Source organism: Patella vulgata, chromosome 3 (assembly GCF_932274485.2).
Source record: "Patella vulgata chromosome 3, xgPatVulg1.2, whole genome shotgun sequence".
NCBI lineage: Eukaryota > Metazoa > Mollusca > Gastropoda > Patellidae > Patella > Patella vulgata.
In genome coordinates, this window is record NC_065881.2 from 69,148,863 (window position 1) to 69,220,951 (window position 72,089).

The 72,089-nt window shown below is 37.2% G+C and overlaps 4 protein-coding genes across 8 annotated transcripts; 3 read left to right on the forward strand and 1 right to left on the reverse strand.

Annotated features, from left to right (window-relative positions):
- The first annotated feature begins 2,009 nt into the window (after window positions 1-2,009).
- LOC126816380 (acid sphingomyelinase-like phosphodiesterase 3b) lies at window positions 2,010-8,407 on the forward strand. Its single transcript, XM_050542839.2, has 6 exons — window positions 2,010-2,109; window positions 3,182-3,374; window positions 4,496-4,740; window positions 5,719-5,882; window positions 7,367-7,550; window positions 7,772-8,407. The coding sequence occupies exons 1-6, from the start codon at window positions 2,046-2,048 to the stop codon at window positions 8,296-8,298; spliced, it is 1,377 nt and encodes a 458-aa protein (XP_050398796.1). The 5' UTR covers window positions 2,010-2,045; the 3' UTR covers window positions 8,299-8,407.
- Window positions 8,408-9,890: 1,483 nt separating this feature from the next.
- On the reverse strand, window positions 9,891-22,179 carry LOC126816381 (acid sphingomyelinase-like phosphodiesterase 3b). Of its 5 annotated transcripts, none has more exons than XM_050542841.2 (7): window positions 21,919-22,179; window positions 16,265-16,389; window positions 15,805-15,997; window positions 14,468-14,712; window positions 13,447-13,610; window positions 12,358-12,541; window positions 9,891-11,825 (listed from the first exon to the last, which is right to left on the reverse strand). In XM_050542841.2, the coding sequence occupies exons 2-7, from the start codon at window positions 16,326-16,328 to the stop codon at window positions 11,311-11,313; spliced, it is 1,365 nt and encodes a 454-aa protein (XP_050398798.1). In that variant the 5' UTR covers window positions 16,329-16,389; window positions 21,919-22,179; the 3' UTR covers window positions 9,891-11,310. The 5 variants fall into 5 exon arrangements, with proteins under 5 accessions (XP_050398798.1, XP_050398797.1, XP_050398799.1 ...); XM_050542840.2 differs by having other exon boundaries at window positions 16,265-16,392; window positions 21,919-22,178; XM_050542842.2 differs by lacking the exon at window positions 21,919-22,179 and adding an exon at window positions 21,395-21,616 and having other exon boundaries at window positions 16,265-16,392.
- A 2,546-nt stretch (window positions 22,180-24,725) lies between these two features.
- On the forward strand, window positions 24,726-26,466 carry LOC126815133 (acid sphingomyelinase-like phosphodiesterase 3b; the record flags this gene model as incomplete). Its single annotated transcript, XM_050540672.1, has 3 exons — window positions 24,726-24,820; window positions 25,362-25,570; window positions 26,294-26,466. Coding segments are annotated over 3 exons (477 nt in total), but the record flags the coding sequence as incomplete, so codon positions are not given.
- Window positions 26,467-40,652: 14,186 nt separating this feature from the next.
- LOC126815132 (IgGFc-binding protein-like) lies at window positions 40,653-52,765 on the forward strand. The gene is made up of 3 exons (XM_050540671.2): window positions 40,653-40,950; window positions 41,134-41,196; window positions 52,760-52,765. The coding sequence occupies exons 1-3, from the start codon at window positions 40,729-40,731 to the stop codon at window positions 52,763-52,765; spliced, it is 291 nt and encodes a 96-aa protein (XP_050396628.1). The 5' UTR covers window positions 40,653-40,728.
- The last annotated feature ends 19,324 nt before the right edge of the window (window positions 52,766-72,089 follow it).

Sequence of the window (72,089 nt, forward strand, 5' to 3'; positions counted from 1 at the left end):
AAAGACACGGTGATAATATATGGACCAGCTCACCAATTATTCCTGCGCTCATTATTCCTACGAAACATGGGCGAAGGCTATTTTTAGTCTTCCTATAACTTTCCCCTTTCCCCTCTTTTGCATATCGATCCTTGTTGTGTTTTGGTGTAGAATCGAAGAAACGGTTTTGAATAGGTTTTTGTGAATATTCGTGATTTTGAGGGAGTGGGGGGATACGAGAGTTAAGAGGTTGGTTAGGTTGAAATCTGGTGCTGTAAATTGCATGTTTACTGGTCTCTACTTCGAACCCCATACGAACTTTTGGGCAAGAGGTTGTCACATGTTGCTCCATCTGTGGTAGAAAGCGTTCTACCCTACGAAATACGAAAATTTGGGAAAAATAGAGCCGGACTAAGAAACGTGAATTAACATTAAAGTAGCTAAGTCTTTAACTCAGTATGATGCACGATCTTCGACATTACAAACACAGCTTATTGGTCAGTTTAAATCAACATTGATGTTGCTATCTTACCGTGAAAAGATTGGCTTCTGGTATCCAATATTTAAGACACAGCGAAAATTTTAAACTTGGCACACGAGTGCCATTTGTAATGAAGTGACTGGGTGAATGAGGTTAAACATAACCCACAAGGAAAGACTACTGGAGTAGATTTTAATAACCATACGCCAAAGACTGCCATTTAATTTGCACCCTTCTCGTATTTCGCCGAACATTACTGATTAGAAATTACAGCAAAAACATCGTCGCGTATTTTCTGCTGATGTACAATGATTTTACGTCAATATCCAGGCAGTTGCTTGAATGTGGTAATCTTGCATTTAAGCCAACCAGAGTTATTTGCCCTATTATGAACACAGTATTGGCTTTCTTTTCTCATTGCATTTGTACAATAATATGTAAAATTTCTTGCGACAAACCATTGATGATTAGGTTCAAAATATCGTTTACCTTCATTTTGCTGTAAAAAAATAAACTGGGGTTTAACATCCTATTTTTCTGCATCAATCAGGTTTATGACGACGAACATTCGCCGTGCAGTATGCTATGCGGTAACTTTTATCCTAATCTTTTTTGGTTCCTAACGCCAGGGGTTCTTTAGTGTGCGCATCAGTGGTTACTATGGATCTAGGATTTTGGTCTTTCCGAACGACAAGAAATCGTCTTGGCCAACTCCGGGATAGAACAAGCGAAATATTGATTATTCTCTCGTTTCTTAAAGATACATTATGGGAGATAAGATAAAGAGATGGCAGTTCTCGCTATAATAGTTAACTACTAGACAGTGTAAAGGTAATTTGCTGAAAATTTCAGTCAAATTGATCCACTATGAGCCGAGAAAGAAGCCGGTGAAATTTTTGCATAGTCTCGGTTATCATTACTAAAATCATTAATATAAACAGCATAGTCTCGATTATCCACTTTTTTCTGATTTAATTATCTTTGGCCGTTAGCGGCATATAGGAATCTAATCCAGCCTACATCGAAGGCTAGCCTTGACATCGAGAGTTTATTATGGTCTGGATAAGTTAATTAATGTCTAATTGATAATTTAGATAACATTTCAGGCCTAAAGAAGGAAACCGGAGGACCCGGAGAAACCCCACGAGGTTGGACAGGCGACCCTACTCCTTGTCACGTACAACCGGGGATTCGAAACCAGCCAGTTGACTCAATGACAGGCTTTATGATAAAGCGCGCACGTGCTAACCATTCAGCCATCCAACCCCCCTAGTCTATATAGATTCAGTAAGTAAATATGGATAAGTCCTCTGAATAGACGATAGTAGGGTTACAATTTACCCAGTGGCTGTACAGTGCAAAGGAGCTATATAATATACTCCATATATATTCAGTAATTTTAATCAAAGTAAATATTTATAAATCTTCTGAATAGATTATAGTAGGGTCAACTGGCATTGTAAATATATAATTTATTCGTGTTGTAAACATCAGTGAGAAACACGTGAACTAGGTGAAATATAATATATTAATTTACGGCAGTATTCGAGTAGATACTGTGTACCTGGCAAGTTGGTAGAACAAGATGAGGTTCTTCTATCTCATACTCGTATTATACACCGGTCCTGTCAAATCTCTTCAAGATATTGGTACGTTTAAATTCATTTATATACTGGAAACTCTCTTTAAGTTATTGGTGCGTTTAAATACATTTGTATATTGTAAAAACTCTTCAAGATAGTGGTGCGTTTAAATACATTAATATATTGTATACAATCTGTCTATTAACCGGAACTACGTTTCTACAATCATTCTCTTGTCGTGTTAAAACTCCGGTCAAAGGCAGTGATTGCTTTCCTTGGAACTTTTGTAAATGTGTTCAAATGCTAAATGATTTTTAAACAGTATTGATAGGCTATTAACCGAGTGTTACTCCTGGATCTGCATTTGGATAAATCCTATCTTTCTTCGCCAAATCATGTAGCTATAGGTGTTCATAACGGATCTCCCTTATTTTGTGGTATGCGAAATATGTACATATACTTATTTCGCACGAACTAGGACATCACAGTTTGCAAAATTGCATTACTCTAACGAGGACCAATGTTATAAAACTTGGGGTGCATGCTGAGGGGAGGGGGTGACGGTGGTGGTGTCACATTTCCTGCTGAAAGATTTGGCCGTGTAATATTTATGATATTTCATAAAAAAAAACTTACAATGGTTAAATGTTGCAACATCAATCTAACAAATAATCCGTATGCGTAGATGGTGATTAAGTCTTTGTGGCTAACTTAATTAATGTAGGTTGTCGTGCTCGTGACCAATATCAGTTTTAAATATATTTGATGTTTTGTTTAACAGAATCATATAATTATATAAATGAAATAGTAGATAAATATGTTGTATTTTCTTTGACATGGTAGGGCTGATTCATAATATTCCGTAACGGTATAAGCTATTTGAACCATACTACTAAAAGTGTGCATTCTGTATGTTAAAAAAAACTATTGCCCAGTAGCATGTAGGCAATATAAATTACCCTGTAAAGCCATCTGTCGCCTCACTCTAAATTGTTGGATTAACCATAAATCTTATATAACTTTCTCCATATGTAAACTACTGTCAACATTGCATGAGTCAGATGTCTTTATATTGTAATTTATTGCTTTTAATTTTATTTTTTTAAAACTTTACGTAAGTTTTGTGTCATATTTACAGGTTGGTTTTGGCATGCGTCAGATTTTCATTACGACTTTTCGTATTGGTCAGACCAGTTATCGTGTAATGATGAAGTGACGTCACCTGGTATCTATGGAGATTATTGGTGTGATTCACCATGGTTACTGATAAAAGATAGTATTGAGTCGATGAAAGAGATCAGAGCTGACGTGGACTTCCTTCTGTGGACAGGGTAAAACTATGATCACATTAATCAAAGATTCACTGGCCAACTTCAGTTATTTTGCCATCTTGGTTTATTTTCAATGCGAAAATGCGAACCCATAGTAAAAAAAATAAAGGCCTCCACTCGATCCAGGCCAGAAACAAATCCAGTAAGGTACCCCCCCCCCCTCAACAATCAAAAAAGGCGATGCCGTGCTGTAACTATTCAAATAGAGGCCCGGAGTTGGATACCGATATGTTTCCTCGGATTTTCTACCGTGGTTTCTCCTTGTCATTGCGGTAGATCTGTCCTAGGTGCAATGTACATGATGGCGTGCGCGCGTAAAAGAACCCATGGCATATGGAATAAGACGAAGAAAATACCGTGAAATAGAACATCGGATGTACACGTTAAACCCCAGTTTATATGCGGGAATGTTGGTTGCTGATCATATGTGCTAGTCGATGAAAGCCTATAAAAACCGCAGTAAATATTGCGCATGAATAAAATGATTGATTAGATATTCCCAATACAGTAAACGGTAGGGGTATTCGGAACTAAAACGCAATGAAGACAATGCAAATGAAATGAAATGAAATGAAATGAGGTTTAACGTCCTACTGTTCTGGAAGACAATGCAACTTGGGCCCTTGTCTACAGAAGTTGTTAACGATATGCTCGCGTCTCCTTTAAGACAATCTTTCATTTACATTCATAATTTTACCGTACTGTCTAGTACAGCGGTTCCCAACGTTTTGTGTACCATCCCCTACCTCAACATCGCAAATTAATTTGATATGAAAACAAATTGAGTTTTATAAAAGTAGATTATAAAATTAAATTTATCAAATAAGATATTGATTCCTTCCAAATGAAATAAAACTATTAAAATAAAATAATAAAACATCAGAAAATAACAATTTTATAAAGTGATTAGTTTTAAAGTATGTAGGATTGGAGACCGGCGTTTCCGACAGTCATTTGTACAAAAAGTTGCTTTGGCGTAAAAGAAATAATCGAACACGTAAATTACTTCATATTGACATCATTTTCAAATTGCACACCCCCCTCCTTTGTGGGGCGTGCACTTCACGTTGGAAATCTAGTATAATCAAAGAGGTACATTTTTTATTTTGTTTCTTATTTAGTGACAATGTAGCTCATATATCTGATGACTATCTCAGTGTTGATATCAGTATGGGAATACTTCAAAATATTACCGATGAACTGCAGAGGAATTTCCCGGATGTACCCACATATGCTACACTGGGAAACCATGATTATTTCCCCAATAACCAGTTCCCTGCTGAAAATAGTGAGATTTATGACCGAGTAGCGGACATGTGGACAGACTGGATAAGTGATGCAACCGAAATTGCAAGATTCAGAAACGGTAAATATAACCGAATTAGCTTTATAACATGCTTGATATTTTGCATAGTCTGTTCTGTATATGCTCGTGGGTCTATATATGGATATAAATTTAATTTTTATACCAGTTTAATAACTTTGAATTAACTAAATAACAATAAAAACACCAAAATATAAAAAATTGTCTCATGCTAGTTTTTCGTAATCTGTGCCGTTGTGTCATTAAAAATATACGTTACTACATTCTGGACATCACTGCATTGGCATCATTTAACTGTAACCAGTGATTGGCGTCGTGTACGAGGCAATCTGATTAAAGTAGAGATCTATATTTCGTTTCGTTTTTTTATACTTTCGATGGCCTACACCACATGAAGATCTGACCGGTTGTTCTGAAAGGTCGTGTCAGAGGTCGTACGAGCGGCGTTTGACTCTGTGACGTCAGCCATTGATTAATCAATCAATCAGCGTTGACGTTTCTAGTGGTTTCCTACAGTTCCATGCATCGCAGGCCAATAACTGGCCGTAACAGACAGTTTCATTGTCTAATCCCTCACTTAAACGAGAACGCCGGTTATATAACAACTCTTCCAGATCCTAGTGTAGTAAAGACAAGTGAAACTAAATTTTAAACTATAAAAAACGAAACGAAATAGGATCTGTGTTTTAATCAGATTGTGTACGAGGGAGATTTTGCTTACTATATAAACAACAGATTTAAAATACTACTTTATTTGAAAAGTAAGCATAGATGATAAATATTGTTGTACTTCTATATTATCAGGTGCTTCGCCAAAGCTGGAAACATCAATTGGTTAGAGCACGGTTTAGTAGAAATTAGAATATAGTTTATTGGAAAATCAACTTTTGTATTCTTGATACATAGTTCGTGTCGAGTGGACGTTAGCCACCCCCCCCCCCCCATCTCTCTCTTGATTTTTTATTTAATATGCCAGTAAAATGAAAAATGAATTACATAGAACTATTTTGTTTCACACAGGTTCGTACTATTCCGTAAAGTCAAAACATGGTCTTCGAATTCTGGGCTTAAACACTAATATATATTATACATCGGACAAAGTGACCGCTAATATGAGCGATCCGGCTGGACAATTTGAATGGCTAGACCAACAACTTACTGCGGCTAAGACTAACAACGAAAAGGTATTTAGAGAGCTTTCCTAACGTATAATCGTGAAATAAAATCACACGTATGGCAATCCCTGTGTGATAGACAAAGGGTAATAAACCTGTGCGTTTCTTTAAAACAGATTGATGTCTTTAAGATAATCGAATCCCCGGTTGTACGTGGCAAGGAGTAGGGTCGCCTGTCCAACCTCGTGGGTTTCCCCCCACTGCTAAAGACCCCTACGCGCAAGCGAATTATGTAATTAAAATTAAACCATATGTTAGTCCCGAAATGACCTAGTTTGTGTCGAGTGGACGTTAAACCCCATTTCTCTCTCTCTCTCTCTTTAAGATAAACGGGTATTCCTCATCGCTAAGTTAGTATAATTAGACATTAAATCATTTTAGTATTCTGAAAGCGTATTTAAGTTGAAACATTGTTTAGATACCTCAACTATTAGTCACACATATAGTTTAGGGTCTGTTTCCTTCATGCCTTCAAATTATAGCTGTTTACGGAAATGAAATACAATGGGGTTTAACGTCTTAGTTTTCTGCACCATCAGGGATAATGAAGAGAGACATGTGGCATGCAGCGTGCTTTCAGGACAGTACGTCCCGAATAGTAGCGTTTCTTCCTACTTGTCTTCCAATTCCAACTGCCAAGGGTTCTTTTACGTGCCTGCCATTGCGTACACGCTTTTCCTTGTCAGGGCAAACCAGGCTTAAAAATCCCGAGCAACATTCTCGGACAACACCAGGATCGAACATCGGGTTAGTGAGCCAACTTAATACTCACTGGACCGCTGAGGCCCACGTTTAAATCTACTACGCGTATAAGTAAGGTGGTGTGTTAAGGGCCGGGGGTAACGGAAACTGCACGCAGCGATCCATCTACGTCATACGTCATTATGATCACTGCCCTATTTAGCCGCCATTTAAAACGCTCACGTGATCATTTTGGGGCGGGACTTATTGACTGGACTACAGCTTTGTGTACACAACAGAGTAGAAATAAACCGATCAAGCACGTGTTTCATGTCTTTAGCAAAATGTCAACTTCTGCCAATCAGGTAAAAGCGATATATAATATGTGCTAGTGGGTAATATTGCAATACATTCTTTGCCATTGTAAACTGTCTTTAGAGTTCCAATCTGTTTATCTTTCCAAACAAGGTTAGATACTCCTAAATTTGTCTTCGTAAACAAAACAGCCTCTGTGAATAAACATATTTAATTTCATTCAATATGACAATAGAAGAGAAATAAATACTTCTAAAAAATACTAAATGCATACTCAGTGTTTTCGACTAAAATCGTCAATGTAGGAATTAAAATGTCGGTTAATTAGCTTGGGCCTGTTTTCAGGCGGAGCTAGCAGTAGAGAGGCAGCCTAAGTTTGGGATGGGGTTACAGTTGATGTTTTTTAATACCTTACCTTAAAAAAAAACAACATTACAAGGAGTTAGGTGGGGGTTTTATATGAAAAATTATGATATTCTAAATATTTTATTTTGAAGGTTTTGATAACTGCTCATATACCGCCAGGTATTCATACACCAAATACTATTCTATGGTTTTATCCACATTTTAATGATAAATTTATAGAAATAATCAACAAACATGTTGACAATGACGTCATCACAGCAATGTATTATGGACACGATCATTCAGATGGTTTTAAGATATTCTACAAGAAAGACGGTATGTTGTATATTTTTTAAACAATAATCCTTGTCTTCAATGGAGATATGTTATCCAGACATTAACATAGATCACCAGGCACATATAAACACTGACTATATTTATATTCTTTAAAAACAGAGCTTTAGATAGGCACCAGTTTAATGTTTGCTTCCTGCTCGTAAAAATGTATTTAGAGACAGGCGGTATTTTTAATTATACACCGATGTCTTTACTTTCAGGAACCGCAGCTTTTCCTATATTTGTAGTACCGTCTGTTACACCGTGGCGCTTTAAGGCTGGAACAGAAACTGGCTCACCTCATAATCCAGGCGTTCGTCTGATCAGCTATGATAGAGCAACTGGACAACCTATCAACATTCTAATGTATTACATAAATTTACCTGATAGTAATGCTAATAACAGAACAGACTGGAAGTTAGAGTATAACTTCACGCAAGCGTATGGGGTCGATGACGTCACAGCACCATCTCTACATAAATTAAGACTACGAATGGAAGAGGATAAATCGTTAATTGATCTGTATTATAAGTTTAAAGATGTCTCCGTGTCCAATCCCGCATCTTGTAATGATGATTGTAAAACTTCAATTATTTGTGGTTTTTGGAATCATAAGCTAGATGATATAAACACGTGCACTGAAAAGGGAAAGACCACAGATAATCCCGCAGATAATGCTGTTCCGCTACAAGCTAATTTGGCAACAGCTGTTTGTTTGATTTTATTTGTACAACATTTACTACTTTAAATATAATCCTTGGGTTGCATTTAGCAATTGAGCACATTAAAAAACACAACCCAATTTATATGGAAAACAATCACTGGTTTATACACATATAGCACGACGTTTCGACAACTATTCTCTCTTATCGTCATCAATTGTACTTGAAAACGATAAGAGAATAGTTGTCGAAACGTCGTGCTATATGTGTATAAACTAGTGATTATTTTCCATATAAATTGGGTTGTGTTTTCTACTACTTTAAAGTTGTGGTACTTGCATATCATAAGAAATGGATTTTTAGTGATCAACCAATAAATAAGGCTTGTTCCGAAGTAGTGTGTGTTGTTGTTGTTTACAATTTTAACGTCCAATACATTGGTAATAACACTGTGCCAGACTGGTGTTTCATATACCATAGGTAGGATGGTTATATACTTGTCTTAAATAGAGATTGCCTTGTTTACATTTTCACAAAGTATTTTGCATAAATTAATAAGAACCTTAGTAAGAGTCCAGTAAATGGTTGTATGGGTTAGGTTTTCAATATGTTAAAAAGAGAAAACTGTTTATATTATGAAATACCCGTGTTTATGGTTACTCGGTATGAATTCAAATCGTCGACTCTATACTTGGTCTTGGCGTGATTTTCATTAGACGAATCCCAACACTGAAATTTCGGTATTATTTTCAAGAACCTTAATCTAGAAATGCAAAGAAATTGATAATACTAATCCTACGACAATAAAATTAATATTAAATATATTTTTAGAAATAAAAAGATTTTCCGGGGGGCCGATTCTATGTTTTTGTGTCCAAGTAACCTAAACACATGTATTTTTTTTTCATGGCCTAAGATAACGGCTAGCAGTTCTTTTATATACACATTTGCATGGGTACCTAAACATCGACACTATTACTTAAGAAGTGATAATAAAAGGAGCCCAGAAACCATCACCATGTCGCCACAAGAAAATTTATTTGAACAGCTCTGCATAATGACCATCATCTACCAATAGATCGGAATCCATTGGTTACTATTGAAGTCGTTAATTTCTAGATATGCCCTTTCCTTGCCACTTAGGGACAGATCATCTATATGTAAATAAATCTGTATATGCACAAGTCAAACAACATATGTACTAAATTTGATTGAGATAATTTTGGTCTACATTTACTCCTCTTAGGTGCCCCGCCTCACCTCTATGGGGCTGATCAACTACAATGGAACAAATACGCTTACCCATCAGCAAAGAAACTGACGAGACTGTCTAAATTGTCCCTTTAAATTTTCTCTCCCACCTTTGGGTTCAGTGCAAGCGACCATTTGAATCTAAATTAGCACAACAAATCGGGTTGAAGTCCATTGAGGGATTTTGGGAAAACAGTCAAAAAAGTTTTAAAATAAGCCAAAATTTATCCCATTAAGGTACCCCGCCCCAGCTTTGTGAACAAATACGAATAACACACAACAATTAGTTTAGGAGAAGAAGTTGAAAACGTGTGAACATATCCTTATTTGCCCTTTTAGTGAGCCTCATGGTCTTGCGTTATGGACGCCAATTATAGAGGAGAAATAATTCCATACTTTAGAATAATTAATGGTTGACAAGAACAGGTAATAAATGAGAGCCTGTGTTTGGTTTTTATTTTTTACTTTTTTTATCATTTATTTCTTAAAAATAAAGCATCAAGGCATATGTTGTGATTACAATATATGGAAGCATGGCCCCTCTCAATCCTCCGCCGGTAAAGTCAATTCTTTGAGGCATCGTGTTTTTAATAATATTCATAAATGTATGGAGTCATAAAACTGCTTCAGAATTTCCAGATATACCGTTTATTAAGGGATGGTATATCGATGATTCATGAACATATCTCGTAAACTATTCTCGTTTTGTTTAAAAACCTTCGACAAGAAGTATGTAGATATTGTTATATTGCGTGACAATTTGGTATATCTAACCATAAAATGTTAGTACATGTACAAATCTATATTATACCTTAGATTCAAACTATATAATACTTATCTTTTCAATACAAATATACATAAAACAATCGTCATTAATAATATTATGATGGAAATAGTCACAATGAAATCATTACCATCCAGTAATTAAAGAATTGAAATGTTAATATCGGTCTATTGGTACAGATTAACGTACATTTATTACAAAAGCTAACTGTCCTGCTTTGCTTGCATTTTACATTCACGAATATCCGGCCTTAGTTCCTACTTAAAATGTGCACTCTGTGCTGGCATTACCTACCCCCTTAAGGATATTTAAGCTTTGAAGCACAAGACAGCCCCCCCCCACCCCACCACGACCCCCTATAATTTAAGAATCGAAATTTGATGACAAATGCTTTTCTCCGGAATTTACAAGATTCAACTAGTGGTGTTTTCACATTCTCAAATTTCTCCACTGATTTAAGATGTACGATTCGTAGAAAATCTAAGATGTCCATTTTCTGTTTGGATACAATTTAAAATTTTCGCATCAATAATAATGAATAATGAAAAAATGAGATAATGAGAAGCATAATAAACATATATGGATAAAAAAAATGTCAAAAGCGATAAAAACAATAGTAGGCAAAAATGCGAATTTCTAAACACGCAAACAATGTTTAGAAATAAGAGATTAAACATAGATCCATTTTATACGCACTGCTAACGTTTCATTAATGTCCCGACGTGCCATTTGCATTTTCGCTAATATATAAAATTTCTTATACGAGTTAATACACGCTAAATACGTACTCAGATTGATTATTTAACATTTAATTAAGAAAACACAATCAAAATAGATTTCTCTGGCTTCTTGTTATGCTTGAGCAGCATAAATCGGTGAAATTTCAATTCCACATATCTTTGTAAATGGTGAACGAAATTGAGCCATTTTCGAACTTATATTCATATTAGAGATTCACCTTTCATAATAATGTAGTTTGCAATTGATTCCTATTACTTAGAAAGGCGCATCAGGACTTTTAAGCATTAAAATACACGTAAAGCCATGTTTTGAAAGTAGCAGACTATATCATATGCAACAAATACGTTAAACACATGCATGCGGTTACGATTACTGATGCAGGTTTGAGAACCGTGTTTGCACTTCTGGTGTATGAATCCTTGCAAGAATTGAATTCATCCTTCTTGTTTTGGGAAAAGCCACAAAGAATGGAATTTCTACAATTATCATTACAGGTTGGTGGATTGGTAACAGAAACATCTTTATATTTATAGTACATATCTACCAATGATCTGTCTTTTACCATTCGCTCCGTTAATTTATGTAAAGAGGGCGCTGTGACGTCATCAATACCATACGCATCAGTAAAGTTATACTCTAACTTCCAGTCTGTTTTGTTGTTGGCATTGCTCTCAGGTAAATTGATGTAATAAGTTAATATGTTGATGGGTTGTCCAGTTGTTCTATCATAGCTAATAAGACGAATTCCAGGGTTATGGGGTGAACCAGTGGCTGCAGGTATTTTATATCGCCATGGAGTTACTGAAGGTCCATTAAATACAGGAAATGCTGGGGTACCTGTAAAGAGATTTATTGTCGAAATATTATAGGAGTTGGTAACATTGGCTGGTGTCGAGTACGAACATTATGTTTATAGGGTGAGACTGACCATTAAATCTGTCCCTTTAAGCACACTAAATTTAACAAAAGTCATTTTAATATGATTTTAATTCGAAGTGTCTCAAAAACTAGCACATACACACCCATCTTCATAATCGATCTGGAGATATGAATACGAAGAAATCCGAGATTTTGGAATTTGATTATGCCTATAAATTTATTTTTTGAGTGAAATAAAGATTTGAACAAAAACTGGCGTGTATCTTTAAAGTAGATTTTGATATTGCGTTTTCTTTGCTCGCGGTGGCAGTTAATGTGATGGGCGGCCAATGGTTGTTCTAGACTGCGATGTACTGTTTGTATATCGAGTGGGTTCAAACAAAAGCTTGGGTTAGGGTTAGGGTATGCCAACTGAACACCATTAATTAGATAGTTAATGACATTTTAGGTATAACTATTTCAATAAAAAGATATAATACATTAGGCTTACCATCTGATTTATAAAATATTTTAAATCCATCAGCGTGGTTGTGGCCATAATAGGCGACTTTAATAGTGTCATCATTAACATGAGTTTTGATGATACTGAGGAATCTGTCGTTAAAATTAGGATAAAACCACAACACATTGCTTGGTGTGTGAATACCTGGTGGTATATGTGCTGTTATTATAACCTGTAAAATAAAATGCAATTGCGTCTGATTTAAAAGATTATATTCAAGAATTGATGTTCCTATAAAATAAGGCGTCTTCAGTATAAGTGATTTGTATTGCTAATATCTCCAGCTTTTCCAACCCAGCGGTTCGTAGGACAAATTACCCCGGAATAAATCAGAACCATAAGGTCGCTGATGTGACTCAGCTTTCACAAAAGGGACATACAGTGCTGATGCAGGTAATGGGCCACCATTAATGTAATTCTCTCCATTTATAGGGTTTCTACTACTTTAGACCAATAGTCCTACTCCCCAGTTTGTTGACACTTTCGTATAGAATCAAAAATGGAAGTTTCAATTTTGTGCCAATTATTGACGCATATTCATGATGTTGAATAAGAAGGATACAGGTGCAATGGTGCGCCGATTATATGCTTTTAGACAAGACGTTGCCACATATCGCTTTATCGGCAGTAAAAAGCGTCCAGCCTAAAGAAAGTTGTACCCCGTCAGAGAGACGTTCACAAATATTAACGTCAAAAGAAGGGAATCTATATACACGGAAAGGGTAATACAATAACATATATACCACTGTCTTATGGTTCAAGGGGGGTGGGTCGCCGAATGGGTTAGCGTATGTGCGTTATATTATAAGGTCTGGCATTGGATCAAGTGGTGTGGTTTCGATTCGCCGCTTTTACGTGACAAGGAGTAGGGTCGTGAGTCCAACCTCGTCCCCCAGTTTCCTCCCACTGCTAAAGATCCCTACGAGCAAGCGAATTATTGAACTATAGTGGTGTTAGTCCCGAAAAAACCTAGTTTGTGTCGAGCGAGTGGACGTTACCCACCCCCCTCTCTCTCTCTTTTTTTTTTTCTCTCTCTCTCCCCCTCTCTCTCTCTCTCAGATATATAAAATAAAGTACCTTTTCGTTGTTGGTCTTAGCCGCAGTAAGTTGTTGGTCCAACCATGCAAACTGATCAGCCGGATCGGTCAAGTCAGTGGTCACTTTGTTCGATGTATAGTAAAGGTTGGTATTGAGCCCCAAAATCCTCAGACCATATTTATTTTTAACAGAATAAAAACCGCCTAAAAAGAAATGACGGCTTATATTTAATACAAACTCCAGATTAAAATACTTATGGAATTTGAAAGTCTCCTACGTAATTTTATATAATCTGAATATAATGTCACATGTATCAGTTTCACGTCATCAGTAGCCGAACAGCCGAACAATAAAGGGAATTTTATTTCAATAATCTGCTTGCGCGTTGGGGTCTTTAGCAGTGGGAGGAAACCGGAGGATACGGTGAAAAGCCACGAGTTTGGGCAGGGGACTCTACTCCTTGTCACGTACAAAAGGGAGAATGGAATCCACGCCAGTTCATTTAATGGCAGACCTTATGATACAACGCACACGCTCTAATCATTCGCCCCCTCCCAGGAACAGCAAGACGTCTAACCCAATTACATTTCATTACAGTTCTATATTTCAATTGATTACTGACTTATCTTCCTTTCACTACGTCGTAAGACTAATTATTTTGTCATTTAATCATTTCTTTGGAACCGATAATTCTGTGTTTCATATATTTTACCTAGATTATTTTTGTCTTTCTAAATAATAAAATAACATAATTTAGTATCATCGAGCTTAAAGGGGTGGAGGTGGTGAAATTGTGGTTCAGTGAAGAGGTCCAGTGATTGTTTAGTCCGCAAGACACCAGCCCACTCGTGTACTCGTTGGTGGGCACGTAAAAGACCCCCTGTAAATTAAAATTGGATAAAGAGTTCAAGTGTCGTATTGTCATCTTCATTATAGCTTAGTTCGTCCAGACACTAGGACGTTAAACACCATTTCATTCATTCATTCCTAAAGGGGCAGTCTGATCCAACATCTATAAAAAATATATAAGACTAGTTAGTATAGTAGTACGTCGAGTTACCTTTTTTAAACTGCTCCACCTGTTGTGTGTCGTTTATCCAGTCTTTCCACATATCTCCAATGCGTTGATAAATATCGCTTGTATTAGGAGAAAATTGGTCGCTTGGGTAATAATCATGGTTTCCTAACGTCGCATACGTTGGTATGTTGGGAAAATTTATTTTCAGTTCATTTGTAATATTTCTAAAGGTTTCCATGTTTTGGTCAATGGATAAATGTTCGTCGTGTATATGGCCAATGTTGTCCCTGAAATAAATTGTTATAGGAAAAATCAGATGAAAAGGTGTACAAAAATGTATGAATATTATTGTTATTAGACTTTTCGTCTCATTTTGGTACATATAATCATTAAAATAATATTTTAAAAGAAAAGATTTACTTTACCAAAATGTGATAAATGTCGGTTAACTTGTTATGAATATAGCACTAGATGCTTCCTTAAAGTTTCCTGTCGAAATAGTGCAGGACTGATTTTATTGCATATCAGTAAAACTAAAATGTAATGGTAGTAGGTACGTTTATTTAGTATGTTTTTAAATAAAATCGCAGTTTCTGTCAAAGTAACCTCTGTATAGATATACGCCAAAATGACGATAGAGACCGTAAGACCGTGTATTTCTCGAAAAAGAATCCCATGGCCGGGGGAGATTCCCCACCCCTTCAAAAAGATACATTGTCTCAGAAACCTGGCAAACGCACAATCCCCACCCGCCCCCCACCTGCAAGAATTCCTGGATCCGCCCCTGAGATACTTTGTTTTGTTTTTTCCACAGAATATTTTGACTACTCTGCATTATGGGTCATGTGTTTCTAATGCTTTTTGTCAATACCATGAAGTGTACTCTATTACTCTAATAAGGGTAATCGTATACTGCCTCGCGTGCGACTACGATAAACTAATTAACTACCAGTAGGACTATCATAAGAAGGGTAATGTAAATATGTTAGTGCAAAATAGGCATTAAAGAGTTTGGACAATTAAAGGATCTATTATTAAAATGGACGATAATGTAATTTTTATTGGAGTTTTTAATGAGCTTTGTTGATTGAAATATGAGATCAGTCCTAATTGATTGGTAGTCGCTCGCGACTGGTTAGTTCAGTCCACATCGAGAGTATGATTTGACAGTTCACGCCCTGACGGCGTAGAAGACGTCGCCGACTGATTTTGAAATTGTTCAATGAATCGTGAATGTTCGATACCGCCAGCAGTCCATATTTTCACAGTAGGATAACAACATCATCATCAATATTGACTGAAATGGACCAATGTGCTTGTAATGTAAAAAGACAGTGGATAATACAGAGTTAGAGTTCTACGCCCTTTAAAAATGTTACCCAGTCCATATAAGGAAGTCGACGTCCGCTCTGATCTCTTTCATCGACTTAATACTATCTTTTATCAGTAACCATGGTGAATCACACCAATAATCTCCATAGATACCAGGTGACGTCACTTCATTATTACACGATAACTGCTCTGTCCAATATGAAAAGTCGTAATGGAAATCAGTCACGTGCCATATCCATCCTAAAAAAAAAATGATATGTTTGAAATTATAGGACATAACTTTATAATTCGGAAAAATGCATCCAAAAGAATAGCAGCCATTAGTCTGTAGAACCGATGAACTAAACATAACTTGTTTATAGTCCACAGATGATACGCGTTACCAGATTCTGGACCTTACTTACGTGTTTTTATCATTTTGAACAACACAACTTCCCATTCCAAGCTATCAAAATCATTAACATTTTTATAAAAGTTAACATATAAAAAGCTGCATCTAATTCTTACCGATATCTTGTAAAGAATTTACTGGAATGGTTGTCATACACAACAAAACAACCATAAACTTCATCCTGTTTTGGTGAACGTAAAACTTCCAACTGAATCTAAAAATCAATTGCTGGTAAAAACGCCTACTGAAATAGAAATATTGTTAAATATACGATAGTTATCAAGGTTGCTTGTTTGATGGAGGATCACCGGTGGTTCAGTACGTTAGACGTTGACTCGATAACCTAGTGTTCACTTAGAAAGTACATTGGGATTTTCTGGCATGGTTCTACCTTGTCCGTGGTGCAGAACAGAGGGCCCTGACAAGCGAAAAGGTATAGTCGTTTGGACAATATGGAAAACCAAGGTCCCGTGTACACATTGGTGTTAACGTAAAAGATCCCTTGGCAGTTGCAATTCGATACAAGAATATGCCCATCTTCATTATCCCAGTTGGTGCAGAACAGTAGGACGTTATACTCTTTTTCATTTTATTTTTCGGTCGATAATTTACATTAAACCGCTTTTTTCCATCGGATATGAATATTTTCAAATCAGTGCATGACATATACGCCTACAAAATAAATGACTGTACAGGTTATCAATAAATAAGATAAACCCACTTCCGTGTACAACATCCTGACTTATTTCTATACAAACTGTTTCAAAGCGGTAATTCAGAAGCCTTATTATAATACCGTACAAGATGGCAGGCCTTTAAGGCCATACCCGGTATAGTTCTACGTGTGGCGTCACATCATTTGACGTCGATAACACGTAGGTTGTTTATACTGGACGTAGTAATGCAAACTGGTCCGGATAGAATTGGCACAATTTACACTTCTTTGTACCACAGTGCCGGAGTGGTGGGCCAAAGGCCCACCTGTCAGGTCATTGACCAACGCCCACACAAGTAAGCGCCGAAGGCGCGCGAGCGTCCATGGGGGGTTTGGGGGTTGGGGGGTTGGGGGGTTGGGGGCGGGTTCTCCCCCCATGAAAATTTTGAAAATTGGCAACGGCAAACCCATTTTCCAAGCATTTCAGACCAAAGCAGAAGAAGGCAAATTTTTGGTTTCCTGATACAATTAGATAACAGAATGACCTAAGAGCACTATCATTAGATGAATTTGAGAATTCTCTTCAGTGTCAAAAACAAAAACCTTTTATTCTCCGCGATGAAAATAAAGCAAATTATAATATAAAAGGTCTACCATGACACTATTTTGCCTGGTCTCCAGGCAGAAATCGAAAGTGAAACTGAAAGTAAAATCCAAACCCGGAAGTGATTAATTTTTCGCAAAAAACTCAAAACTGGAAAGTTTTTGGCGATTATTTCGGCGATAATGACTTATGAAGAACTAAGTAGAGTTTAAAAGATGAATTACACGGTTCTCGGTATAATGAGGGCAAACTCATAAAGTTCTTTCATTGTAGTACATTTCTTTTTTTGTTGTTGTTTGTCAGTCATTTTTTTCCTATCTTATCTTTCTCCTGTCCTTTCCTTCCTTCTTTCTTTTCTTTCCTCCCCCTCTCCTTTTTTCTCTTTTCTTTTTTTCTTTTTTCTTTATAGGCTTAGGCCCACTTTTTTAATGAGCTTAGGCCCACCCGTCACGGACAGATGGACAGGTGGGCCCAGTCCGGCACTGACCAGTTTATGTAAACAGGAAATATCCATATATACTTCAATAACCTTTTCTTTATCTCAACAATTTACAAAATTATTTAAAGGATTTGAATTACAAAAGAAATTAATATTAAGGGCTAATTAACTCGCCCCGATGTTATCCCTCCCAGAGTTGTTGGCGGTCAAGCGAAGATTTATTGCTGATCATTTTGATTATTATGCTTTACCGCAGTTGAATCATTTGTCTTCCTGGCCTTTTTAACGACCTATTTAGGCATACTCGGGAGCGTGTCCATGTGTGTGGCACGAGGAGAGTAGGGAGTGGAAGGAAGGTGGGGGGGGGGGTTTCCAGAAGGACTGGCACAACTCATATTCTTAAAGGACTACTATAATGTGCCGTCACTAAACAAGACCCCGTTGTAAATGCATATCAGATGATGCAGCACATTAATACGTAGAGAAATACCATGTGATTGACTAAAAATACTTGAATCTCTTGTAAGCTACGATAAGTCCGATTAGTTTAAAAATTGTTCAATTTCGTTCCATATTTATACAAAGACGTGATGAATTGAATATTCCGCAACATTCAGCACCCTACAGAAATAGGCGAACTCATTTGATGGATATGTTTTTATTCGCTTTAAATCCAAGGCGGGAGTTTATCTCCCTTTGATAGTACATTTTAACATGGATTAAACCTTGAAAACTTCGATAATAATACTTAATATCACTCCCCCCTAGGCTATATTTGAACGGCTATTTATTTTAAGAATCTAGATTAATACACGATAATTTATATCCTTATTGTCGACTGATATGTCATAGCTGTTATGTTAAATACGATATAAATAACAAATGAAGTTTCATTTTCCTGTTAGATAAAATTTCCTTGATATTGTACTAGAGTTTTCTTTATTTACATGTTTTCAAGTGTATGTGCTATACACCACCGGTTTTTAAATTTACAGTGCAGTACTGCCCGGGGGTTGGGTGGTTGAATGGTTAAGGCGTGCGCGTTTGATCATAAGGTCTGTCAATGAGTCAAGTGACATGGTTTCGATCCCGTCTGTACATGACAAGGAGTGGGGTCGCCTGTCCAACCCCGTGACTTTTCTCTGGGTCCCCGGGTTTCCTCCCACTTCTAAAGACCCCTATGCGCTAGCGAAGTATTGAAATAAAATTGAACCATAAGTTAATCCCCAAATGATCTGTTTTGTATCGAGTTGACGTTACCCTCCCCCCTCCCAACTCTCTCAGTACTGCCCCATTGAAATGGAATAAATTGGTTCATTGCCTTACTATTTTGCACCAACCGGGGACGTTAAAGTGCTGCCATCCGAAAGTCTAGACGCTTTAGCTTGCCAGCTCCTAGTCTCGCACTACTGACACAGAAAATCAGCCAGGATTCTCCTGAGGAACTTTGTGGATCATTACCGGTATAGAACCCAAGAACCATGACAAGATACTACCAAGTCAAGATAAAATTAAAATCAATATATACCTTGCTATTTCTTATTTACACACCGGAAACTACAATATCCTGTTACAATAAACTATAACTATAATAAAAGTCTACACACATCTCATATTTAACTTACAGTTGATAACGTTATCTATGGTGTCACAATATCACGGATTTCTATGCTAACATGACTATACAATTACTGTAGTATGCTGTAGTCTTTCTTAATAAATGTCTATATAATAGCGTTACGGTGAACATGTTTAGGCCTACGCTTTTCAATGATATACATGTAATCTAACAAGTCTTGTAAATGAATTAGCCATGTAAACTTACCATAATGTAAGAACCCCGCTTCCCGACCATACCGAAAACTCGGAAATCTCGGAAAACTCGGAAATTTCGGATTTCTTTTCCGAGTTTTAACAGTTCCGAGATTTAGGTTTTGACTCACGCAACCAAACATACGCCCACAGCAGCTAGGTCATCCGGGCAGTCAACAAGTGTTGTCGCATATTTTTTCTTTTGTCAGTAATGAGAACATTTACAACACATGAAAATCTGATTACAGTAATAACAGATGAAGTAATCAGAAAATATTAGAATTTGTTTCGATTGCTTGTCACATGACTCCAACCCCGTGGGTTTTCTCCCGGTCTTCCGGTTTCCTCCCACTGCTAAAGACCTCTACGCGCAAGCGAATTATTGAAATAAAATTAAACCATATGTTAGTAGCCAAATGACCTAGTTTGTGTCGAGTGGACGTTAAACCCCATTCCTCCCCCCCCCTCTCTCTCTCTTGTCTCATGACCATAAACAATTTATATGAAAGATACATTATGAGAGATTAGATAAAGAGCTGGCAGTTCGCACTATAATAGTTAAAAACTAGATAATATATAGGGAATTTGCTGAAAATTTCAGTCAAATTGATCCACTCTGAACCGAGAATTTAGCGATTGAATTTAAGGCCTAGCCTCGATCATCATTACTAAAGTCGGTACGATAAAAAACATAATCTCGATTATCCATTTTTTGATTTAATCATCAATGAGCGTTGAGTAGTATTCTAATCCAGTAAACATCGTAGACTAGCAATGACATCGAGAAGTTATTTATATCTAATTAATAATTTAGATAACATTTCAGGCCTAAAGAAAGACTTGAAATAGGCAGATCTAGCTCTTGCATAATGTATGTTTAACTTTAGCCCTTATCGTCAATACGATATTTCAAAGAGATCAAGGGCATTAACTCTTGCAGTAACTGTGTATAAAGTCAGTCGGATATTAATTTCAGCCTCTGGAGCGTCCACAAGATTTTCAAAAGTGTTCCAGGGCCAGAACTCTCTTAGTAATTATCGGAAATCGTTGACAATCAATAGGATTCTTCGTCTCATCACCTTAAACACTGTGTATAAATTCAAAGTCAATCGGATATTAACTTTAGCCACTAGAGCCTCCACAAGATTTTTCAAAGTAATCAAGAGCCATAACTAGGACAATAATTATCGGAAATTGATGCAAATCAACAGGATTCTTTGTCTCATGATCTTAAACACTGTATATAAATTTAAAGTCAATCGGATATTAACTTTAGCCTCTAGAGCGTTCACAGGCAATTGTGGACGCCGGACGGACGAAAAAAGATTCCGAGTTTTTGCTACGCCCCCACCCTTCCCCATAGATTTTCCCTGTAACAAGTGACATTAATATTCCCAAAGGAGGGATTGTTTCGTGACCTACCCATCGTACATATTTATTTCAAGAGTTCGGTTGTCACTTACCAGCCGAAACCACATACCTTATACGCTAAATTGCACGCGTTAAACCAATTCAAATAATTGAATAGATGTCCACATATGTACACTTGTGAAACACCAATGTTTAGTTTGCATGTATTCTATTGCATATTATGCAGTTATAGGGATATGCAAGCACGTACGATATTAAACAATTAAACATTAAACGTATAGCGAAGTGTCAAAATGTAGGACAGAAACAACTGAAACACGGTGGTTATTGTCAATAATATTTACAAAGATGACAGAGAAATTTACCTGTTTAGCGGTGCTGATTTTGTTTCTAACTACCGTAGACTGTGATAAGAGTTATACAGGGAAGACCGCGTATTTTACTGATTAAATTTTCATAGTGTTAGGCTTATAGCGTACAACTAATACTTTGGTTTTCGATAACGTTTTCCGAATAGAGAGATACATTTAATAAAAGGTATAAACAAACATAAATTACATATCCACATTAATACACAGCCATCAAGAAGAATGCGTAGAATTAATTATTTGCGGGGTTGAAGTGCTTCGAGTTAAGCTTTGCCTACCGAAAGACGATGCTGCTGATTGGTTAGTTTGTCATAGGAATATCTTACCCTATCCCACTCCTCCACATCGCTTGAAATGGACTGCCCATTAGTATTAATGAAACGTTTGAAAGATTTTGGCCAACTTTAGACTCAAAATTAAAAAATGTGACCGAGTCTTGGGACAATTTCTACTGTTACTTGATAATGAAAGGGTTTAAGTTAATCTGATCCGCAAAGATTAGTTGATATAAATATACTCACCCGTCTAACGAGTTTAAATAATATGAATTGTTGCTGTTGTCGTCGTTGTTATTGTCGTAGTTGTAGTTGTTAAAGCAGTTGGTTCACAGCCCAGTGTGGAGAACATAAATTATCTGCGTTTGATCAGAATGTAAAGAAACCCCAACTTTTTAGCAAATAATTTCCTGATCACATGCCGTATACTGCTCAATGAATGCAATAGCGTAGCGTGACCCCGCTGAATTCATTCATTCATTTCCTATCGCTTCGTCACACAAGATTGGCTAGGGTATTAAAAACAGTCATTTCCTTTTTGCTTAGCTTTCCGCTTGACTTCACTTTTACTTGACGTTTCACACACAGACAGTCTTTGTCCCATTGGATGTAAATATAAATACAAAACTATGAAACACCGGACCCTGTATGTATACCTCTATAGCATCACCACAACGAAACTTCACTATATAAGTTATGGTATAAATACTAAGTTTAGTTTAGTTAATAATCCCAACATGGTTAGCGCAGCATAAAGGCTAGTCTATACTTTCCCCATCAGCGTCGGCGGAAGCAATTCTTGATTGGAGGAGAAGGGTGGGGGGACTACCATTCTAGGACCGTTGGAGAGAGTCCAGGGGCCGCCTAACCCGCGGAAGTTCCTAGTGACCTAGATCACCAGAGACGCTTTCTTGCTAATGAAATTACTCAGCAATGAAGTGAAATTTTATTTCTTTTCTAAATATCTTACCATGCAAACACAGTCGATGGTGGTTTCCTGCGATGCTGAACTTGACAAATATATGCATAATAATACCAAGGTTGTGGACACTCTAGAGGTCACATTTGTGATGACAATGTATGTTTTAAAACGAAAGATCCCGACATTTGATTGTCAAAACCGGAAAATATATCACCGTTACATAATAATTACGGCAGAGTTAAAATTTCGTGAAATCTGACAGAAACTGTCCGACAACATGGTTGCTACCCTTATAAGCATGTAATACCTAGGTTGTGTGCCACCCGGAGGTTCAAAGGGATTATGACCCCTGATTGTACGAAATAACACGATTTAAGCTTGTGGATCCTCTAGAGGTCCCTTTTTTTTAGCTTATTTTCAAAACTGTCAAAAATATCACCGTTACATCATAATTATTGTTGAGTCCGAATTTCGTGAAAATCGAACCGAAACTTTCAGTCAAATGGCCACTCTCCTTTACGCAAATATTATAAAAGCATGTAATGCCAAATGTTGTCGACCATCTAGAGGTCAGAATTTTTATCCGATTTAGAAGAACTTAAAACGCGTATCACTAGCTCTTGGATGAGTTCAATTTTGGTGTGCATTCGTCCCTTGCTTTTTCCGCAAAATGCGAAATATGAATGAAGTTTGTGGACCTTCCTGGGGCTACAATCTTTGTCCGATTCATGGGATGGGACATAAACTATGTGTTAAGGATCAAAAGTTCTTGGATCAGTTCGACTTTGGTACGCAGCAAACCTCAGATTCTTGAGCTATAGTCCCTGCTTTTTACGCAAAATGTGAAATACAAATGTACGTATAAATTTTTAGGCCCACCTGACAGGCTACCATTATTGTCCCATTCTGATGAAACTTAGATATGTTATGGATCAAAAGATCTTGAATGAGAGGATGAGTCCTATTGATTTTACCTCTTCCCCATACATTTCTTGAAAAATATGGGCGTATTTTGCATGACAACCACTTGTTTTAACTGGTCATAACTGATAGCAGTGAATTATTTGATAAATAAGGGACACAGAGAAAAACTCTATCCCGTCATTTTTGTTTAATTACCTAATCTGTAATAGATACAACGGAAGTTTAACTAATCGAGACACTCGTTACTGGGAGTCTCCTTAGCCCAGGGATCAGTATAGAGCATAAAAGGGTTTTCTTCTGAAAGTCTACTGTGTAGAAGTCTCACTTCTATGTTAAAATCAGACCTCGTTGTATCTAACGGCATAATTACTTGGGTGCAATAACCCGGAAAAAAGAGTACTTGCGGCCAAAGTAAAAGCGGGAGGGGGAGGCTATTCCACCGAGCTTGCCCATTCCTAAATATGCCTAAAGAAATCTGAGTCATTCGGAAATCAAATGCCAGATGCTTGTCTAGTGTAGGTTAGAAACAGATCAGTTTGGTTAATGGCACAATCGTGTCTTCTGATATACTTAGCGACCATTCCTCTAAAATCATTACAAAGGTATTGCTTCTGGGTACCAGTTGGATAAAGTAATGCCTAATCTGAAGTAAAAGCGGGCGGGCGGAAGAGGGGGGGTGCTACTCCGCCGGGCCTGCCTAAACAAATCCGAGTCAATCGGAAATCAGATGCCTGATGCTTGTCTAGCGTAGGTTAGAGACAGATAAGTTTAGTTAATGGCGCAATCGTGTCTTCTGATATTCTTAGCGACCATTCCTAAAATCATTACAAAGGCATTGCTTCTGGGTACAAGTTGGATAAGTAATGCCTAATTTGAACCAAACAAGGGATTTAGAGAGGCCCTCGTTCCTTTCATTTATCGAGATTCTATATAGCTCTGATAAACATCGTATAGCATTGCCTAAACCTAAAATGGCAAAGATTGGTTGCTATTCCACGAAATGGTTAAATAGTAATTAAGCTTTGACAAATTTGTAATTACAATTATCTCTTTCAAATTATGACTGATTTGAACATTTCAGCCAACATTTGATTTTCTTTTTATTTTAGGATGGTTTTGGCATGTTACTGATTTTCATTACGATTTCTCTTATTTGTCAGAAAAGTTGACATGTACTCACGACGTGACATCACCCGGTATCTATGGAAACTACTGGTGTGATTCACCATGGTTACTGATTAATGATAGTATCGATGCTATGAAGAATGTTAAGCCAGATCCAGACTTTATTCTTTGGACAGGGTTAGTCATTTGTACTCCTATGACACCCCACAGTATCACATACCAGGAAATGGCGTGACTTAAATGCCCATAGGAACGCACAGGCATCACTATTAGAATGGCGAAGTTGCTGGTCTCATTCAGCAAGCATAGCTGTCTGTTTTTGCAAACAATAAAAGGTCATCGGTTTGCAATATCCGATATTGCTTCCGATACTGAAACACCAAGTGAACGTGATATCAATCCAGGCCAAGACCATATCTGTGTGTTTTTTAAATTAGAGAGCAATACTTTTGTAACAGAAATAAAAATAAAATATGTGATCAAAGAACTAAGATATTAGAAACAAAAGTCGCAATTAAAGAATAAAATGTATTCTTTATATAAAAAAGGCATATTGTTTCAAAATGTCTTCAAATTGATAAATCCTAAATATTTATAGCCATCGTGAGGCCAGCTAAATTTCCATTACTCTCTATTGACAATATCTTTATCCACGAACATCAATTCTGAAATTGCATTTCAGGGATAACGTTGGACACATTACGAAAACCCGTCTAAGCACTGATTTGAATTTAGCAACAATTCAGAACATAACGTCTAAACTCCAGGAATCCTTTCCTGGTACAGTTACTTACGCAACTCTTGGTAACAACGACTACTATCCCAAAGATCAATTTCCAACAACAACCAATAAACTTTATGTAGGGGTTTCTATCATGTGGAGTGACTGGTTAAAAGAGACAGACCAAATCCAATCAATGAAGAGAGGTAACACTAAAATACATTTAATAAAATGGAACTAACTTTATTTCTCTTTGTGACTTAGTAGAAGTAAATTAAAGTGCATTAGAAAAAATGTCTAATTTGTTATTTGATTTTAAAACAGGAACATTGTGATTAGTTTGGCTGTATGCACATAAGGTCTCAATGCTATTGCATTCTTGGAACATAGGCATACATACATGACATAATACGAGATACAGAGCACAGGGTATATAAGGATAATAGCACTGCCAATATGGACCACTAATTAACATGCAATTATACAGCTAGGTACTACTATAACATAAATCCATATGAGCATTGCCTTAACTTACTTTCTTTATTATATTTTTTTAGCGTTTTCCAAAATTCTATCCGGATTATCGCCCTTATTATTGACATTTTCACCCGTGATGGCATCAGGCAGACTGTCTATTATCCACCCAGAGGACGACCACCGCCAAGGCCGGTTATTTTACTTCTTTCTTGTAAATTATTTCTTGTAACGCTTACGACTGCCATGACCTGTGGGTCCATTCATTTGACTTGGTAGTTGTTGTTTATTTTTTGCAATGTCTGTGTAGGTTGTCTTGTCCGCAGATTTGTCTCGCGCGTAGTGCGGTCCCTCCTGCACTTACTAATACACAGGGAACTACCCGTATTGTCGTTTTGATTGCACACTGAGCATTGTTTTGTGTTTACCTGAATCCTCTTTCTTTAATATTGAAGTTGGCTATTATTCCCTGAAGACAAAGCATGGTTTACGAATTTTTGGTCTCAACACTAACCATTTTTATTCTGCAAACAAAATGACGGCTAATCTAACCGATCCTGCTGGACAACTCACCTGGCTTGATCAACAACTAACCGCTGCAAAATCAAACAATGAAAAGGTAAGTTGATCCTTTTTATAGTGATTGTTTGTGAAATCGAGAATTTAAATCTATTATAGAATTATTGGAATAATTCGACTCTTCGTCCGTTTATTCGTTAGTAATTCATTGTATGACCGGGGAAGATAAGAGATGAATTATTGGGAACTGACCAACCGTTGCAGATAGTACCCTAGAGCTCTTTAACGTATTAGCCATATCCTTTATTAAGATTTATGTCCATCTACATTAACATCTAGTGTTTAAAGTCAATGTGCAGATCTTGTGAATTGTTTGATAAACAAACTTAGCTACATTGGTATACAGGGCTGCATATCTTTGTGAAATATGGGATTGATTCTGAGTGGTTTAGGGATTATAACCGTTTGCAATACAATTGTATATTAGAATTTCAGAAATTGCTATTAGGTTTTATCTAAAACATCTGGACTACTTGACAAGACGCCTTTACTTACAAGGCACCACTGACAAGGGGAAGCTAGTCTGGAAAATCCCTAGCCATCTTCTCGGTATTGAATCTTGTCTGTGAACTAATGAAGGGAATTCCCAAATTACATTCCCGTTTCCACCAAGTCTTCATCGGATTCTAACTATCAATGTTCATATTACATACACAGGTGGGCCCCTTTTTTATTCCATGCGAACGACTAGACACTTTTACTTGTCAGACACCCTGACAAAGGGAAAAACGGCTGGAAAATCCCAGGCAACTTTCGGACAGCACCCGGATCGAATCCAGGAACCCTTATTAGTGAGCCAGTTCCACGGTGTCACCATGGCTCCTTAGGACATTGAACAATCAAACAGGATCTAAAATTCAGATTTGTTGAAGTCAACTTAAGACTAACAATCTTGTTTATTTTATAATTTAAGGTTCTGATAACTGGTCACATACCACCAGGTATATATTATCCTCGTGTTAAAGTCTACTTCCATCACCAGTTTAATGACCTGTCTCTATATCATAAATAAACATGTTGATAATGACGTCATAACAGCCATGTATTTCGGGCATACCCATGCAGATACGTTTAAAATATTCTATAAAACTGATGGTAAGAATGAGTTAAATCTTGTTAAAGGAGCATTATGGGACATTAGATAAAGAGTTGACAGTACTCGCTATAATAGTTAAAAATAGATAACGTAAATAGAATATACTGAAAATTCCAGTCAAATTTCTTCAGTCTGAACCGAGATATTAGCTTTTGAATTTTAGGCTGATCCATTTTTGCGTTTAATCATCCTTCATAAACTGTATTCCAATCCGCTAAATATCGCAGGCTACCGATGGCATCGAGAGTTGATTATGGTCTGGATAAGTTGATTAATGTCTAATTAATAACTTAGATAACATTTCAGGCCTAAAGAAAGATCTGCAATAGGCCGATTTAGCTCTTGCATAATGTATGTTTAATGTCGATTTTTAGTGGTTAAAAATAGTCATTTAAAAGGCGTGCGAATTAAATCAACTCTTCGTTTCACTATGACGCAGGGGTGACCGCACAGTTCAACATGACTGAATATTGAAGGTAAATTAAGTGCAGTAAAAACACGTAAACAACTAAGTTTACTGAAAAACAACTTATAATTTGACATATATTGCTAACCGACCAAGTCGGTGCAGAAAAGTAGGACATTAAAAGCCCATTTCATTTCAATTTCACATTGCTTAACCACTGAGCTAGCATTCATTAATCTAAAATAGTATTTTTATATTGAACCTACATTACACATTCAAATCAAAAGATATCCAATAATATGTTTAATAGAAATCTATTTCTACATCAACCTATCCTTAATCGGGCACTAAACTTCGATGTGATAACCGTATTTGAGATAATGGAGAGAGAGAGAGGGTGGGGGTGGGGGTGGGGGTGTGTGCTTGGGCGTAGGAGTCTTTAGCTGTGGAAGGCTAAAACCCAGGGGGTCGGACAGACGACCCTACTCCTTGTCACATACAAGCTGGGAAGCGAAAAATGAGGATCTAACGGGCACACGTTTAAGCATTCGCCCCTCGCACCCGATCCACCACAGGGTTCACCCAATCTCGTGAAGCGTAAGTTATAAATCACTCAACATTTTGTTGTGATTAGGTAACATTTCGGAAATGAAATGAAATGGGGTTTAAGTTAACGTCCTACTGTTCTGCATACGCCATACAGTGTGCTATGAGGGAAATTTTGCCCGGGCAGCGGCGGTACGGCCTATATCGAATCCAACTGCCAAGGGATCTTTTACGTGCACTCCAATATGTACACGGGACCTCGTTTTTTCGTCCCATCTGAACGACTAGACAGCTGTCCTTGTCAGGCCCCCACCCTGCATCACTGACAAGGAGAAACCACGCCGGAAAATCTGGATGAACTTTCTCAGCCAATGCAGGGATCGAACACCCGACCTCCAGGCTAGCGAGCCAGCGTCTTACCCACTTAGCCACGTGATCCCCTATACATTTTGGAATACATTTCTCGATATAAAAGCCATCCTATCTTTGGAAGTAATGGAGAAGATAGCTTTTGGGAGTAGTCAAGGGGTGGGGGAATGGCGGGGGTGATGGCCTAGTGTTCTAGAGTGTCACGCTTCGACCTCTAGCTTGCCAGTCACCTCTGACTTGCGGTTTTGGTTTGGATCCCTGGTGTAAGCGTATGTGGCTTGGGGATAGGGGCGCCTTCTCAACCTCGTGGGTTCCTCCCACAGAAAAGACCCCTGCGCGTGCGATACGATAAAAAAAATGAAAATAAGACAAGCGGACGTTAAACACTAACATAGGAGTAGTGCTTGGCAGGGGCCCCTATTTAATTAAGTGCGCCATGGCCCCCATATGTCTTAATCCGGCACTGTTTGTTTTGTTAAATGTGGATTTGATGTCACAGTGAATTGACAGACTGCCTAGAGGTCTTTCCTGTGGGAGGAAACCAGAGTATACGGAGTCAACCGATGAGATTGAAAAAGCCTCCCTTATCGCCAGCCACACACGTACACTAAGCGCGACACTCTAGCCCACTAGGTCCTCGTTAAGTCTCAGGAAGTCTTCATTCTTTGATACTAGAAAATAATAACGGACAATCGTTTGAATATGACAGAATGATTAAGCGACGTAAAATCCCCATCCACAAAACGTCACAATAATGAAGTTAACTGTGTCTTATTGGTGTCAATTAATTTCTAGAGCGATCTTTTTCGATAACGGAATTATTCATACCTTTTTTCGGGCTTACCATCATCTTTTTAACCGTAGTTTATGATATTTTACAGGCTCCCCAGCGTTTCCTATCTTCACGTCACCGTCTGTCACACCATTTAGACGGTTTAAGCCTGGAGTAGAAACAGGACCACGTCATAACCCAGGCATCAGACTTATCAGCTATGATAGAGCGACTGGACAACCTACCAACATTCTAATGTATTACATCAATTTACCTGATAGTAATGCTAATAACAGAACAGATTGGAAGTTGGAGTATAACTTCACACAAGTCTATAATGTAAATGACATCACGGCTGGATCTCTGCATCATCTGACACAGAAAATGTCCAAGGACAGGACATTGATTGATACATACAATCAATTTCTGTATGTTTCTGTGGAAGATCCAGATCGTGGTAAATGTAATGGCGAGTGTAGTCGGGGTATTTTGTGTGGTTTCACCGAATACACCATGCAGAAGTTCAAGGCTTGTAAAAAGACATATCTGACCTCTGACACCACTAATTTTAAAAAAGCGCCATTTGTATCTTTTTATATTCTTTTAGTAATGTTATATAACATGCACTTTTTATAAACAATATAATTTGTCCACTTAGTACATATTTTATTCTTGAAAAAGCTTAGTTGCGCAGGGTTTGCTGTTTTTTTTTTTAACTTTTTGTGTTCATTAAAATTGAAGATGCATGAGAATGTAGGTTGGACAACATCTTGTCTCTGATTCTTCAATAGGGTAAAAGCAGGGCCGGAATTTTACGTGGGGGTAGGTGTATGGGTATATGTGCATGCATGTCTGTGTGTGTGTGTGTGTGGGGGGGGGGGGCTAATTGGGCTGCAGGCGCCCCAAATTAGTTCTAAAGCAGATCTGTACCATAATCATCTGTGTTTGTGCCAAGTTAATCTATTTAACATATTGCCATACAAGTTTCATTTGTATGACAATGATCAGAATATGCCAACTTTTCACTGTTGATACAAGGGCCTCAATGACATTTTCAGTCAGGGAAACCACCCAAGCTTAGTAACCATATTATTGCGGTGATTTGCAGGTCTCTATTCAGAATCTGCCAAACACATTATGGTATAATTCTAACATTTATGCACTGCGTGGGCAATACAGACATTTTCCATGTATCTTATCCCTTTTATTGACTCAAGGGGAATAACTCACAAAAACAACAGGACTTTCACTGGTATTTAATTTACTTTTGTAATTTATCTATTTGTAGCATGGCGGTACCATAGTCTTTTCAGTGTTTAGGGCCTTTACGGGTCTTAATCTGGCTCTGTATCAAAGCATTGATCAAAAGCATGCATGATTCGTACGGAATCTTAAAACGACCGTAATGTAGTGATGTAGACATGTATTCATTCCAAGTTGAAAAAGAACCCACCGACATTACTGAATAGGCAAATCACGTTGTATGTTTCCAAAGTTCTAAATGCCGAAAAAGGTACATTCTGTGTATATTCTCACGTCGGACATCCATGGGGCTTTCCGTTTACTAACGTTGAGGGGTATGAACAAGAGAACTATCGTAGTTGCGAGCAATCTAACAGAAGATATGGTTGATCACGCCAATATAGGCCGAGATGTTATTCTTTTCTTGTACGCAGATCCAAATCGTATGCCCATGCCAAACATATTTGGCTACATGGAATGTATCCTGACTATGACACTAAGTACGTTAGAAACACTAGGCATGGGACCCTGTTTAATTCGTTCGTACCGGCTGATACCGGCTGACCACAGTTCAACAGTCGAGATCATTAAACAACTTAGAATACAGACACTATCCAGCACGTGCATTTAAAAAAAAAATACGTCGCAAGGGTCCAACATTTCAACTAGTATAAAGAATGTACGCTTGGCACATTGCCTGTACCATTATTTGAAATAATGGTACGCCAACATCAAAGGGTGACGTCCCATCTGTATTAATTTTTAAGCGTACATATTATACTTTTATTTCAATTAATTGAATTGACCATTCGCCCCCAACTGTCACGTTGTGTAAACACATTGTTAACAAAGTCTATATACTGTCATATATACAATTGAAGAATAACAGTCATAAAATGAGTTTCTAAACACCATTGAGTAAATCTTTAGCTCAATCTGGGATTACCATTACCCTGTTAACAAAAACTTACAGTGTGGAACAGTGTGGTCGTTCAATGGGCTCAACTCAAACGAATGTTCAATCACAGGGCGAGATTTCCACACCTCCCAGTATTCTACTCAGATTTGGATACGGATTTGAACGTAATCCACTTTGCTGTTCTAGTGATAGGTTCCGAAAAGGGGGTTGTTAGATTTGATACAGCAGTTCCTGTAGGTGATTTATCTAGAGAAATTAAGTTACCCTTAAGTCTATATACTGTTAAACCTTAACGCACAGACGATATCCAGGATATCCAGAACATTTACAGAACGCGTATTGTTACACAGTAACAAGGGGTCATTCTCCTTTTGGAGTTTTTAATTCGAACATGTTAATTTGATTATATATCAAATGTATAAATAATAATATAACAGGCGTTTCCTGTCTGTTCGTTAAATTAGTATATATTTGGCACTATAATGAATGAATATACTTACAGAGATATTATTAGATTTATTATAAAAAGTTTAATTGCGGATAATGATTCATATTTAGTACATCTTGTTAATGAATTTTAAATACTAACCAGGTTGTTGATAACACATTTAACATTATTATCTGTATTTGAGAGGAAGTGGCAAAGAGGAGACTTTGTACTGGTTATTAGAATTATGGATGTATAACTTATTATTTTCAATTCATGTATTTTTATAATAAAGAATAAAATACACAGTAGTATTTGATCAGTTAAAGTAATAATTGCATAATGTTTAAACTATGTTAAATTAAGGCCTTAATATACATGACTTCTATAGACAGTCCTTCCTTGTTACAAGAATAGCCGTGGTTACCCCTTGTCAGTGATGCAGGATGGGGGCCTGACAAGGACAGCTGTCTAGTCGTGCGGATGTATAAATAATAATATAACAGACGTTTCCTGTCTGTTCGTTAAATTAGTATATATTTGGCACTATAATGAATGAATATACTTACAGAGATATTATTAGATTTATTATAAAAAGTTTAATTGCGGATAATGATTCATATTTAGTACATCTTGTTAATGAATTTTAAATACTAACCAGGTTGTTGATAACACATTTAACATTATTATCTGTATTTGAGAGGAAGTGGCAAAGAGGAGACTTTGTACTGGTTATTAGAATTATAGATGTATAACTTATTATTTTCAATCCATGTATTTTTATAATAAAGAATTAAATACACAGTAGTATTTGATCAGTTAAAGTGATAATTGCATAATGTTTAAACTATGTTAAATTAAGGCCTTAATATACATGACTTCTATAGACAGTACTTCCTATTTACAAGAATAGCCGTAATTACCCCTTTTTCATTGACGCAGGATGGGGGCCTGACAAGGACAGCTGTCTAGTCATGCGGATGGGACAAAAAACCAAGGTCCCGTGTACACATTGGCGTGCACGTAAAAGATCCCTTGGTAGTTGGAATACGATATAAGAGTAGGCCGCAGTGCCGATGCCCGGGCAAAGGTTCCCTCATTGTACACTGTATGGCGTATGCCCGTCTTCATTAGCCCAGTTTAGGAGCAGAACAGTAGGAAGTTAAACCCCATTTCATTTCATTTCATTACAAGAATAGCCCTATTAATCCTGTAATTCACTACACTGTTAAAAACTATAAGCAGTGCTAATAAAGTGTAAACTTTACACTACAGTTTTCAAAATGTAACAATTTTGCAAGAGTAACCAACCATAACAGCTACACCCATCAAGTGTAACCGATATCCTCGACTAATGAACACCTGAATAGGTGTAATTGTGTTTTTATTTTGATAATCTACAGCTATACCAATGGTATACTGCATTTACACCAAAGGGTGTAATAAGTATTATTGGGGAATATATTCTAGAACAGTGTTAATTTTACAGCGTTTATTGAGTTGCAAAAGTGTAATCGATATTCATGAGTATTGAACACCAGGAGAGGTGTAATTGTAGCCGCTAAGGGGTGCTTGGGTGAGCTACACCTCTACACGTATTTTATTGCATTTACACCAACACTTATTATTAGGGAAACATTCCCCTGAATAAGGTGTCAATTTTACACCGTATTTTGCGTTATGTTACATTTTTAGTTCTTTGAATCCATCCCGGTCCCCATTCCAACCAACATACAAGGCTTTTAACCCAAGGCGCCCATATTATAGTCTTCCCTCTGAATAATCCACGCGCAAGCGAATTATTGAAATAAAATTAAACCGTGTCTTAGTCCCGAAATGACCTAGTTTGTGTCGAGTGGATGTTAAACCCTCTCTCTCTCTCTTGATATACCAACTATAACACAATTATACGTAACCCCTGAAGAGCACGATCACGTCTTATATGATTTTTTCGTGCACGATTCAACTCGAATATAATTATTTCGTTTAAATGAAATATTAAACATATTATTATGCAAGAGCTAAATCTGCCTATTGCAGGTCTTTCTTTAAGCCTGAAACATTATCTAAATTATTAATTAGGCCATAATCAACTCACCACTAGCCTGCGATTTATACTGGATTAGAACCCGATCTGCTGCTCAACGCTCATTGATGATTAAATCAAAAACTGGATAATCGAGGCTATGTTTTTTTATCGTACCGACTTTAGCATTAATGATCGAGGCTAGGCGGAAAATTCAATCGCTAAATTCTCGGTTCAGAGTGGATTAATTTGACTTTTGCCACTAGAGCAACGCTACCTTATCAAAATATACCATGATCATGTATGATGCATACCACCCCACAGTTTTCAATACCATCCAATATTCCAGATGGTATGTCCTGCGTAGAAGATTTTATGTACTATATAGTAGACATACAAGTACTGCTAAGATATACCAAATATCAAGTCCTACGAATGTAACAATAATATAATTTTTTTTTAACTTTTATACCTTCAGTAAAAGAGTGGGCTGTTGATGTCATCAACTCACTAGAACTTTCAATATGGCGTCCCCCAGCTTAAAATAGTGTTTATTTTGTGAATGGAAATAAATTGTTAATAAGCGGATGTTTGCCCACTGAACAAACGAAAAGTTGTAATTGTTGATGACAAAGGGTGCTTTGGATAAACTCATTTTTGGGAGTTTATACAGTATTTCCACTAAAACGTGTGTCGCGATACATTCCAAAAATAGTGTCAAAAGCGCCTGTATCTATGATGATTTTAGAAAATAGCACTTGCTATTATTGTTGTGTCTGTCAGGCGTTGAACTTGTTAATTTACAATTTTCCACGCGTAAATCGGACTAAAAATATGCTTAAGCTGATAATAAGACTAAAAACAGACAGTGCTGAGGTTATTGGGACATCTGGTGATAAATGACAAGCAATAATAATCCAAAATCTTCGACATTGAAAACACGATTTATTTGTCGGTTTAAATCAGCATTGATGTTGTGATCTTACCGGGAAAAGATGGCCTTCTGATATCCAATATTTAAGACAAAATAAACATTTTACAATTGGTACACAATGCGTTTCAGCGCTATTTGTAATAAGGGATTCTAAAAACGAGACTAGGCATATTCCACAAGTCATGTCAAACGGTGACGCTATATTCTTATCTGGAGAGCAAGCCCAATAAATAATATCGGCGTAGACTGGAATAACCAGACGCTACAGATTGAAATTCCATTGAGAATACTGGCGTATTTCGCCGAACCTAACTGATTAAAAATTACAGTAAAAACAGAAACGTTTGAATGTAAATCAATTTATATACATTCATATTACATTAGTGTATGCGTTGCGACCTATTTGTGTCAAGTATTAGCGACTCAGCTTCTTTAAGTGGTTGTTTATTGCGGTATTAACCTCAGACTGCACAAATCGAGCGTATGGCGTTAGCGGTTTTTATCGGTGCATTTACTACCCAGTTGAGAAATTCACGGGGTACCATTTCCACCGTGGCGTCTTGCAGTACACCTGCAGAAGCGTAAACAGTGAGGTTTATTTCCCAGTCACACATAAACATATCCCCCCCCCCAAAAAAAAAAAAAATAAAAAAATAAAATAAAATAAAAAAAAATATCATAGTTGAACACTCATCGTGAACTAGGAACTCATCGTGAACTAGGACAGCATGTTTCGAAAACGACAAAAAAAAAACCGCAAAAAAACTAAGTACGAGTGGACCAGTAACCGCATATGACATCAATGCAGCCATATTAGAAATATGACGTTATGTCTAGTTTCAAAGTCCGTCAATATGCCAAGGACCAAGTCCACCGAGTTTTATGAAATGAAAATGAAATGTGGTTTAATTTCCTACTATTCTGCTGCTACTATTTTATGTCGATAATACTGGAATTGGCGGAACTTTAGACTTTGATTCCATTCTCTCAATGTAGAATATGTTTATTTATTCAGTCAAAATTTCTTTTTAAGATTTGGTATATTTGATTCACAGTTTATCTTAGCTCTTTAATTGTTTTAAAACTATTAAATTTCACATTTTTACAGATCATGGGTGAAAATTTAAAATGCGATCTTTAGCTCAAGGTATTGTTACATTAATTTACAAAGATGTTGTGCGTTCTGGTTTGATCCAACAATCACATATTTTAATCAGTGACGATTGATTAGTTGCAATGACATACATAACCTACTTTGAAATGCAAATAGAAAACATCGAGTGTTTAAGAATCAAATGAATATGGTTAAAATGAATATAAAGAACACAGTTCTTATGTTTGTTAAACTGAGCAAATTAAAGATATGATGAGATTGGGCGGTCAGTGTTTTCTGACATCTAGATTTGAAATCAAGGCCAGTGATATCAAGATACCGGACAGGTAGCGTGATGCCAATATACGGCCATATTAAACTATGGGCATTTAAAAACAGAATCTGACAAAAGTAACTCACATAGTTACTCCAGAAAGAACTAACGAATGAGAGGAACACTAAGGAATGTAGACAGGGGTATTGATTCCGCTCATCCTGCACACTTTCATGAACTTCAAATTGAACAATTTAGAAGACAATCAAAATTCTTAAGATAAGTTTCTTCTGAAAGTCAATTATTACATAAGGGTTTTCAATTTGTTGCTAGGCGAAATTAAAACAAATGATGGAAAATATCAATTAAACACTCATCTTCTTCTTGTTTCAAAATTTAAAGTTTATAGAACAGTCGTTGAAAGAAAATTCGCAAGATGAAGACGAATATTTATATCATATTTGCTTACGTAAGTTTCTGTGTTACCATATTTTTATTTAACCGTATATGAATATATGAATTTTTTTTATATAATATAGGAAAATTTGGGAGTATTATATGCATACGATGTAGAGTAGTTGTATGTCTTGTATTAAAATGCATTTTATGAACCTCATCAATATGTAGCACTATGGGTCTTTTGTCAAACATGGAGAGCGGATGACATGCTAAAACCGGTCCCCACCTCCGGCTATGACCCAAGCATCTGTTCTTACTACATATCTTAGTAGCCGTTTGATCGTCTGGTATTTTCACTTGTCGTTTCTGCCCCCCCCCCCTTCACGTTGTGTATCTACTTCTTTCTGTTTCTCAGTTAGTTAAGACGTTTGTCTTCTCAGTAGCTATAACCATGCAACAGTTCGTTTTTACATTTTATATATCAAGCTGCTTACATATGAAACAATGCGTAATAGAATAAAGTCATTCTCTCAATCCCAATCCAGCCAGACTCGGCGGGGCGAGTCTGCTGATAGAAATTGCTACATCTTTTCCCTTCTAGAATCAAGCTGCTGTAAGACGAATTCTCACAAATATGTTAGTTTTGTAGCTTTGGGGTTTGACGTACAATTATCTAATTGGTCCAATATGCTGTAAATAATTAGAGAGATTGGTCAATTATCCTTATGACGTCGAAACCCACCCTTATTTGGACAGCGGGAACTTACCGGAGACATTTCCCACAAGATATCTGATATCAACCTAGAATTGAATGTTTACCACAATCTGTCACTCATTAACTCATTTTGATTTAAGTGCATATTAGACAATATGTTTGAATCTCACAACTTGCCAAAGACATTAATTAATAGAATATAATGTCATCATTTTCTTTATTCATTGTCTATAAATTTGAAAACAATGTCGCAACGACAATATTTCTAAACAATGCGATTATAAGTGGTATGTTATAAATTGTCTTTCTTTAAGTAAACACAAAAAAGTTAGAATAATAGCTATATTTTAATACAAATTTCCACTAGATTGTGAATAGCCCCGGTGTACTTATTTCGTCTACAGCTAATTTTACTTATATAACAGTTTACTTTGCAGCTTTTAGATAAATTACCTACAGATGAAAATAGTGTTATTTTAGAGGTGTAAATTCTCTCTTCGGATATAACAGACTTCGAATGATTCTTCAATTCTTTAATATACCGGAACATAAATATACATATATCGTCATTACGTACTGGCAGGCCAGTTACTGCACTAGTGACTGTCTTCAGTGTACAGATTTTGTAATATTCAAGGAAAATCAGAAAATAGGATAAAGGTAAATGTTGTAATTAAAACTGGCATGTCGATAGATGAACAATGCATAAAAGATTAAACAATATAATATATCAACAAAAACAATAGATGGGATTAACGTCGTTACCCAATGACGGCTTGAAAAGTGGTGACAGGTTAACGACTTACTAGGTAGTTGACCTTAAAATAGTTAATTTAAGAAGCATTAATTATATTAGCGATAACAGATTATCACACCATTATATTATTCGTGTATATAGACCCGTGTCATTCTCGGCATGGTATCAGGCCGCGATAAATTTCAAGAAATTTTGAACTCTTCACAGAAAAGTTAATATCAGTCTCTATGCAAATTACCCAGATGAAAATCATTATAGCAGTTAATTTAGTTTTGGAAGCCATTTTGACAGAACTAATGACAGAACTGCCAGAGGTGGCGGGAAGAAAGGTCAAGATTCATTTGGCGCATGCGCAATAATCCGTACTAAGAACGAATAGCGTTTACACTACGAAAATTTAACCGTGCTGTGTCTGGCACCGTGCGGAGAACACCTCACTTCAATGGGCCAAATTGGCACGACACGCTTATGCTTAACCCGTTTACACTACCAAAACATTATCCGTGCCGTGACTGGTAAATTTTGTATGTAAACGGGGTTTATGACAAAATAATTATAGATAAATATAAGCTTTCAATTTTAATAAAAAAAGAAATGAAATGAAAAAACTAACAAAACCCCAATACTCACCGATTTTAAAATTTCAGTTACTTTACCGTGTAAATTGGCAGATTGGGAAGAGATTTGTTTCTGTATGATTCAAGGATAATTGTGACCCAGGGGTTGTCACCATGGTTTAGTAACTCGGGGAGTAAATGTTGGTCTGGATTTTAGAAAATTACCAGTGGTTTGAATGTGTGTTCTATTTCTATAATTAGTAATACGTTTTTTTTATTCTAGGCCTTGGCCATTGCGTTTTCTAATGGTAAGTAATTCTAAATCGACAATAATCCATATCTTCAGCACGCCATTAATCTGTTCCTGTAATTTGTTTTTGGTAGATATCCTTTAACTGTCTTTTGTATCATTTAATCACGACAAAATGTATTGCTGACACCATACGTTGATAATTGGCGTTTATATGTGTGTTTGAGAAAACATTGATAAAAAAAGTACTTAAATTCATTAAACAATGCTTTATTATGTATTAAAATATTTGAACAGGTGTGGAAATCAGTCATTGGGGAACACATTTTGTGATGTCGTTTCTCGTCAATTTTGAATCAGACCAAGGGTTGAAAGTTGCAATTATTACAACAAGGGAGGCAACCGATGTAAGAGTATCTGTGCATGGTTATACCAAAACCTTTTCTCTGCCCGCTAACCATTCCCATAGAGAGGAAATAGACAAGGACACCACAGCCTATCCCTATGGTATGGTGTTAAGAAAGAAAGCCATACTGATAGAGTCATCAGCTGAGATTTCGGTTTATGGAATGAATATTAACCAATACACTACTGAGGGTTTCTTGACACTTCCTGTTCCATCTCTTGGAACGGAATACATAGTAGTTAATTATGAAAACAAGCGTGGGAATGATTTTGAAGGCGGTGAGTATACATCTGTAATCATTATTAATGATGATGCTATTTAAGGTTATTGCGTTGAAATAAATTGGGTCGGGCTTTTAGAGAGAGGTGGGGTTTTACGTCCACTCGACACATAGAGGGTCATTTCCATACTAACACATGGCGAAATTTATGTTAATAATTTGATTGGGCGAAGGAGTCTTTAGCAGTGGGAGGACACCGGAGGACCCCGAAAAACACACGAGATTCTACTCTTTGTCAAGTACAAGCTGGGAACCACGAAATAACGCCACGTGACTAAATTACAGGCCTTATGATGTATAGCGCACGCCTTAGACCATTCGACCACACCACCCTCCATAATAAAATCGATTACAAACCAGTTCGCATTCACATCTTGAATAAATATACGATTATCAATTATTTAAATTACAATTTGAAAGTAAAGTTTGTGATGTTTTGCAAGTATACCGGTAAATACACACCCTTCTCCCACAAATATAAAACCGTTTTTCCCATTTGTAATATTGCTAGCACTTGGTAACATAATAGAGTTACGGTTTTGAGTTTCCATAAATCGAGTCACACACCAATTTTAAATATATTCCCACATAGATATGCAAGGGTGCATTTCCACAGCACAGTCCAGCAGTGCTGTTTGGCCTTCTATCATTGAGGTTTTCGACAACCCTTTTACACCTCATGAATTGACTTCGCCTATAAAAGCTAACCGAATACCAAATCGTTATATTACAGGACAAATTGCCATCATATCAATTGAAGACGGGACATTGGTTACCTTGGAAATTAGTAAAACTGCCTGTTATACTGAATTTAACGATACCAACGTGGAATATACCTTCTTAATGGACACTTATGACGTTGTCAATTTTTATTGCAAAGAAAGTACCACTGGAGCGCTTATTACATCTAATAAACCCGTAGCGCTTTTGTCTGGAAACAAATGCTCTTTTATACAGAGTTCCTCCTGTGATCATATCGTAGAGATGCTTCCACCGACATCAGAATTTGGAAAACACCATGTACTAGCATTACCCGGTGGTTACCGATTTCCCAATGAATTGAAGGTTCTGGCATTGGAGGATTTTACAGATGTAACTGTTAATGGTTCGGCAGTATTTACACTGAACATTCGTGAATACAAAACTCTGGATTGGATTACCGCTGAAGACGAAATGTGTATTGATAGCAACAAACCAGTGTTGGCTGTTCTTTTTATGTCCAGCGGGAAAGCGCAATTCCAAGGTGACCCCTTAATGATGCTTATCCCACCAGTAAATAAATATACCAATGATTACGTATTGGATGCGGATGTCAGTTCCTTCTACATTGAGACCGTTTTGATAATGTCTTCTGCTACACGGGATTCGCTGATTTCCCATGACCCAAATTTTAAAAATACTTGTAACAATCAGTATGTGTACACCACTGGTGTATTAAATGAAACGACAAAGTTTTCCTCAGCCGAGCCATTGTTGGTGATAGTCTTTGGTTCCAAGACATTTGAAGGATTTGGGTATCCTGGTGGAATGCAGTTAACTGATTATTCCGGTAAATGGTGGTGTTGTATATGTGCTTTTTTGACCCCCACCCCACGATTATAATTCCTTATCTGCTCTTTCAGAGAGAGAAATAAAATGAAATGGGGTTTAACGCCCCACTGGTCATAATGGGGACGGACAGGTACTCTACGGATTTCTCTTATTTAGTGTTCCAACTATCAAGGGATATTTTACATGCTTGCCAATGTGTACACGCATGGGTTTTCCTGCTTGCCAGGCCCCCGTGCTGCACCACGATGGAAAATCCCGGCCGGTTAGTGAGCCACGTCTTACTCATTGCCTCAACGCGTCTTACTGGTATCTAAAACATTCGAGATAGGGCAGAGAGAGGTCATTTCGCGACTACACATTGTACAAATTTTTGCGAGTGCAGGTGGTCTGGAGCGGTGGGGATGGGGGTGGAAGGAGTAATTAGACAGAGTCCAACATCTTTTATATCAGCTGTAAGCAAGATTTAAAAAGCTTCTTTATCGTTTCTTTTTCTTCCATCTTCAATAGGAAATGAGGAATGTGCCACAAGACCTTGTCAGAATTATGGTTGGTGTTTAGAAGTAGGAATGTCATATAGATGTCGCTGTCTGCCAGAATATCTAGGTGTTAACTGCGAGATAGGTAGGTCTTGTGTCTTTGTGGTGACAGATCCGTCTTATTTTAAACGAGGCATTATATCACTTTCACTGACCTTCAAATGTTATTGTGATCAATATGATATTTAAAATAACTGATTCGTATAATTATTATATAAGTATGAAAACCTAAGCACTGATCGACCTAGTGTAAGGAATGTTGTAGGACTAGGACCCTTGTTAATTGTTTGTCTAAAGCTTTACATACAATCCATTTGGAACAACCCCAATCGACCCCCTAAATGCCAGGAATATAGATTTTTCCCATTAAAAGCCACGGCCAATATCTTTTAACACAGTATTTTATCGGTTTCATCTACTTTGGCGTTTTGGAGGCAAACAGAAATCACCGAGGAAAGTTAAATGGTTTTGATTAGTAATCACCCAATAATATATTCCATTATCCCGGTTGGTGCAGAAGTGTAGGACGTTAAAACCCTATTTCCTGCATTGATTATATTGCAATGTTTCCTTTGATGAACATTTTAATAGGTACTTGTATGGCATAAAACACACTCTTTCTTTCCACATCTTGTAGTGGACATAATGGGTATAGCATTAATACTTATTTGTGACGCAATATATATTTATGATTAAATAAGTGATTCCATGGTTTTCGAGTGACAAATGAAAGGATGTAGTCATTTAATTATTTATTTTATTTTCAGAAATAAATTTAACAAGAACAGGAGCCCCATCTACAACAACCAATGATTTAACCGAAGCCAGTTCATTGTATCAAACCGTTATAAATACCCAGATCGTGACAACAAAACGGATGTTTTCAGCGAACACAGACGTACCTGATTTAATATCAACCCAAACAATATTAAACCATACCGATAAGTCAACTGTTGCGCTAATTACGAACATCCCATCGACCTTCCGTCCCCTAGGTTACACAAAACCTATGTATAGGCCTAACCTTTTATGTTATTGCCCATGTAGTGTTCGGATTAAAACTTTTTCAGATTTAATTGAGCAAACTGTTAATCAACAGAACAAAGATAAACTTGAAAAGCGAAAGTTGTCCCAGGCAGTCAGAAGCAAACAAAGTGCCGAAAATATGCAATCATCGGAAATTCATTTGGGTTATTCGTCTAGTTTGCTTCTGATGACAGCCATACTATGCGTCATTTTGTTTGACATCTCTAGGGTAATCCAGTGGTGTTTGAAAACATTTAAAGGGAATAAATACCCAGTACATCCGTTTCAACAAGAGCTTCTCAAAACACGCATTTAGTGATTCTTTATATGGTACCCCCTCCAGCAGACTATGTTCTATATTTAGACCTCTATAAGAGGTAATTTCTATTGTATATACTCTCAAATGAGAATAAAATTTTAGCAACAGTCAGCCTTTCGTAAATATTTATCTTTCGAAATCTATTTCCTGGGTAACAAAACCTTTTTGCTTAACTCAACTTCTAAGGTTTAACATAAAAATCAAAATGGTATCAATGTTTCTTCTTACATGTTATTTTAAATGTAAAAAGTATTTACACTAGTGTATTAAAGTCATGCGATACGTTACAAATTTTGAACCAACCCCCTCCCCTGGCGCACATCAAAAAGATAGACTGTGACATTCATTGCCGTACGTGATTTGCCCAATTCATGTTTGTGTACTTCCTGATTCTTCCAAAGCCAGGCAGCAAATGTAGATTCAAACACTCTTTCTTCGATTCTAGACCAAATCCAAAAAGTCGTCAAATACATAACACACAATTTTTAAGTTTCGCGGCTGCAGTCAACTTGTTGGTATTAAAAATGGTCTTTGGGTCAAACCTGGGAAGAATAAAAAGAAAGTGTCACTGGCCCTACTCACTGGCTCCGACTGGGCTAATGAAGACGGACATTCGCCATACAGTGTGCTATGAGGGAAATTTTGCTCGGGCAGTGGCACTATGACCTACTCTTATATCGAATTCCAACTTCCACGGGATCTTACCTGCACGCCAATGTATGCACGGGACCTCCGTTTATCGCCCCATCCGAACGATTAGACAGCTGTACGTGTCAAGACCTCCGTCCTGCATCACTAACAAAGGAAATCCATGCCGGAAAATGCCTATGAACTTTCTCGGCTAACACCCGCGACCTCCAGACCATCGAGCCAGCGTCTTACTTACTTAGCCACCGCCCTCGCTCCCTCCCTCCCTACTCAAAGGCGAGCAACTTCATTTGCATAAATGGGAATAAACATAACAAAAGTAGCATTTCTGCTGAGAGATTTAGGAGAAAGGGTAGACATTTCTAAATCAGCTTTGCATCTCTTAGGCGTAAAACCTGCTTTTGAACAAATCTTAATAGTCACATCTAGCTAATTCCGTGCAAAGCCATCAATCTGTTTCGTGACGATGTAGATGACTTCCCGATCAATCTTTGCGGAGGAGATGCAAAAGACTTCGAGATTAGCGTCTAAAAGCTTCAGAATCGTGATAATGTTATATTTAAGACAACATTTGTTTGAGGTTATGATAATTCTGTTGCGGTTTCTTAAGATAGGCGCTCGCGATCATATCAGCTCACATTATCGTCTGCTGCAGTAAAATATAGTATGGTCTATTGAATTCAAGAATAACTTGATTATCACTTTCACCGACGTAAGTTCCAAATATATAGTTACGATCACTTTCATGTGACCGTATCACGTTGGACCTGACATTCAATTTGATAGGCACTTTCTGGCAGGGGTTTTCGGAAACATGCGGCTGCTATATAAACATTAGTGGAGGCGGTCAGTAGTAAAAATAGTGCGACTTAATTATGGGCTTTGATACACGATAGAACCAACCGTTTTGTTTTTACTAATGTTAACGTGGTGCAGTTAATAGCAAAAAATCAATTTGGTATTGACGAATGATACGCGAGTTGCTCTCCATGCGTCTACTTATCAGTAGTGTTATTGTTAATAGATTGCCAGGAGAGTGTCTTTGATTCTACTGCTATATTATTGTTTACATGGACACATCATTCCATACTGGAATACAGGTATAGTACTAGAATTTTTAACAATACTATTTATTTCAAAATACTATTTATATCTCATACAATTTTTTTTGTCAATCTGAAGAATTTCTGTAAGCTAATAATCTTTGCATTTTTAACTATAAAATGTATTTTTAAGCGATTCATTCTTAATATTACATTGGTGTTTTAAAATACTTTTCTGAAATTTGTACAGGTATCGAATAGCCTTGTAGTCGATGTTTGTCGGGGTTATTTTTGTTTTAGGGTGCATGTAAAAGTTTCCTAGACAGTCAGATTAACTGGTTCTATGTCCACTTTTCACTAAAAGTGAGATATTGGCATAAACACTATCTGTGAATCAATAGGTGTTATGCCGTGAGCATAATTTAATGCAGAAGCGCCCTCTAGGTTAAATTGCTAAAAAAAACCCACCTAGACCAATTTTTAAATTTAAGTTCATTCCCCCTCACAAAGTATTGTGTCCACTTTCACCAATATAATTGCTAAATCTGGTGCCATGTGGTCGTGTGACAAAATTGCCGAAAGAGACACCAACATTGCTGTATTTCCAGAGCAGAAAACTCGCCGTAAGGCCCTCGGAATATTGAACCAGAATGAAATTCTTGATCTATTAGAAAGGCATTGATTGTTAAGCAATTTAAGACAGCTTAATGTTTTGTTGAAACAGTATTTTTAATTTGTTTTAAAGGATCGTTTGAGATAGTACTAGTTAATTCGTTATGCATTGTCTGTTTTTAATTATAATGTACATTCATAGGAAATGGAAAGAAATGAGATTTAACGTCCTACTGTTCTGCTCCGACTGGGCGAATGAAGACTGCCCGCTAATTTATCTTAGTTGGGGGCCATGGCATTTTGGGCGTGTCTGTTAGGGGTAACCCACCGCACGAACTGTCTGGCAGTGGTCATTCATGATTTCTGTGGTGTTACTGAACAATGTTTTACACAAATGGAAAAATGGAAGGATTCTGAACCCATGACAATGAAATCCCTGGGCTAGAATTTTCCCAGTTTTGTAAGGGGGGGGGGGATTGCCGAATGCTTAGCACGTGCGCGCTGTATCATATGGTCTGTCATTTAGTCAACTGGCGTGGTTTCGATTCCCCGGTTGTACGTGACAATGAGTAGCGTCGCCTGTCCAACCTCGTGGGTTTTCTGCGGATCCTCCGGTTTTCTGCCACTGCTAAAGACCCCTACGCTCAAGCGAATTGTTGAAATAAAATTGAACCATATGTTAGTCCCGAAATGACCTAGTTTGTGTCGAGTGGACGTTAAACCCCCATCTCTCTCTCTCTCGCTTCCGTCTACAAGATTAATTCCATTGGCTGTGTATAGTAATTACTTATATTTATTTAATTATCAAATGTAACTCATTAATTAAATCCTCCGGTTTCCTCCCACTGCTAAAGACGCCTACGCCTATGTAGAATTCATATATCCTGATGACCTGACATTCAATTTGATAGGCACTTTCTGGCAGGGGTTTTCGGAAACATGCGGCTGCTATATAAACATTAGTGGAGGCGGTCAGTAGTAAAAATAGTGCGACTTAATTATGGGCTTTGATACACGATAGAACCAACCGTTTTGTTTTTACTAATGTTAACGTGGTGCAGTTAATAGCAAAAAATCAATTTGGTATTGACGAATGATACGCGAGTTGCTCTCCATGCGTCTACTTATCAGTAGTGTTATTGTTAATAGATTGCCAGGAGAGTGTCTTTGATTCTACTGCTATATTATTGTTTACATGGACACATCATTCCATACTGGAATACAGGTATAGTACTAGAATTTTTAACAATACTATTTATTTCAAAATACTATTTATATCTCATACAATTTTTTTTGTCAATCTGAAGAATTTCTGTAAGCTAATAATCTTTGCATTTTTAACTATAAAATGTATTTTTAAGCGATTCATTCTTAATATTACATTGGTGTTTTAAAATACTTTTCTGAAATTTGTACAGGTATCGAATAGCCTTGTAGTCGATGTTTGTCGGGATTATTTTTGTTTTAGGGTGCATTTAAAAGTTTCCTAGACAGCCAGATTAACTGGTTCTATGTCCACTTTTCACTAAAAGTGAGATATTGGCATAAACACTATCTGTGAATCAATAGGTGTTATGCCGTGAGCATAATTTAATGCAGAAGCGCCCTCTAGGTTAAATTGCTAAAAAAAACCCACCTAGACCAATTTTTAAATTTAAGTTCATTCCCCCTCACAAAGTATCGTGTCCACTTTCACCAATATAATTGCTAAATCTGGTGCCATGTGGTCGTGTGACAAAATTGCCGAAAGAGACACCAACATTGCTGTATTTCCAGAGCAGAAAACTCGCCGTAAGGCCCTCGGAATATTGAACCAGAATGAAATTCTTGATCTATTAGAAAGGCATTGATTGTTAAGCAATTTAAGACAGCTTAATGTTTTGTTGAAACAGTATTTTTAATTTGTTTTAAAGGATCGTTTGAGATAGTACTAGTTAATTCGTTATGCATTGTCTGTTTTTAATTATAATGTACATTCATAGGAAATGGAAAGAAATGAGATTTAACGTCCTACGGTTCTGCTCCGACTGGGCGAATGAAGACTGCCCGCTAATCTATCTTAGTTGGGGGCCATGGCATTTTGGGCGTGTCTGTTAGGGGTAACCCACCGCACGAACTGTCTGGCAGTGGTCATTCATGATTTCTGTGGTGTTACTGAACAATTTCAACAAAGTTTTAGGTGGTACAGATTTCAGCTAATCTAAACAAGCTGTGGTCTGGAAATTAGATACCTTTGTCAGGGATACTCCACCACTACAAATGTCTGGCAATTATATAGCTCTGTCAGGGGTGCCTTACCACTAGAAATGTCTGTCAGGGTGTTTTTGTAATACCTGAAGATGTACGGTACACTGCTGTGCGATTTTCATTTGGTACACTTTTGAGCTAATCTAGCCTAGTTGGGGGACATGGCATTTTGGGCGTGGAATACGACAATACCAGATATACATGCATTGATACCATATAGGAGAAAATTGGTACATTTTTCAGCTAGGTTGCAGTTGACATATTGGACTCCCGCGCTATAAATTGACACTGATTGATCTTCGTCAGGATTGTCTGCGATATCACCTCGGTGGAAGCGGACGTAAAATACAACTAACTCATCATCATCTTCGTCAGGCGAAGATGTAGCATGGATTTCAATAGCAATTTTTATGAATTCAACCCATTTTGTTCTCCTGTAAACCAGAGTAACTTTAGTCCTAAGGGGTAAGGGGTTACTTTGTCATAGGCTAAAATATGTTTTACACAAATGGAAAAATGGAAGGATTCTGAACCCATGACAATGAAATCCCTGGGCTAGAATTTTCCCAGTTTTGTAAGGGGGGGGGGGGATTGCCGAATGGTTAGCACGTGCGCGCTGTATCATATGGTCTGTCATTTAGTCAACTGCGTGGTTTCGATTCCCCGGTTGTACGTGACAATGAGTAGCGTCGCCTGTCCAACCTCGTGGGTTTTCTGCGGATCCTCCGGTTTTCTGCCACTCCTTAAGACCCCTACGCTCAAGCGAATTGTTGAAATAAAATTGAACCATATGTTAGTCCCGAAATGACCTAGTTTGTGTCGAGTGGACGTTAAACCACCATCTCTCTCTCTCTCGCTTCCGTCTACAAGATTAATTCCATTGGCTGTGTATAGTAATTACTTATATTTATTTAATTATCAAATGTAACTCATTAATTAGATCCTCCGGTTTCCTCCCACTGCTAAAGACGCCTACGCCTATGTAGAATTCATATATCCTGATGAGGTCGAAATTAAAAACACTACTCACAGTGACAATTACGCTTCCTACTTGGATCTGCGTGTTTGACAACTGCCATAAACTTAGTGTTAAATTGTACGATAAACGTGATGACTTTGACCTCCGATTGTTAACTTTCCATTTATTAGTAGTAACATGGAGTGGTTGTGTCTCAGCTAATTCGTTACGCGAGAGCTTGTTCATTTTATTCTGATTTTTGACATCTAAGCTTTAACTACAGGGATACTTGCGAACTAAACTTATTAAAACCTTTAAAAAGTTTTAAGGCCGTCATATTGACTTGATTGGTAAATATAATATGTCTCTCTCGGCTATTATTCTAGATATATTTAATTGACGCGTATACCATCTCCCTCATAATGTCTGTCTACTACATCGTTAACACTGTTTCTCACTCAATAATACATTCTACAGTAGATATCGCTTGTGTGATATATTTCATAATCTACTGCGATATCTCCTTAGGAGATATCGCTTTACATGAATTTGATTGGTCAGTTGGAAAGGAACTACTTTTTTTATTTTCAAAGAACAGTTCATTTCTTATTAAAAGTACCTTTTGTTTTATTAAAAATGAACTATTGTTATTCAATTGATCTTGATGGAAACACTGGGTCAATATAAAGGACTTTGCAATGGTTGAATTGCTGTCAAAAAATGATGTATCACTACGCCGTAATGTTCAGTAAAAGTGAAATCTACAGCAAAAAAATATATTTATCTATTTGTGCATGTAAGAAGGGATTGGGCGATAAATAAAATCTCCTACTCGTCTTTTTTGATATCAAAAAATACCAACACTCGTTGATAAAGTAAAAAAAAAACTCGGCAGAACCTCGTTTTTTGTTACTTTATCAACTTGTGATGATATTTTTTGATATCAAAAAAGACTGGTAGGAGATTCTCTATTTATCACGTGCATTTTGCATACCGATAGTCCATTGGCCAATCACCCTTTTTTACCGAGATTTCGCCTAATAGTTTGGATGCATCTATGGCGGGTTTGGCGCCAGGCAGGATAAGCTTACTCTTCTGGACACCTGTTACCACTGTTTGTCGTGTATTTTGTACACGGTGAACAGTCCATATGCTGATTATACACTATTTTGCCTATACCGTTTTTTTAGGACTCCGAATTTTGTCTAATGGTTTGGATTGTTCGTACTTGGTTTTATTTTATTGTGTATAATGTAATTTAACCACGGGCATGTCGTGTACGGGGTAGGGTGCACTTTATACCACTGCGGATTTAACATGACTAGGTAACATGAACTGTTTTTTCACGACGTTCCACGTTGGCGGACACGTAAAGGAACCATTGCAATTTAAATAAACAGTAGGCAAGGCACCGCTGTTCCGAAATAAAAAATATTTCATTACTTTACGGCAGGTCTTTCCAGATGTCCTAATATCACTTTTTGTTTAAAGTTTTAGGTTTTTGTTTCATAAATGGGTAAGGTAAATGATATATTACTATTGGTTCGCAAACAGCAATCCCTGTTTAATACCGCGGTCTTTAATGTAAATCTTTGACATTATTAGTATTTAGTTTCCAAATCAAAGTATAGGAGAATTCACAGCTCACAGTTTTGACAAGTTTCATAAATCTTTCCATGTTTCTACTCCGTTGGGACTTGATTCTGAGTTATCGTGATTCTTATTTGTGATACGAGGGATTGGGCTAAGCCAAATGGTCACGGATAAAGATAATATCAATAACAAACATTCAAACTAGTATAATAAATCAGTGAATTTACAAACCATGCTTATACCATTCTACGTGGCAAGGAACAACGTATAGTCGTTCGAATGGGACGAAAAAACACCGAGATCCCGAGTACACTTTGGCGTGTACTGAACAAAAAACCTTGACCGTTGGAATTCAATATTCCAGTCTTTATTAGACTTGTCTGAGCAGAACAGTAAATTGTTAAACGCCATTTCATTTATTCATATCCCATTCTGGGTAATAGCTTATGGAAAATACCGCATTATCATTGAGTAAATCGTGATATGTAAAAGCTATTTATTATTTGTTGACAAAAATAATCAATGTCTGGATTACGATCACCTTAACCCTTCATCAAGGGTATATTGCGCACTAAAATCACACCTGCTCTTAATCGATATGTTATTACAGATTACTTACATATAGACTGAAGAGTACTGATTTAGGAATTTCACTGTATTTAAACTGTGAATGTAAGCGGGAGTAAATGGATCATCAGTCTACCAATCAAAATCCTAAAAAAATAGGTTAACAGGTGTGATAGTGATTCTACAAACCTAAGACCATACCGATTTCACAGTAAAGATGTATAGAATAAGGTTTCATCAGTTGAAATCAACTTTCTTGAACTGTCTTGGCCCTATCATGGATGAGGTATGTCTGAAAGAAGGACTATGAGTAATATCTAACGTTTGATAGAATCGATTCGAGTTCGCGGATTCCCACCAATAATGTTAATCCGGTTATTATTTATACAGCGATACGACTGCATTATAACCAGTTCACTCTCCTGTGTTTAAAGTCTAATTTAAGCCACCGTGTCTGTTATTTAAGTCGTTTGTCCTTCACAAGGCATGTCGACAATAACCAGATGGAAATGAAATAAAACGGGGTTTAACGTCGTACATTGTGCTATGGGAGAAATTTTGCCCGGACAATGGCACCACGGCCGACTGTTATATCGAATTCCAACTTGTCAAGGGTTCTTTTACGTGCACGTCCATTTGTACACAGGACCTGGGGTTTTCTTCCCATCCAAACGACGATACTTCGTTTTTAGCCAGGCCCTCCGTCCTGCACCACTGACAAGGTTGAACCGCTCTGGAAAATCACGATGGTCTTTCTCGGTCAACCTCGGGATCGCACACACAACCTCAGGGTTAGCGAACCGAAGCCTTACGCATTCAGCCACTGGTTCCTTGACCAGGTGGGAACCCTGATCTGGTCAATTGAATGGAAATCCAGGAGATTATTTAAGACAATAGTTCAGTGTTAATCTGTATATCATGAAATAGACAATATAAATAGCGTTTAACGTCCTCTCGAAACAACCTTGGTCATTTCGGAACTAACATATGTTTCCATTTTGTTTCAATAATTTGTTTGCACGTAGGGGTCTTATCAGTGGGATAAAACCAGAGGACCTGGAGAGCTCCCCCGAGGTTGGACAGGTAACCCTACTCCTTGTCATGTACATATAACAGACAATATAACTGGAAGTACGGTCTAGAATATTACGTAACTGAACAATTACCTACACTGTATGTATCATGTTGCTAAATTTTTAACACCCCATTTCATTCCTAAATTAAACCAATCATTTTCAAATTAACTACCTAATGTGCATATTACCTTCTACATCTTCATAATTTCTGAAACTGGATTGGATTTTCTAAAAGACAATTTTTATTGTGAAATAGGTCGAAAATATATCCAATTCCAGACATATAGACAGATTTTACTGAATATGAATAATACAATATCATTTTGAATATTTTAAATTAACTGTTTTTTATTTAAACTATTGGGTATATAAATTTGCTCTTGACTTTGGGGTCCGAGATTCAAGCTATCTCTCCATGTAACGATAATGACTCGTGTCATGCGCCTTGCTGTTTCTAGAGCACCCGACCCCACCTCTCATTTAGAGAGTTAACAAAGCTAACAGTATATTGTACTTATTCAAATAAAAGCGTATAGAGAAATATTGTACAAAAAGCAACACCACCCAAACCATAAAGGTTTTGATCATTACTACTGGCCACAAGACCTGTTCAGTAGAAGAGCGAAATACGTTTAACATTTCCATTCCATTATTTATAAATTATTAGACGTAGCAAAAATAATCATTTTCCATTACAGGTTTAATGTAAATCGTTTGTATATAAATCATCTGTATCTTAGCGTGTAGACAGCATTAAATTGAATAAAAATAGTTTATACAGACAATATGAATAATGTGCATTTAAAACTGATTCACAGTGAACATGGTCGTTGTAATGTCAAAACTCAAATGTTTTCAGAATGTCTAGCCTGTTTATCTCACAGTTGGGGGGTTTCGTATCGACGGGGCCCGACTCGGGCTTAATTACCAACCCCCAAGATGGCCACCAAAACATTTTACCACAATCATTTATTCTTCATTCCGTATAACTAAATCCATGATGGATACCAGTCTATAACGGGCCCCGTGATTTACTATTATATTATAATTTTACAGTAACAAGCCAAAAACATATTAACATCAGCAGCAGTAGCAATATGTGATCAATCAGTGATCCAAGATGTTCGCCATTTATTTAAGATGGATACCAGTCTATAACGGGCCCCGTGATTTACTATTATATTATAATTGTACAGTAACAAGCCAAAACACAATAACATCAGCGGCAGTAGCAATTTGTGATCAATCAGTGATCCAAGATAGTCGCCATTTGTTTAAGATGGTGATTTAAGCCATTGACCCTTTACCCCTGAGATTAAATGGTCAATGCAGTTAATTGACGGTACTCGGTTTTTCTGCCAGTACAAGAAGAAAGAAATATATTTTCTTTACTGCCGATCAAGAAAAAAGTATTTCCAGCTCAATCATGAAATGCCATTGAAACAATCTGATTAGTGGAGTGAATTCAAGGTTATGTGTTTAATGCCCAAAAGTACGGTATCCTGTCAAACGATAATAATGTGAACGAGAAATCAGTATACATAAATACAGAGCTGATTTTACCATGCCGATACACTTAGTTTCAAGTAAAGGCTGACATTTATTTGAAAAGATCAAGTACTGTGTGCTAACTTATATAGCGTATTGTATAATTGTTAGACTAAAACGACAGGTTGAGTTTTTATGTCAATGTTTCATTCGCCTACGTAAGTCATACTTTGATATCTCAAATGACATTTTCAAATGAAAGTTTATGGCATACTTATAACTGTTTTTGTTCGCACCATAAATAATATGATTGATGTTTTGTAAGCTAAAAATCACCGAGAAAAAAACCTGGGATTCTTCAAGCTCCGATCAAACTTCCCGGGGCTTGACTAGTTGAACAGAAGTTTTGGTGGAGGGAGGGAGGTGCGATCAACCAAATAAAGTAAATAACCATGTTAGTATCAAACTTTTCGTCCATTCTTCTAATTGTGTTGGATACCAGTGGCTCGGCGAGTAAGGCACTGGTTCACTAACCAGGAGGTCCGGGGGTTCAATGTCGTTGTTGTCACGTACAGGGGAGGGAGTGGGGGCAGACGGGTGGCATTGAGTCAGCTGGCGTGGTTTTGACTCCCCGATTGTACGTGACAAGGGGTAGAGTCGCCTGTCTAACCTCGTGGGTTTTCTCCAGATCCTGCCGTTTCCTCCCACTGCTAAAGACCCATACGCGCAAGCGAATTGTTGAAATAAAATTGAACCATATGTTAGTCCCGAAATAACCTAGTTTGTGTCGAGTGGACATTAAACCCCATCTCTCTTTCTCTCGCTTCCGTCTACTAGATTAATTCTATTGGCTGTGTATAGTAATTACTTCCGATCTGATTTCTATATAAATAAGATATTTCTGGCTTGTTGATATCCGACTGTGATTGAAATGGGTGCCCTTTTTCAAGCCCATAAACAGACAGTAATCAACACTATCTATAACACAATGACGAATCTCAGATGTCCTAATACAAAATAACGGAAATAGTGTTGGTGTACACCATTAGCCAAAAGTACCACCTAGTATTTAAGGTGTCCTCGTAGTGTGACAAAGTACTCTTGAACTTATTGACCCCAGTTAGTTTTTGATAATTTATGATATTGACTTTTTAACTCTATATACTTCTATTTAGTCACGTTCTAATTAAACAAGCAATTAATCCCATATGTCATTTACAAACTACATATGATCTGTGTTCAAGCTCCTCGTGACTTCAAAGGAATACGCACTGCTCAGTAATCATACCATTACGTGATAAGAAGACAATTCCATATATGATCATGAGTTTTATCTATTGTCGGACGCTATATAACCAGGAGTTTACTGACAGTAAATGAGACGAGCGGGAACGAGGAGAGAGACGGAAGGAAGGGAGGAGTCGAGACAGGCGAATGGGTTCATCCGTGTTCAGCCGCTGCCGAGGCAGAAGGACGGAATGGTTGTCAGAATGTACCATGTTAATGTTATCATTTATATTCCCGATGTAGTTTAGTTCCTGTTGTATTTATGTAGCTGTTTGATATTCTGTTCTGGTGTAAATAAACCCTATGTGTACGAAACTGATCTACTAGATCACTAAAATAACGTTACAGAAGTTTGTGTTTATATGGCAATTAATGGGTTGTGAGCAGTCATAACTTTCATCCCCCTTTTTCCTGGATTTCGTGTTGACATTTACACATAACAGCCCAGAAACAGGTCTGCCTTGATTTGCTGGACGACTGGTCAAACGCAATTAAACGCAAATCCCTTAAAAAATGTCGCTAGACTCTAGCGTAGCATGAATATTAACAACATACATGTACAAAAATAAAGCACAGCCTACACTAAGATGTTAGATTAACAATTATTGACTGGTCTTCGCAGATTAAAAAAATGAGGGGCTAAAGTTTGTTTTAGTTGCACGGATCGCCATATCCACCAAAATATGAGGAAAATATGTAATGTAGTGCATTCACAAAAAACAATTTATTTTATATCATTTTTTTGATAGACCACATTTTACTAAATTCACAGCTGGTGACATCCGTGAGTGAGGGGATGGGGCAAAGTTTGTAAGATCAATTTTATATCTCATTCTTGGAACCTATGATGTTTTCAAAATATTCACTGACATTTGAAATGAATTGTTCAGGCGTCAATGCTTCGGAGAATAAGAATTGCCATAAGTTTGAGCGACCAGTTTCGAAATACATTTTCTAAGATAAAGCTGTTTCTCTATCTGATTAACAACCCTAGGGGTAATGAAAACATCATTACAGACAGCCTTTCTTAGTTGTATTATTGATTATTTCTTCCCTATAATATTTACATCCATTCATATTGTCAATAGTGATATTAATTGTTACCGTCTGTTCTTACAGACATTGGTGACTGACTATTGTTATCCTCTAATTGTAAAAGCCATTAAAAGCCATGAACCCTAATGGTTCACTGATTTCCAGTCTTCTGTTTATTTTCATTCTGATTTAATCCGGATTCCAGTCCAGATTTCAAACGGCCTTGGTTGTTCATTTAATGCTGTTTGTTTAATGAGATGATGACCGATATTACTTTTAATGCTGCCAGACGAACTCCCGTTTCCAGAGCTGTTAACGCGAGACAAATATCATCGTCCCAACTCGCTACTCTAGGACCATTTCGTAACAAAACAACACATTCTACGAACAACAACAAAGTACCAACGTGTTCCTTATATTTTTTCGACTTTTCAATTTTGTCAGTTTTTATGAAAAAAATTAGGCTTAGCCTAAACTGCGGATGGGTTTTAGGAGCAGATACACATAATAATTCAGTATTTTTTGTGAAAATTTCTACACACAACAATCTAGCGATGACGTGGTTCTATATATAAAGTGAAATTTACACGATAGTGAAATTTACTCGAATTGACTTAACTGAGTGCCATGGAAAACGCATCACTTTTTTTCCCAAATATTTTATTGCTAGGTGGTTTTGTATGTATAATATTATGCAATACTAAGAACTATTGTTTCATACAATGCCCCCAAACGCAAAAAATATCGGCCCGTGTGCACAAAAAAAAAAAAAAAAAAAAAAAATTGCACGAGACGCACATGAAAAACCCAATATTCACGTGCAGCATTGTGTGTGAGCCCTTTAAAAGCATGTTTTCAACTTAATGTGCAGTACATGAACTGTGAAACGTCAATCTGTCGTAATTTGTTGTTGGACGTGTGAAGGAATCGAGCTAGAGATGCCGAGACTTACTGAACATCAACGGAATAAAGCCATGGGAATGTCCAATGTCCAATTGCCAGACACTTCAATTGTCATCAGTCCACTATTGTAAGGTTGGTGGAATGTGTTCGAGTTACTGGATCAACACGTGACCGTCAACGCCCTGGTCCACAACGCGTTACAACCCAGGCTCAAGACCGCTACATCCGGGTCACTCATCTGCGTGACAGATTCCGCCCAGCGACTCAGAACAGGTGCAGCAGTCGTCGGAAGACAAGGACCAGTAAGACGTCGTCTAAGAGAAGTAGGACTCCGTGCACGACGACCTTATGTTGGCGCTATCCTTAGGGATCATCACCGTCAGCGGCGTTTGATATGGGCTCAAGGACACCAGACATGGAGAAGAGTAGACTGGCAAAGTGTGATCTTCAGTGATGAGAGTCGCTTTCATCTTTATCACGCTGATGGCCGTCAACGTGTGTGGAGACGTCTTGCAGACTGTTGCGTCTTCGAAACGAATCGATGGGGTGGGGGAAGTGTAATGGTGTGGGGAGGCTTCACATTTCATCACCGGACCGCCCTACACATTTGCAGGGGTCGCGTTAATGCTGTAGCCTACCGTGATGATGTCTTGCAACCAATTGTTGTTCCGATGTTTCGAACGCACCCACAACTTTAGCACTTCCAACAGGATAATGCACGTCCGCATACCGCACATTTTAGTATGGAATACCTGGCTGCTAACAACATCAATGTCTTGGACTGGCCAGCCATGTCTCCGGACATGGCACCGATAGAACATGTCTGGGATGAGATTGGACGCCGTCTGTATCGGAGACCACAGATGCACACCATTGCTGCTTTAGAAGCTGCTCGTGTCCAAGAATGGAACAATTTGCCCCAGGCCTTCTTTCAAACATTGGTAAATTCCATGCGAGCTGCACAGCGTGCGTAAGAGCCCGTGGAGGACACACGCGCTACTGACATCTGTGTCGTACTTTGGTTTTGACCCCTCTGACTTTGTACCGTTGATTACAAATTAAACATCCATAAGTGTACAAATGTGTTGTTATTAATGTGTTCCCATTTGAATATTGTTCACAATAAGAAGCAAAATAAATAAGATATGTTTACAGGATCATTATGTTATACGAAAAACTATGTGATGTGATGCGTTTTCCATGGCGCTCAGTATATATACATTACAGCTTAGCCTAAACTGCGGGTCGTTTTTAGGAGCAGATACACATAATAATTCAGTATTTTTTGTGAAAATTTCTACACACAACAATCTAGCGATGACGTGGTTCTATATATAAAGTGAAATTTACACGATAGTGAAATTTACTCTAATTGACTTATATACATTACATATAGTGTGCTTCACTTAAAGATGATTAAGAATTCCCAATCTTAAAGTCTTTTAGGGGTGTCTAAACATGTACGAACCTTTTCAAAAATGTGATGAAATAACATGAATTAATTAGCAGGGGTGGGGGGGGGGCAGATATATTGTTTTCATATGTGCAAAAATGTTCTAACGTACATTCACAATACTGTATGTATTATTAAATTTGCTTTAAGTATTATTCAATTAGTTTAAATTCCTAATATTGAAATATTCATTTTCATTTAGTTATTGTGCACGCAAAATATGTGTTTAACACTTATGTAACCCAGATTTTACCCAAGCTAAGGAATAAATTATAACACCAGTTAAATAACACCATGACCCAACCTCAACCCTGGACTTTAATTGAGCCATAGTGTCCTAACAGCTGGTAACGATCGACTGGATAAAACCGGACAACTAAATAGTCATTATCTGTATTGAAGTCCATGGTCTGTAATAAAGAAAATAAAAACCGGTGAACAGCAGTCATCTCTGATTTCTTGGGAGCAATGCCACTCTAAACAGCGGGTACTTTTTAATAACGATTGTCTTTTAGTCAGCGCGTCTTTAACAATGGGCGCCTGGGTATGTCATATCAACCTTCGGCGATTCGCAAAATATTGTTTTATTCTGTGATCGAGTCTCCGAGGTAAACATTGGTCTTATCAGTGCTAGATTACAATCGTGTCGCTAAGAAAGATGATAAGATGATCATCGAAATACATGTTAATTATTAAGTGCGATAATCTAATGATTCCTTATTAATAAGACAATACATTTTCATCATCCAGCCTCAAAATAAAAATTCACTAGTAAACTTATGGTCAAAAACAAATCAAGGAAAACAAGTAATCCCGATCGACATCACTGTTAAATCCATTGCATTGCTTAGCCTACAATTTTGTTTAAACCATTTCCATGATAACCACAAAGAGCCCATTGTCACAACCATCTGATAAGAATATTACGAATGGGACAGTTAACTATCTCGGAATGTCCCTGCACCCGGTTACAGGATTCTATCGACTTTGACATCATGTTTTTACGTGTATAACACCTATTCATCAATATTCATTAGCGCATGTGACAAAGTGCTTCATAATATCATAGGATATCATAATTTATAACGTTGATCAGACTTAGATTATATATTATAATACAGTATAGTAAGATTTATTAGATGCTGTAGTGTTTCGTTCGTGATCGTAAATATAACTACAGGTTAGTTCGTTTCTACAACTCTATTAAAACTGCTGGGCTTCGATGTTCCTCGTTCTCAATAAAGCATAGATGTTGACTGCTCGGAAAGTGTGGTTGAGCTCTGATAAAATTTCGCTCAACACTCTTTTATAGCCCCCTAATTTCTTTACGTCATAGACTGACTTTAGCGTTACCTTCCTGCCCATATATGGAATAAACATCCCCCCAACCTCACAACCCGAGAGGAGAACATTACCTTATTTGGCCCACCAAACACATGTCAACGATGTCATCAATAGTATTTGATGGATATTTTAACAATGGTAACCCAATACTTAAACAACTGACCACTACAAATATTGTTTAGTTGTGCTTAATTACAGACAAGTCCTAAGTCTGAAAAGGATAGATCAATTGGATTAAAACAAACATTTGTCACCAACAAGTACAATCATTAAATTGCATTAATAATAGATATAAAAACTGCAAATGTAGTATTATTGTCTTCGTACAAGACCATCTTGTGAACCTACCCATTGAAAATACAATAAATGGACAAAACTAGCTATAAGGTAGTTATCAAGTAACTGCAACTGGAAGAACTAACCCCAACATAGATACATGCCGCCATGGTCTCCAGTTTAGGGGGTGATGCCCCTTAATTTTCCACTGTGAAGATGTGGGCTGCGGAATTTAAGCGTGGCTGAGAGACCATTGACGAAAATATTACCCGGGTGCATGCCATGATGATGGCTGATCGGCGATTGGCCACTCAACATATTGCCAGTGTTGTGGACATCTCGTGAGAGGGATGAGCACGTTATCGCCAACGAGTTAGAAATGACAAACGTTTTTGCAAGATGGGTGCCGGCGGATCAAAAACGTATCAAGGTTCCTGACGTCCCGTGACAATCTAGGCCGTTTAGAAGCAGATACTGATATAATATTTTGGCCAGATGTGTAACTATGGACGACTCTTGTTTCCAGAAATGAAAAAGGAACTAGTCTGTCGTCATTTTCCTAGTACTGATGAGGTCATGTCAGCTGTGAACTGAACAAAATTTCTTCCTGGCCGTCATCCAGACTTTGCACCATCGTTAGCAAAATTTGTACACTTCTCAGCCAGCCCACGTAACTCCCACACACCATATATAACGATGACACGTAATCTAGTGTGTTTACAGCTCTTTATTAGATGTTGGCATCCAGTTTCTCGCCTGTTGGAAGCTAATGTTTACAAGTTTCCTGACAATTGGAATAGGGTTCCTTCCAACCTATTCCTATTTCATGGTTGTAATAAAGTTCATATCATTTATTATGCCGATGTTCTGTTACGAAGCAGAAAATATGAGTTCAAACGTTCTTTGATTCTAGACCACGCAGAGGGTGTTAAGAAGGGGGTGCTATAAGGTAAGATTTGATTTTATTGTATCATCACATCTATACAAACTACATTCGCGAAATAGGGAGAAGCAATTACTATATTAGTGCAGGTATGTTCAGAATTATTTTTTGACTTATCTGCTGAACATAGCAAAGAGGACGACACCTTTGTTGTAACTGACCACATGTATAATTAAACTTCCTTAAATATGTTTGTTGAATATTCATATACTTATATTTAGAAATTTGTGTATAGAGTCTGGATATGGGGGTTTAAATATTCAGAATAATTGATTTTGTTTCGCTTTATATTCCAGTATTTATTTGATCGCCATGATCAGATGTATGCGTAGAAATTACTCTCGGACATGCGTAGAATACGATGCCGAGTGATAATCAGTAAAATCGGGATAGTCCCTTTAACATATATTTTACGAAACTCATTTGTACTTAACATTTGATAACTTTTATCATGGTGTCGGCTACTAAAAACGATGTTGTTTAAATGACGTCTAGATTTCGTCCTTCAAACACCCCGAAGTCTCATGAAGAACCATGTTAATAAATTAGAAGTGACGGCTGTCGGAAATCAACATGGAAGTTTGCTGACCATTAAAGCCCGTTAGGCAACTGTCATGATAATTAGATAATTATGTAGAGCTAATATGTAATTTGTGATAACACTAATAATAATTATTAAAATAAGAGTATATAATCCAATATATTAGAAAGTGGCCATCTTTAAGATAACCCCTAGTCTTACGTACGTGTAAGCCAATTATTATGTTGCGATGAAGAAAGGGGAAAAGCTGTACTTAAACCCCCCAGTTCATTCCGTTGGTCACCCGATTAAAATTTACGAAAAAGGAGCCAATGTGGCTCAATGAGTAAGACCATGGCTCATTAACCCGGGGATCCCGGATTCGATCTCGGTGTTGTCCTAGAGAATTCCTTGGGATTTTCAAATGTATTTTCCCATTGTTTGTCTCTGGTGCTGGACGGAAATGAAATGGGGTTTAACGTCCTACTGTTCTGCTCCTATACTGGGCTAATGAAGACGGGCATACGCCATACAGTGTGCTATGAGGGAAATTTTGCCCGGGAAGCGGCACTATCGCCTACTCTTATATCGAATTCCAACTGCCAAGGGATCTTTTCCATGCATTCCAATGTATACACGGGACCTCGGTTTTTCGTCTCATCCGAAGGACTAGACAGCTGTCCTTGTCAGGCCATCCGTCCTGCATCACTGACAAGGGGGAATCACGCCTGAAAATCTGGATGAACTTTCTCGGCCAATGCAGGGATCGAACACCCAACCTCCAGGCTAGCGAGCGGAGGGCCTGGTATTTTTATTATCCTTTATGTTGCGGAAAGGTAGACGTTAACCCCCTGGGTCTGTGTTGGCAGTAAAATAGCACCTTTGACCTTGGTAAGACAGACAATCAAACGTGTGGGAATGAAAGTTTTTTCAAATATTTCGCGGAATTTTTTGGGTTTTGAATGATAGGTTAGTCTAGAATCAATCAATCATAACCTGCAAACAACTAAAGACACGTTACACGTTATAAGCAGATGAAGTCGAGTATATAATGTACAATGTTGCTATTGTTTTAATGATATTTAAAATTATTAACGGTGTTGCTAACGAGAAACTCTAGTGTAGCAGTGGAGTACTTCACACAGAACACATAACGTTTAATTAATAATGTTTGAGGCTTTAAGTTCTTGTTGTTTCCTGTGACAATGTGTATCATATGTGCTGAATTATTTTATAGTTTGTTCTGTTTTGCGGGTTGAAATCTCTAGGCAACTGTCTCAACATACATGACATCTATACACAGTCCTACTTGTTAAATAATTATATAATAATGCAATATTTCACAAATGGCAGTTGAAAAATTGGAAAATATATCATTGTCTTGTTGAAACCAAGTGGTTAAGTTTTGGAAATGTCAGATGGGCAGGTAGACCCCCCCCCCCCCTTCAAACAAGGGCGGGAACTTAGCCTCGGTTAACTACGCACCATTGTCCTTATCATGGTCGGTCGTGTATCGACCACCTTCACGTACAGAAAGAACTACCTTATAAAAACTAGAGAAACTGAATTATTCATTTATTCATGTTTGTCACTCGTTTCGATATTTAGATGTATTGGTTGGATTTTCTCTGGCCGATAACTTATTAGTATTTGTAGTATATTTTGCTCACATATGACGCCATACCGGTAAGTGCGTTTAAATACTGAAAATGTGAGGAATTAGCAAATTGATTTACTTTGAAATTTCATTGCTTTCTGTCGACCTTTATTGGTCCTAAATGAAATAAGTGAAATAGCATTAGCATCTCCTTCTACAAACCTATACATAGATACGTCAATGTGTAGACTTGGACCCGGGTGTCCGTCCAGTCCAATCGGTCGGCACACTTTCCAATCGATGCCTTGCAGGTTTCGAGCCGGTACAATCTTTGTTCACTGATGTAAGATTTTTGACTTTGTGATTTCATTACCGAACAAGTACAGATAACATAATATGTTATACAGAAATAACACAGCGATCATAATGTAGGCATTATAGCTACCAGATACTATAAACGGAATGGTTTATCGACTAAGCCCATCTAAATTGTTGGCTCAAAAGCCTACTGAATAAAGTGAAGGGACATTTCAAAATATTCAAATATCGCAAGATCTGTTAGTAAAATAGCTAACGGGGACACACAGTGGGTACTATATAACGGTTTCTCATGCGTATGTAAAAGATATTCGTTACTATACTTTTTAATATTAGGCTCACTTGTAATATTCTCACTTCAAGATAAATGATGATCATATATTTTCAAATTGCAATTCTGATTTACCTTCGATCTGAATACCATCCGATAATAAATTTTAGGATCCATCCTCAGCAGTAATATATCAAAAGTAAAAGTTTATTTTATTTTTACGTTACTTCAATCTGAATATCAAGGGTTGGGTTAGATCGGAAACAACTACAATACTAAAGAGGCACTTTAGTAAGAATTATATTTTTCGATTTGACATTTAGATCGTGTGCAAAACGTGGGACAAAATTGTAAGAACGTTTTTAGTTTTATATTTTTATTATTAAAAAATTAATATGTAATGATTTTCCAATGGTCCATATTGTTCATTGGTATATGTAAGCCCAGTCCTTGGATTTTCCAAAATTAAACTGTAAATGTCATTACAGCTAATGTCTTAGTAAACGTGGTATTGTCCCTTTAAATGTTGCGGGGATGAGACGAATTGACTGAGCATCTCGAAAGAGGAGGTTATTAACTTCAGGATTATTTTAAATGTCAAAACGCTACTTTGTCGTAGACGATATGAATCTTTATGTAAATAATGTATCGTGCTTTTCAGACAGGGCCGTTTCTTATAAAGGTGTATTTCGTTCAGCACATAGGCGACGGAATAATAATAAGACATAATACACAGTTTCATTTGTTTAATGCGACACTGTCAGAAATATTTTTGATTTTTAGAAGAAATGAAATGAAATGAAATGGGGTTTAACGTCCTACTGTTCTGCTCCTAAACTGGGCTAATGAAGACGGGCATGCGCCATACAGTGTGCTATGAGGGAAATTTTGCCCGCGCAGCGGCACTAGGGCCTACTCTTATATCGAATTCCACCTGCCAAGGGATCTTTTACGTGCACGCCAATATGTACACGGGACCTCGGTTTTTGGTCCCATCCGAACAACTAGAGAGCTGTCCTTGTCAGGCCCTCCGTCCTGCATCACTGACAAGGGGAAATCACGCCGGAAAATCTGTATGAAATTTCTCGAACCTAAATGATTCCTTCTGTAACCTTAAATTGAAAACAAATGATAAATATCATGATTAATACAATTATCGGTCTGGATATTATGCTTTCATTTTGAATGATTTTAAATGTATAACATAATAATAAGGCACATATGCGTATCGAAGGGCTTGAAAATAATTAACCTTGACTCGAGAGTTATATTCAAATGTAATAATACACTTTAACTAATAGATCTTTGTACATTATAACCTGCCAACCAGTGGCATGGACAGAGATAAACAACATAAAACCTCAGCACGCCACTGCCGCCAGATGAGTTGAATTAAGGTGTATATCACAAAAGTTCCTGAAAAAAGTCTATTTCATCCAATTAAATATCAGGTTATGCCTAAACTCAAGCGTAGCAAGTCCGCGTAGTTGTCAGATTTGGTGTTTTTGAACCGGAGGTAGTTCCATACACTTGACGATATTGGAGTGGCTTGAGAAAACTTGCGCATCGAGACGGACTGAGCTCCGATAAGACGACATAACCAGAATGGCTGCGGTGGCATCATGGGCCATAATGCCTATTCTCTGGTTCTTATTAAAGTAGTGGCGCAGAACGAAGGACCTTGTAAGGGACAATGTATAGGGGAGAGCGGGGCTAGTTCGTACTAGGGGCAAGTCCGCACCCCATTCATATCTCGCGCCTAGAGCATGACGACGCAACCGCCGCCAAATTGATTGAATAAATCGTTGAATAAATAAATAACTGAATAAATAAATGTCTTTTTATTTCACCCGGCGAACTTGCCCCAACCGGAGGACGAACTTGCTTTCGGGGCAAGTTCGCCCATTCGGACATGGTGACATTGAGATGAAATTACTTGTATACGCTTGGCAATAAAACTCTTTAATGTATGCTGTAAATTAGCCAACTCCACCGTCTTTAATCTAGTATAGTCTACGAAAACGTAGCTTCAACAGTTAGCGAGATATGCTGGTTTTATTAAAAATGGTGCGAACTAGTCCCACTCTCCCCTAGTCGTTCGGATGAGGCGAAAAACCGAGGCCTCGTGTACATATTGCGTGCACGTAAAAAACCCCTTGACAGTTGGAATTCGATATAAGAGTAGGCCGTAGTGCCGCGGTTTGCAAAATTGTCCTCATAGTGCACTGTGTGGCGTATACCCGTCTTCATTCGCTCAATCGGAGCAGAACATTATATTTCTATTAACGTAGGAACATAAAAAGGGCCAGCTATATTGTAAAATTATATGCAATATATTTTAAAACTATATTTAAAACATCAGAAGATATCTGACATGAAACAAATTCCAGTGTTTAGATCATTGAGTCAAACGGGTTAATTCTATGTGAAGACTATTAACCTTGATTCTAATTATGTACAAACTTTCAATTTCCATGTGTTGACGATAAGTCCGCGATTTCCACGATATTCCCAAGTACTTTCTTATCTACGCTATGGTGGCAGGTGGTTGTCACTACTAACAATAAACATGCTTAATGACGTGAGTACTTTCCTTAAATGGACAGTAGGAATATTCCTATCATAAATATTCTAGACAATATAATTTATCTTTGGCCTTAAACCCCATGCCCTGTTATTCAAATAAACTCATACCATAGCTAATATAATATTTTGACAATGGGTAAGACAGATAAAACATATTGATCAAGTTATAACAGATTTCCGTCGTTTCGCGTGCTGTTTTGCTTATCTATAAATCTGTTAGAATAATTAGTCAAGGCCATATCATTATTGTACAGGTATGTTCTTTTGCACAAATCTCACCATCCATATACAGCGGATTTTCTTAAGCTTAAGGAAACCAAGTGATCACAGATTAATATTTTGAGATGAAGATGTAAAACAAACTACTTTGCTATTTCTTCACATTTTATAGCATTTAATTTGTATACTTAAACCCACTTTTATCAACAATTGGTACCCTATGACATCTTTGTTGCTTCTTTCTATTTAAACCAGAAGAATTGACAGCTGTTCAATTATCTGACACAAAACAGCGAATTTGATATATACCTTTAATTCATAACGAGATAAATCCCATCCTCTAAAGAATACTCTTTAAATTCGACCTTCAGGAGATGATGGTGTTGTGTATGGAGACATTACACAGCCATAACATATACTTTAGTGTCATTACTGATCATTAGCTTGGGATAATTACTCCAGTCATGACGAACACGAAACAAACATACTTACTTACTTATTCCAAATTTTATATCATAAATCCAGACAGGTTAACAAAACATGGCAGCCTTATTTCCATATCGCAATGTCTTGTCTCTGGTCTCTTCGTGAGCTGTGAAAAATATGATACATGTAATAAAACGTAGTATTGTATAGATATTTGGATTTTGAGTATTTAATTGTATTGCATTAATTATTTAAAACCTGATTCCAGTAAAATATAATCCATGATGCAATTAAATATTCCAATATTATCTCTTTAGAAAAAAAATCCTGCTTACTTTTATTTTCACCTGCGTTCAACAAAATTGACAATCGAGCATGGTAGATCTTCGGGAGTGTATTTTAATCTTGCTTTCTTTCTTTTGTATTAAATATATCCGTATAATAAACGTCGATTAATGTGTCCCAAGGTGCCAGTTTCGTAGGTTTATACCAAACCCACCCAAAAGCGCACTCCAAATTTTCAAGAAAAAAACATTTTATTTTCGTTGGAATATTTAATCGTATAATGGATTTTATTTCAAGCGTGTCTAGAAACATGAATACATAGTGTATTAATACGGGAAAAAAGCTCAATAAATTTTATGTGTATGTGTATTGATGTCGTTGATTGGAACTAAACGATCAGTAATGCTGGATAAATCAGATCGAAACTTCTTGATTTACCGATTCAATGTTCCGATATTGTATTTTCTATCGGACCAGGGTTGGGCGAGTTGTTGAAATGAGTGCAGATAGAAACACATGATCAGAAAAATAGTGGTCTGCTGCAAAATCAGTTATCGAGAAATCGCTATTTTCACGGATCAATATTAAGTCAAGCGTGTTACCAAAAATATGGGTTGGGTCGCACACAAAGTGGTTTAGTTAAAATGTATCTAATAGCACACTGATTTTCTCTGTATTAACATGGGATGCTTTATTAACACGTATGTTGAAATCCCCACAAAATAAGCATCTGTTAGAATTCAACACTTGCATATTGCTCAAATTCAGAAAGAAATGTAGTAAAAGATACTGGATGTTGTTCGGGGGGGGGGGGGTCTATGTATGTCCACTACGGTAATAGTGAATGCCAATATCCTTGCTTCATTTTGCACGTATTCGAAAGACGTTGTTTCTCCGGATGAGAGGATTTTGACACCTTGACGGTGTCATTGAAGAAAACTCCAATTCCACCACCAACCATATTATTTCTTTCAATATGTTTAAAGTCATTGCTATGTTGTTTCAATTCTGCTATAGTAACCTGATCGTGATCCTTTAACCACATTATACGAAAGTCAACAGACTCAATCTGAATGTGATGTAGGAATCGATCGACTTTTCAGTTCTTCAGTATCTTTAAGACTTGACCCCGTTTCCCTCTGTACCTTTTGTTTAAACCCAAATGATGTCAACTTTTAACTACAGCGACCGGTATTCTGTTTGATTTCAGTTCAGATTATATTGTACTCAGTTCTTAAGCACCTTCGTAAGCCATTCATTAAAATGTCACCATTTTCATACATTGAAATGCAATTTTCATCAAAGACGATAATCAAAAAGATCTTTATAAAGAGTATTGTTACCGAAAAGGTATTGGGTAGTTCATACACAATCCTGCAGAATTATTGACGTAGATCATACACTATAACACAGATAATATATGTACACGACGAAAACCAAGCAGCCACACACTCTAGGCGATCACATGATTCCGACAGTAAGTCTTGATTATAAGCCGATTAATTTAATTTGATGCACTCCCGTATGCGTACAAAACATGACTTAGATACGATCAACCTTAAACATAAAGTCTATAATAGGAATATCAGTACCAAAATGGTTCAGGTTTGGTTAGTATCTTCAAAAACATGTGGAATTAAAATGTCACCAATATATATGGTGCTTCACTATGTAATAAAGCCGCCGCCATTTTGTTTGCCAAAAGAATTTATTGGTAGGCCTGTTTTAAACCCGATTGAATCCAAGCCAGTACATTATCTAGCGTTAGTATTTTGATTTTATTTTCATAATCAATCTGGGTACATTTAACATACATTATGCAAGAGCTCAGGGCGGATTGGGGCCGGGAACCGGGCCGGGGTCCTGTGTCGGAGCGGTCCCTTTTACTGACCGCGGAGTCCGGACGGCTGGTTCGGGGGCTCTCCCCCAGGAAAATGTTGAAAAATGAACCCCGAAGATGCGATTTGGTGGCATATCTGATTATAATCTCTGTCAAATAATATATCTCATAAATCGATTAATTTAGGCCAAAACCCCGATCTGCAAGTAATTTACAACCATCAAGCTGTGAAATTATCATATCGTCATATTATTAATGGGGGTGAAATTTTCGGATGAAATTCGGAATCCCCATTGCAGGATTCCGAATTCCGGCCCACACCCAGCACACCCGGCCCAGAAAGTCTATTATACCAGCCCATTCCAGACTCCAGTGATAGCGTGGCGGCCCGTTAAAGCCACCGGCCAGATACAACATGATCATCATCGCTCCATGGCCGGTAATATACCCCCCCCCCCCTCCCATATAATGTTCAGCAGAAAGTTTTTTTTAGACGAATTGGACAAAATTATTTTTTTCTTTTTTTTGTCTGACCGGCCCTTCGGGCGATCGCCCGATGGCCCAATCCGCCCCTGCAAGAGCTAAATCTGCCTATTACAGATTTTTCTTTAGGCCTGACATGTTATATAACTATTATTTAGACATTTATTAACAAAACAAGACCATAATCAACTCTCGATGGCATCGGATACTCGAGATTTTAACTAGATTAGAACGGTTCTCCATTTAAAAATTTAATTTAAAAATGGGAAAGCGAGGCTAAGTCTCGAATATACCATTGCTCTGGTTACCACAATGCACACATCTTATCAAAACTACAAACAGTGATAACTTCGGTCAGAATAAAGTAATTTAAATTAAAGTTTTAAGATTTTCCTTTTGCATTATCTATATTCGAACTATTATAGTAAGAATGGTCAGCTCTTTATCTAAATCTTAAATAATGTATCTTAAAGACATGAGAAATAGGATATGCGAATAGCGCATCGTTAATATAATAAATAAGTCTAAATTAGTTCATTACATGGATACCATGGATAATAGGTGTGCAAAACAATTTCACTTCCGGTTTGATGTTTTCCGGTAAAAAGAAGGCTAAATTCAAACCGGAACATTCTGGTGTTAAAATTATCGGCAATGGAATGAAAAAAAAAATGGGGTTTAACGTCTTACCTTTCTGTACAGACATATGCCATACAGTGTGGTATAAGCGCAGTTTTGCCCGGACAGTAGCGCTACTGCCTACTCTTATTTCGAATCCAAACTGTCATGGCTTCTTTAACATGCACGTCAATGTGTACACAAGACTTCGGTGTTTCGCCCCACCCTAAAGCCTAGACACTGTCCTTGCCAAGCCCACTGTCCTGCAACACGGACAAGAGGAAAACGCATCGGAGAATCCTGAGGAACTTTCTGGGCCAACACAAAGAACTAACCCAAAACTTCCTGGTAAGCGAAACAGTGTCTGATACACCGCAGCTCGTGTTACAGTTACAACAATGAGACAGTGGAGGAAAGTGTTTGGTGTGTTTATTTGTTTTGTGAAATAGGTATCTGTCTACGTTTAAAATGTGAAGGTAAAGAGGGGGGGGGGGTGTTATAACGATAAGTTTCAGTCCAATATTCATATAAATCGAACTCTACTAGGATTGTTCTGTAATGAACGCATTAATTTAACGGTGATACTCATTAATGAAGGACAATTTCCGAACGCTGGAATAATATTACAAGTGTTTGATTGGGTTTAAGTCATGATATATGTATCTCCCATGTTGACCGTATTGTTTTCTTTTCCCAGACACAAAATAGGTCGTTTCGGGACTAGCAAATGGTTCAATTTTATTTCATTAATTAGCTTGCGTGTAGGGGTCAATAGCAGTGGAGGAAACCGTGAATGAGGTTGGACAGGTGATCATGTCGGATAGGACATGTATTCTAAAGCAAGAGTTCATTATTGGTTTTTATGTCATTTACATTCAATAGTCAAGACTACAAACATCCGCTTTGTGTCGCCAATGGCTGAATATATGGCAGCTTTAGCACGCTGAATCTTAATAATAACTATAAGCGGTATTAATGCTCCAACAGAACAAAAGACTGGATTAATTGGAGATTTCTGTGAACTGAGGCTGGATATTTAAGTCACAAATATACGCTCGCGAAAATGGGTTTTATCAACACCATCCATAATCGTTGATGTTTTCTGGAACCAGAATAAGAAGTCTATATCTATTAGAGTTGTGCGACTGTTGGTACTGTAACGGAATTAGTTACACAAAAACTTTATTTGAACATTGCAAAAAAGTACTTGGAATACTTTAAAAAGTACTTATTTTACTGCGTTGTGTTCTGGTCGGTATCTGCAGCTTCTGAAATCCAGGTCCGAACTATAATTGATTGGCGAGTGTCATACACGAGAAGGTATGCTTACTCTTTTTTATTTTACCCATGAGTGCAGGATACTTATATTAAACCCTATCATGCTGCTGATTGACTATGGACGATTTACTAATTGAAGTAAATACAACCCCAGGCTAATTATGTGTACCTTGTATGCCATTTCGTTCGTGTGTGTTTACATAAAGGATCAAAGCCAAAATTAAAAACATCTATACACACACCTACTGTGCCTAGATATAATAGTTTGGTTTCGTTATTATCAGTTATTGTAAAATATGAAAATGCGTAGATGCATGGTGATGACTCTTTAATGATATCCTTCTTTGACGTTCGACCTTCTCTTTACAGGACATCGTTTACAGACATTATCCAAAGTACAGGGAATATTTTATACTTAATGTAAGAAGCTAAAGCTTTGTTACTTGGGTCAGATAAAAATGTTGAATTTGCGTTGATTTCCCGAGTTATTTCAGTTACTGATGCGACAAAAACCTCTACCATTAATTTTTGTTCGGAAATATTTAACAGTAATGGGTTTGGCTACTAATTTTAGTTTCGTTGTGCAAGATAAAATCAGTTACATGATCAGCATTGGCTAAATGTTTTCATGTAGACAGATTTTACAAGCCAAATGCAGATATAAACCTTACTTAATCGAAACCCATTTTTTGTGGAAGATAAAATGGCAAGCTATTTAAAGTCTAATGTATTTAAAGTTTTATTGTCTCCCGGCTTTCTAACCGGTGACTATTAAAATGGGTTCGTCCGTCAGCCTGTCTGTCCGTCACACTTTTTGGGACACAATAACCCTCCTTCTAATTGAGCTAGAATGTTCAA

What these genes read in the sequence shown, in the direction of transcription:
- LOC126816380 (XM_050542839.2), top strand. Translation starts at nt 2,046, where the DNA reads ATGAGGTTCTTCTATCTCATACTCGTATTATACACCGGTCCTGTCAAA. An exon ending in CAAATCTCTTCAAGATATTG is followed by an intron (nt 2,110 to 3,181) that starts GTACGTTTAAAT and finishes TCATATTTACAG; the next exon opens with GTTGGTTTTGGCATGCGTCA. An exon ending in GACTTCCTTCTGTGGACAGG is followed by an intron (nt 3,375 to 4,495) that starts GTAAAACTATGA and finishes TTTCTTATTTAG; the next exon opens with TGACAATGTAGCTCATATAT.
- LOC126816381 (XM_050542841.2), bottom strand. Translation starts at nt 16,328, where the DNA reads ATGAAGTTTATGGTTGTTTTGTTGTGTATGACAACCATTCCAGTAAAT. An exon ending in GACTTCCTTATATGGACTGG is followed by an intron (nt 14,713 to 15,804) that starts GTAACATTTTTA and finishes AATTTATTTCAG; the next exon opens with GGACAACATTGGCCATATAC. An exon ending in CTAAGACCAACAACGAAAAG is followed by an intron (nt 12,542 to 13,446) that starts GTACTTTATTTT and finishes TTTATTTTACAG; the next exon opens with GTTATAATAACAGCACATAT.
- LOC126815132 (XM_050540671.2), top strand. Translation starts at nt 40,729, where the DNA reads ATGGACACTTATGACGTTGTCAATTTTTATTGCAAAGAAAGTACCACT. An exon ending in GATTTCCCAATGAATTGAAG is followed by an intron (nt 40,951 to 41,133) that starts GTTCTGGCATTG and finishes TTCCAAGGTGAC; the next exon opens with CCCTTAATGATGCTTATCCC.